At 38.2% G+C, this 72,089-nt stretch overlaps 2 protein-coding genes across 2 annotated transcripts; one reads left to right on the top strand and one right to left on the bottom strand.

Moving 5' to 3' along the window:
• Positions 1-14,773: 14,773 nt before the first annotated feature.
• LOC110733452 (naringenin,2-oxoglutarate 3-dioxygenase-like) lies at positions 14,774-17,117 on the bottom strand. Its single transcript, XM_021913509.1, has 3 exons — positions 16,518-17,117; positions 15,742-16,170; positions 14,774-15,378 (listed from the first exon to the last, which is right to left on the bottom strand). Exons 1-3 carry the CDS (start codon positions 16,896-16,898, stop codon positions 15,091-15,093), a joined length of 1,098 nt encoding a protein of 365 aa, XP_021769201.1. The 5' UTR covers positions 16,899-17,117; the 3' UTR covers positions 14,774-15,090.
• A 13,289-nt stretch (positions 17,118-30,406) lies between these two features.
• LOC110733290 lies at positions 30,407-32,699 on the top strand. Its single transcript, XM_021913305.1, has 3 exons — positions 30,407-30,569; positions 30,670-31,106; positions 32,675-32,699. Exons 1-2 carry the CDS (start codon positions 30,486-30,488, stop codon positions 30,907-30,909), a joined length of 324 nt encoding a protein of 107 aa, XP_021768997.1. The 5' UTR covers positions 30,407-30,485; the 3' UTR covers positions 30,910-31,106; positions 32,675-32,699.
• Positions 32,700-72,089: the final 39,390 nt, after the last annotated feature.

Raw genomic sequence — 72,089 nt, 5'->3', positions numbered from 1 at the left:
GCGATCTTTCAGTCGATTTTTGTTCAATTCTCGCGCCCGGTCGGGCGATCAATATTACCAAATTTCTCTTGGTCTCGCGCCCGATCGGGCGATCTTGAGGTTCAAAATTTCGACCTTCTCGCGCTCGGTCGGGCGAGGCTTGCCCGATCGGGCGGATAAATTAGTCCGTATACGACGAATTTTGCGCCCGGTCGGGAGAAATTACTCTATTTTTAGACCTTACTCTCGCGCCCGGTCGGGCGAGCTTCGCCCGATCGGGCCCGAGGCTAAATCGTCTAATTATCATTCTTCTTCTTATCTCCAAAATTTGGCTAATTTTTTTCTTCAAACCTGTACAAACACTCATAAGACTCATTAAATTCCCTCATCTGTCCTCTCATAAGGAAAAAGGAAATAAAAACTAGTCTAAAAAGCATTAAAAATACGGGTTGCCTCCCGCAAAGCGCTGGTTTATCTAGGTCCCGCACGACCTTCTTACCAATTGCAATATCTAGGACCCTTGGCCTAACTCTTGATCGGGTGGTTTCTCACCCGGTCTAGCGGTGTTTAGGCTGCGATGCGGCTTCCTGACATACCCTGTGGGACGCCAAATCACCTTATCTGGTGGATCCTCCTTGACTTGGAATGGTGGATCTTCAATGCTACGCACTAAAGATCCTTCTTTGATCGAGGATTGCTTCAAATTTTCCTTGCATGCAACACTTGCAACTCGATCTGACGGAACACGTACCGTAGGCTCGATTCGCACAACTTGCTCGATCGGTTCCACCTGTTCATCCTCGAAACCAAGACCAACATTGTAGAGTGCTCTTTCTATTGCATCGACTTCCTTCTTCCATTTGTCTATCTCGTCTGAAAAGGATGCAACACAAGATACCGCCTCCAAGGGATCTTTTTCAAGAGCTTGGGGCTTGTTAGAATAATTTTCAACCACATTAACACTGAAACATTTCTCCTCAGTCATGGAGCTTTTAGGGGCATTATTCAGATTAAAAACGACTTTATCATCCCCTACTGATAATGTTAACTTACCACTTCTTACATCTATGACTGCTCCTGCAGTGTTAAGGAATGGTCTACCCAAAATAATTGGAGTTTGAATATCCTCAGCCATATCAAGAACAACAAAATCTACAGGTATATAAAATTTAGCTACTCTAACGGGGACATCCTCTAAAACACCTAAGGGGTATTTGAAAGAACGGTCAGCCATTTGTAGAGTTATATTGGTAGCTTTTAATTTACCCATATTCAACTTAGAACACACAGATAATGGCATGACGCTAACACTAGCACCCAAATCACATAATGCATTATCAATCAAGAGATTGCCAATATGACAAGGGATAGAAAAACTACTCGGATCTTTTAATTTGGGTGGAGACTTATTTTGAAGTACGACACTACACTCTGCAGTGAAAGCTACTGTCTCTACCTCACTAATAGACTTTTTTCTCGTCAATATTTCTTTCATAAATTTTGCATACGAGGGGATTTGTGTGATTAATTCAGTAAAGGGAACTGTTACCTTCAACTCTTTTACCACCTCCAGGAACTTACCAAACTCTTATCCAAATTTGTCTTCAATTGACGATTGGGGAATGGGAGTTTGATAATTGGCTTTGGAGCATTATTACTCTTGTCTGGAGTAGCCACCTTCTCTGGAGTTGTACCCTGCAATGTAGAATTAGATATGTTAGTACTATCCTTTAACCCTGCAGGGCTATCAACTACATTGTTTGGTTTAACGGAATTAAGATTAGCATTATTTAACAAAACAAGTTCATCAACTCCGGGCATCGAGGGCCCTTCATAGTTTGAACCACTCCTTAGAGTAATTGCAAATGCTTGATCCGTAGGCCGGGTTGGCTGCGCTGGCAGAGCTCCCTATTGGCGGGCTTGTAGGGTAGCGAAGAGTTGCGCAATTTGATTATCTACAATTTTATTATGCGCTAGAATTTGATCAATTGTCGCATCTCTGCTCTCCATGTGCTTTTTCATATTAACCAACATTGCTCTAATTTCCACCAGAGAAGGGTCAAAAGATGAGGAGGGTTGTTGTGGTTGGTTCTTCTGGCTAGCATTGGGGTGATAATATTTCTGCTGATGTGTGCTGTGGCACCTGTGGTTTTTGTGGTGGTGGATTTTGAACATTAGTGCTCCGGTAGGAAAGGTATGGATGATTACGGTACCCAGGATTGTAAGTGTTGGAGTATGGGTTATTCTGCCTATAATCTTGGAAGGCATTAACTTGCTCCACGGAACTCCTGCAATCTTACTCCCAATGACCTATAATACCACAATTTTCACATAAAGCCTCATAAGAATTATTATTAATCGCAGAAACATTAGCTACATTAGCAGTGCTCAAATTATCTAATTTTTGGCAAATAGAGGTCAGTTAAGCTAGCAAAAAGGATACAGAGTCAACACTATGTTTCCCTTTGTTCGCAAATCCTCTAGGATTCCCATATTGGGAATTGTGTATCGCCATTTCTTCAATAACCTGACCTGCGTCTTCAACATCTAGATTCATAAATCTCCCACTAGCTGCAGAATCTAAAATTATTCGAGAAGAATTTCTAAGGCCATTATAAAAGGCTTGGATTAACTGCCATTGCGCTAAATTATGAGGAGGGAAATCTCTTTGTAAATCCTTAAACCTCTCCCAAGCCTCATATAAAGATTCATCGGCTTCTTGGGCAAAGTTCTGAATTGCACTCCGTAGTACGGTTGTTCTCTCTGCAGGGTAATACTTGTTATAGAAATTCTAAACAAGAGCTTCCCAGTCAGTTATACCAAGTGTAGTTCTATTTAAGCCATTAAACCACAATTTAGCTTTTCCAGTTAAAGAGAAGGGAAAGAGAATCTCCCTGATTTGGTCTTGAGTGACCCCGGCTTGCCTGATGGTGTTGCAATATTGACAATAGTCGGCAATGTGAATATTCGGGTCTTCACCCTTGGCTCCACTGAATTTCTTCCTCTCTATCATCGTTATAAATTGAGGTTTAATTACAAATTGAACCCCATCAAGAGCCGGAGTAGGGGTGAGATGTGGAAAATCCGTAAGCTTTGGATGTGAATAATCACTAAGCTTCTTTGGAGCCGTCATCTCTGATTCTGCGTCTGATGATGTCTCTGAATCGCTAGAACCAGTTGGAAGATCGCGGTGATTATTGTTATTATCACCAGAATCCGCCAGGATTTGCTTGTAGAGATTTTTCTGTCTATGGAAGGAACGTTCGATCTCAGGATCGAATGGGATGTAACCTGATCTGGAACACCTGGGCATAAACAAAAACTGGAAGCAAATATGAGATTTATCTCAAAGAAATAACGCTCTCTGAGACAAAAGGGAAATAATCTAGATTACAAAAACAATCAGAAATAAAAATAAAACCGTTTCCCCGGCAACGGCGCTAAATTTTGATAGGGTAAAGTAGGGTCGAATCCACAGAGAAACGAGTCTTTCTATTCCTAATTAACTAATATAATCTAGATTATTAGGTAACCAATATAAAAGTTGAATATGAAACTAAACTACGAAAGTTAAGAATAGGGAGAAAACAATATATGAAAGGATCTAGGGCATAGGGTCACCAATAAATAATACTCCAGGGTAAAACATAGTAATCAATCATTGACATTGCATAAATAACATGATTAACAGGCTCTCGCAATTTATTAATCAACATAGATCTAATAGGCTCTCGCAATTACTAGATCTAAGTTCTTATTGAAAATAGCCTTTAATATCAAATTAACATCTGCTCGATTCATCAATTCAATATTGCTATACTTTTACAAGCCGTAATTGTAAAACAATAAAAAAATTCAATAATAAATTATTATGCAATACCAATAATCAATTATAGTCAATCATCAATGCATCAATTAACCAGATTGTAAAGGGCTTTCGCTACGTATTACAATCACAGAATTAATTTACCGGTATTAAATCTCATCTCTCGAATCTCGACTTAACCATTTATAAATTAACTTGCCTATTGAACTAGACCTAAACATCAATTCTCATCTGTCGAATCTCGAATCAATATTGTCAAACTCATGCATAAAAGATCAGGCCTAATCTAGTCACAGAGCATTAAATCGATCAATAGGAAATTAATCTAGCATTGATAATTAACAATAACAAATTACCCCTTCATATTATTTATGGATCCCCTTAAACCCTAGAAATAAAACTACTCACACATATTAAAAACTAAACTAATCAAAGAAATAAAATAAATCATGATGAAAGAAATAAAATAAACACCTAAGATTAAGGGAAGAGAAATCGTTACCAAAATAAATCTGGAATTAAGAGTAGATTAAGAACAAAGGTTTTTAGAGAAAATAAATCTAAGAGAAAAATTAAGAGAGTAAATAAAGAGTAAAAAGAAAAGAAGAAGAGATTCTAAAAATGTATTACGAAGGAGTATTTATACTCCGTACAAAAATCCTAAACTAAAACAAATTAAAACGACGTTAAGCGTCAACTAAAAACGCGCCCGATCGGGCGAGGCACCGCCCGATCAAGCGTGCCTTTTTTCTCATAATAATAATCTCGCGCCCGGCCAGGCGCGTCACCGGGCGCCAGCCTAAGCTTCTCCCGCCCGGCCGGGCGCGCCTGCGGGCGCCAGCCTCAGCTCTTTGGCCGGGCGGCTCATTTAGGCCACTATTTGGACTACGGTTGGGCTCCAATTCTTCGGGCCAATCTGGGTTTCCTCTTCCGGTCTTGAATACTCGGTCCAAATGCCCCGGTATCACCTATACCGAGCCCTTAATCACCGGTTCGATGACTCTAACCGGCCTTGGGCTATAAAATAAGGTCGTGCTTCTCCAATGCTCGTGGTTGCTCCAAAATATCTCGGGAAAATACTCCAAATGCATAAATCCCTGCAAAAGTCAACCAAATCTACGAAAACCCTAGAAAACATCAATTAGTAGTAAAAGTGACTCTAAAGAGCCAAAAACACTACTAATTATGACCAAGAGACGGGGGTAAAATGCTGTATAAAATAGACACATCAGGCACCCCTCCGCAACACTGGCCAGGTCCTGTCGTATCCAGCCAGGCCCCTTATTGGGGCTACGCTCCATTCCCGCACCCACAGCAGCAGTGGGCTGCCATTCTTAGGCCCATTGTGACACCCCAGCAGCAACAAGCATTCTACTTGGGGCCACCGCAACACCAACAACACTACTCATCTCAAGGCTCGGAATATAGTTAGGCTATGACTCCCACAGAGCTCGAGAATGCGTTTGCAACAATGGGTTTTCAGAACTATGACCCATCTTGGTACATGGACTCCAGCGCTACTTCACACATGACCAATCAAGCCGGTAATCTCTTGTCCTTTTTTAATTTAAGCACGTATAATTATATTCACGTAGGAAACGGTCATCGCAATCCAATTATGGGTTAAGGTCATTCCACTATTGCTAATAAATCCCTAAAATTACGTGATGTCTATTTAGCTCCACAAATTATCAAAAATCTAATTTTTTTTAGAAAATTTACTTCTGATAATTCTGTGTCCATAGAGTTTGATCCTAGTGGTTTTTCTGTGAATTAAGGATCTTCAAACGGGGAAGGTAATAACCAGATGTAATAGTTTGGGGGATTTATATATATCAAGTGACCGCTGCACCATCAACTTGTCTAGCCACCTCTCTCACAACTTGACTCCATTTACTTGGCACAACCTCTTAGGACATCCCGGGGCACCCGTCTTTAATTTTCTTAGGATTAAACATTTAATTGATTGCAATAAGGAGCATGATTCCAGTTTATGTGTAAGCTGTCATTTTGGAAAACACATTCGTTTGCCTTGCAATAATTCCAATAGTACTACTTTTTCTGCTTTTGACATTATTCATGTCGATTTGTGGACTTCTCCTATTCGTAGTGAAAAGGGTTATAAATATTATCTAGTTCTATTGGATTATCGTACTCATTATGTGTGGGCTTTTCCTCTTGTTTACAAGTCTCAAGCTTTTCAAACCTTTCTTAAATTTTGACAATATGTTCAAACTCAATTTGAACGTCCCATAAAATCTTTCCAAAGTGATCATGGTCATTATTTGGTAATGATCCGTTCAAATTATTCTGTGTCAAAAATAGATTGGTTTTTTGCTTCTCTTGTCCCCACATATCTTCACAAAATGGCAAATCCGAACGCATAATTCGCACACTTAACAACGTTAAGCGCACTCTATTATTTCATGCTTCCCTACCACCGTTCCTTTGGCACCATGCCTTGGAAACGACCACATATCTCATAAACATCCTTCCTACCAAAACACTCAAACAAATAAATTACTCCGGATCAAGCTCTATTTGGAGTTGTTCCGCCCTACACCCATCATAGAGTCTTTGGTTGTCTATGCTTCCCGAACCTTTCGGTAACCATACCTCATAAGCTTGCACCTCGGTCAACACCGTGTGTCTTTCTAGGCTACCTAACCAAGCATAGGGGTTATCGTTTGTTTAGACCTTAACACTCGAAAAATCATTATTTCCCGTCATGTTGTCTTTGATTAAAATACTCTTGCATATAAAAATATAAGTCCATTCAAAGCCGCGGATTATGATTTTTAAAGTTCTGATGACCCCTCACCATTGCTCCGCATTTTAGCCAACCCAAGCCATGCTGAGCAACAGGGTCCACAGTCAGGCTGCGGCCAACAGCAGTACACCGCAACCAGCATGCGGACCATACTGCCGCACACTACAGTGATTAGCCCAGCAGGGCAGGCATCACCCCAGCCTAGGCCACAGGCTGTTGTACGCTGCCTAGTATGCCAGGATTCCCCACTACCCAGGCAGCTGACCTAGCGAACGCTGGAAATCCAGCGTGTCAGGCAGTAGCTCAGCCTAGGCAGAGCGACAGCCCAGAGAGCACTGGCAACCTACAGCCTCAGCAAGCCAGCCCTGCCACCCCAACACACCACTCACCACCCACTTACACGCCTCCCCCACTCACACCTACTAGACCTCCCCCTATCTTCCCACAAATGCAAACCCGATCTAAACATGGAATCGTAAAACCGAACCCAAAATTCGACCGCACTATCTCTCCTCCCACTCAAGTGTTTTACCGGTCTCCCCTTCCAAAAAATCACAAACAAGCTTTTTCCGACCCAAATTAGAATGTCGCAATGCGTGATGAATATAGTGCTTTAATTAAAATGGGGACATGGGACTTGGTTCCTAGACCTACAGGTGTGAACATTGTTAATTGCATGCAGTTGTTTCGTCATAAATTAAATGCTAATGGTGATCTTGAAAGACACAAAGCTCGTTTAGTTTGTGATGGAAGGTCACATGTCGAAGGTGTTGATTGTGATGAAACCTTCAGTCCAGTTGTCAAACTGGCCACCATTCACACAGTTTTGAGTTTAGCTATTGCTCGTAAGTGGTCTATTCATCAACTTGATGTAAAAATGTCTTTTTACATGGTGATTTGAATGAGTGTGTGTATGCATCAACCCCCTAGTTTTGTGGACAAGAGGTTTCCAGGCTATGTTTGCAAGTTATGCAAGGCTCTCTATGGTCTAAACAAGCTCCAAGGGCTTGGGATCAGCGTTTCGCTAAAAATCTTTTGCAGACAGGGTTTGTCATTACCAAGAGTGACAACTCATTATTTATTTTCAGACATCAGAAATATATATGACATATTTACTGCTATACGTTGACGATATTTACTGCTATACGCATCATTGCTCTCTTGCGAACAAGGTTTCCGATGATTAATTTGCGTCCTTTGAATTTTTTTCCTAAGTATTGTGGTAATACCCTGTATTTTTGAAACGAATTTCTAATTAATTAATTAATTAGTATTATGTTAAAAAGGGTATTTTAGTAATTTATTTTACTATTTGGAATTTTGAGCCAAAATGATAATTGAATTTCGGTGCAAAAAATTTTTAAAACTCAATTATTATTTTTGGATTTTGGAAAGATTTATTATCCATTTATTTTTATTTTAAAAACCGAATTATTTATATATTTTGGATATTTAAATTAAATAAAAACTTATATTTTATTATTTAATTAATAGGTCCGAAAGTTCCTAATGATTGACTAAGATTTTTGGATTTTCCTAGTGTGGAAAATCTGATTTTTCTAGGTTAATTTATTTAGTGAAATTTCTATCTTTGTCATTAATTATTTTATACAATAGGTATTATTTACATAATTATTTTTAATCCTTAAATCTAGCAAAATAATTTCCTAAATTCTACATAAGGGGTCCGAAATTTTGAGCTATGGAAGCTCAAAATATTCGACCACCTTGGTTGATTTATGGGTGATTTATTTTGGTAATTTGTATTTTTAATTATTTCCCTTAAATCTATAATTTTCCTTAATTTTTATTTCCCATCTACTAAATATTTGATCATCTTATTTTCCTACCTTATTTCATCTTTGATTATTTCCCAAGTAATATCTTTTGCCATATTATTTTCATGACAAACACACTTTCCTGAATTCTATTATTCTTAATTACCTTGATATCAAAAGTTTCCATATTTCTTTATTCACTTCTCCAAGTAATTCCTTAATTCTTTTTACCATAATTTTTCCTACATTCTCCTACCATAATTCCCTCATTCATTAGCCTATAAATACCCCTTCATACCTCTCATATTCTTCACACCAAAACTCAAATCTCTACTTGTCTCTTCATTCTTCTTCTTTTCCCTAAACTTTTTCATACTTTTCTTCTCCTCGTTTTACACAAATCTTCCCGTTTATCTTTGAAGCTAATTTTCGGGCACTTCTGTTCAGTTTTTGGGGTATTGACCTTTCACAAAAGATTCTCGAAAATTTTTTGAGGTTAGGCTCAAGAATCACCCAATTCGGAGTTATATTGAAGGAGTTATGACCTCTGCAAGTTCTGCTATTCTTTCCAGCAAAAATTCAATTCTCTTTAATCATATTCCATTGTCTTCTTCATGGTTAGTTTTCTAAAATACAAATACCTATTTCAAAGCTATAATTTTATATTAAAGTATTATTTTAAAAGAGTTTTATACTCCATGAACATTAGATTTTAGTTTATGCTGTTATAACCTTATGGTTATGTTATTTGCAAGGTGTATTCGTGATTGAACTTTGAAAGTGCAAAGTGTTGATTGATATTCAGAATCAAGGTTCTTGAGGTTCTTTTTGTGTGTTTCTGTTAGCAAGGATCAAAGTACGTTTAGGTGGCTAGATACCTTTGAAAGTGATTGGTTTGAATTTGATTGGTGATTCAATTAAATTTATTTGAATTATTATTTCGAAATAAATTATGTTTGGAGGTATTGATTTTAATATGGATTTGTTTTAATTAAAGTATTTTGAATGATTGATTTTTAAATCACGTTTTTAATGGTTTGAAATACTTATCATCTTTAAATAAAGGATTTGATTTTTAAGGGTTTGTTGAATTAAATAAAAGGTTTTTAAAGGAAGAGTTATTGATTTTGAAAGTTATTAATATGAGATTTTATTCTCAAGTATTTAATTAAAAGGTTTTGATTTTGAAAGTATGAGGAATTATTAAAAAGTATTTTGAATTATATTGAATTATTGGATATTAAAAGGATTTATTGAACCATTAATTGAATTATTATTATTATTAATGCTTTATAAGCATGATGGTAATCCCAATATGCAGATTTGGTTTATTGATAAGGCCTTAGACTTTGTATGACCGGGTCTTTCCTCAATAATAGCCTTGTAACATAAAGAAACTAGCTTGGGGGGTTTGCACACTTGGGTGAGGAATTGGATTAAAAGAAATTGGTTCTTAATAAAGAAATTGGTTTTATTTTATTTCGAATATTGAATCATTGGAATCGGTTTTGGAATAATGAGTTTGGAATTTATTGGATTAATATGGAATTATTTTAAAAGCATGTTTGTAAATAAATTAAGTTTACATTATCTTGCACTTATCGTACTTAGCATAATTTGCTAATCCGTATTTCTTATTTGTTTTGGTTCGCCCTGTTTACCGTAATGGTAAGCAGTGTTGACTATTTTCAAGTGAAGTCATGAATGAGCATATGGGAGTCCCGAGGTTTGCTTCACCTAGTTTAGGAATGTTGGTCTCGAGTACTTATAACAATGTTACTATTTTTATAAGTATTAATAAAAGATAGTAGAGTTTCCGCTGCAAGTTTTGTTATTGAGTTAAGTATTTTTAGTAGCCTTGCGTAATCATGCGGAGGTAATACGCCAAAGTCTATCTCTACGGTATAATTATACGTATTATACTGGTATTTTCGTAGAGAGAGATTTGGGGGTGTTACAATTGTTGTCACTCGTACTCCTTCATATTTGTTTTTGTCGCAGCAAAAATATGCCCGGGAAATTTTAATGCGTGCAGGAATGGCTAGTTGTAAGCCTGCACACTACTAAAATTCGGTCAAATTGCGACCGATTTTTTACGACTGCCTCAAAAACGGTCGCAAAATATAAAATCTGCGACCGGTTATTAGACAGTCGCAGATTTGCGACCGTTTTTAAAGCGGTCGCAGATTTGAGACCGTTTTTTGGCTATAAAACGGTCATAAAAGTAATTAAGCAATAATTTAAATAAAATTCATATGAAAAATAATTCAAAATTAAATTAATTGGGACCGTTTCAGAAACGGTTGCAATTTGCAACAAATTACGACTGGTAAAACGGTCGCAAATGTGTTATTATTTTTATTAAAAAAATAAATGTATATAAGTGTGCATTCTAACCCTAAAATATTGAACAGCCGCTCCTCTCATCTTCTCCTCTCTTTCTCTCTCTTCTCAATGTTCTCCTATTCTCCTCTCTTCTCTTTCCTTTCTCACTCCTCTTCTCACGCCAGAACTTTTACCTCTCACGCTCCAAATTTTCACCTCTTCTCCTTCTATTTCCAATTCTCCTTCTCTTTCCTCTATTGGCGAGTCGACTTCTTCCTCAGGGTCCGTTTGTCTTGCTTGGTTCAATTCGTAGGCGGTGGTATAACAAGTTAATGGTTTAAAGGTGGAATTCGACTATGAAAACTCTAGATCTAGAGTTTTCATGGTCGAATTTGGCCTTATTAAACCAAATTCGAGGTGAATTTTGAAGTCAAATCGGGGTTTGAGGTACATTTTCTTGTTTAAAAGTTATTTTCTCAAATTTGATTTGATTTTTATTGTCGAATTCTGTTTGGGTTTTTGTTCGAATTTTTTTGTTCAAGCATGATTTTTTATGTTTGATTTTTGTTCAATTTAGATTTGATTGTCGTTATTTTTTTTTTAATTTTTTGTTAATTTTGTTCTGGGTTTGATTTTTTGTTACATTTTTAATTCTGATATTTTTTTTTTATTTTTGTTAATTTCTTTTTTCTTGTTTCTGTTTTTTTTGTGTTGATTTCGTTTTTCTGGATTCTATTTTTTTTGTTATATTTTTTTTTTAAATTTGATTTTTTGTTATTTTTTTCTAGTTTCTTTTTGTTTTCTATTGATGTTTTTTTTAATTGGTTTAATATTCGGTTGATATATTGTTTGATTTTGTGCGTTTTTGTTTTTATTTTTGTTTTTGATCTTTGTTCAATGTGGGTTTTGTTTGATTTTTGTTGTCACATTTTGTGGGTTAGTTTAGGTGGTGGTGGGGGGTTAAGGTTGTTAAGGGTGGGATGCCGATGGTGGTAAAAGTTTCTGGTGGGGTTGTATAGCAGGGGATGGGTTGGCTGGGTAGGGTAGTACATTCAGCTTTTTTTATTTCTTTTTTTTAATAATTTTTGCGACCGTCAAGACAGTCGCAATCAGATTTTTTTTGCCACCGTCCAGAAAACAGTTGCAATAAATAAAAATTGCGACCGTTTTTCAACCGGTCGTTGAAAATTAGGAAAACGGTCGCCAAAAAATCTGCGACCGTTAACTGGTCGTAATTTTTAATTTTTGCGACCATGAAAATTACGACCGGCTTGTTGCAATTGTTGACGGTCACAAATACTGTTAGCGACCGTTTTCCCTATTTTTTGCGACCGTTTGAGACGGTCGCAAAAACCTTCATTTTTAGTAGTGGCAGCGACTCCAGTGGACACTCAATCCAAGCTTAATGCTGACTGTGGACCTCAATTTCGTGATTCAACACTTTATCGTAATCTTCCAGGTTCTTTACAGTACCTCACCTTTACTCGCCCTAAGATAGCTTATGAAGTTCAGCAGGTTTGCTTATTCATGCACGATCCCTAAGAGGCTCATTATGATGCATTGAAGCGCATTTTGCGATATATTTAGGGTACCATTTATTACGGGTTACATTTATATCCTTAGCTCCTACAAACTTGATTACTTATACTGATGCAGATTAGGGCGGGTGCCCGGACACTCGTCGACCGTCCTCGGGTTATTGTTGCTTCGTAGGGGACAATCTCATTTCCTGGTCGTCTAAGCATCAACCTACGCTTTCAAAATCAAGTGCAGAGACAAAATACAAGGGCGTCGCAAATGTTGTTGCCGAGTCATGTTGGCTTCATAATCTTCTTTTAGAGTTACATTGTCCTCTACGGCGGGCCACTATCATTTATTGTGATAATGTCAGTGCAATTTATCTTTCTCATAATCCCGTACAACACCAACGCACCAAGCACATTGAAATGGATATTCATTTCGTCCTGTGAAAAGGTGGCGTTGGGGCATGTACAGGTCTTGCACGTTCCATCACGTTATCAGTTTGCGGACATTTTCACTAAAGGCCTACCTAGCCAATTATTTTTGAAATTCATATCCAGTCTCAGCGTACATCCTCCTACCACTATAACTGCGGGGGTGTGATTGAATATGATAATTATTCTAGTCAATATTCTGTATAGAATGATATAATTTGTGAATATTTTGTAAATATCTTTTGAGATTTCCTAATGAGATTAGGACTAATCGTTGTAACCCTATATAAATTAATCAATGGATCGGAATACACTCCAATCTAAGGAGTTTCATATAATTTGACACAACCTTTAAATGGTGGAAATGGAAAAAATGTATCACTAAAATTAGAACGCTTTGACTTTTGCAGTTTGTGCTTATTGAATTTGCATAATGTAAACTAATTGTCTTTTTTTTTGACACATACTTTCTCTTTATCTATAATACGGTTATTTTTTTCCACCAAATAGTCTCGAGCTTTTTTAAATTTCACCAAATACATACACATGAGTTTTTGAAATTCATCAAATATCCTTTACTTTTCAAAAATACCTCAAAGTACCCTTAGTGACAAATGGTCGTTAGCTCGTTATTCATTGTGGTTGACCATGACATGTGTCATGATATGGTTAGTTCATTCTTTTATAAATTTTTATATAACATTAATTATTTTATAAAATTATTTTTTTAAAAAAAGTTCTTGGTTTGCAAATACATGTCATAATAAGATAAAATAAATAAATAAATAATAATCTCTCCAACACTTAATGATGTACTTATCCATATTTTTTTAAGTGTTACAGTTTGACCGGCACATAGTTTTAGGCAATTTAATTGACTTAAATAAAATAAGAGGTAAGTGGGGTAGTCGGAGTATTAAAAAATTATAAAAGAAAGATAGTGGGGTTAATAGTTTATTGAAAAGTAATGAATGTGAGAGGAGAGATACAATATATAAAAAAAAAGTAGTAGTGTGTTTGGGTGGGGACCATGAGAGGATATAGATATAATATTTTAATGTTGTTTTTTGCCAAAAAAAAGAAGTGTAACACTTATTAAAACATGGCCGGATTTGATAAGTGTAACACTTAAAAAAAACACGGAAGGAGTACTTGTTTTCCTTAGAAGGAATCCCAATTTGATGTGTCTATTTCTATTTTGTCCCATTTATGAATTGTACTGACCATAATACCCTATTTTATTCCTTAATCTCTCTCTGCAATTTTGTTGAAAAATATACTACCTCTGGTTTATATTATATGCAACTTTGGAATTTTTTTATACGTAGTATCTCACAAATATTACACCAAAATTGCATATAATACGAACCGGAGGTAGTAATAAGGTACGCTGATCAATAAAGTTGACAATGATATGCCATTAAAAGATTAATTTCTAAGGGGTTTTTTTCCCTAAAATTTAAGTAATAAAAACGCACACACATCAATTATACATTTTGTACTCCTAATCATATGAATTTTAAAAAACTCATACTCCCTCCTTTTTAAATACTTGATCCATTTCTTCATGCGTGGAGTTTTAAGAGAAATTGGAGAAAATAATAAAATATGGAGAGTGGGTTGTTAGAAGAATAAAAAAATTGTAAAAAAAAAAAACAAAAATAGTGGAGAGAATTAAAGGAGAGAGAATATGGAATTAATATTGTTGGGTCCACTTGGTGAGATAAATTAATTAAATATTGTAAAAGATTTCTAAATAAGAAAATTGAGCAAGTATTTAAAGACGGCCGGAAAAGGAAAGTAGAGCAAGTATTTAAAGTGGAGGGAGTAATGAGTAAGACATGTTCACTTCAGCTTAATTTCAGTTCAGTTCAGCTCCAATCAGTTCAATTCAGCTCCTAATTTCTTTCTCTCATAAAATATTCATTTCAGCCCAGTTCACTTCAGCTCCAATCAGTTTAGTTCAGTTCAGTTTAGCTTCAATCAGTTCAGTTCAGCTCCAATCAGTTCAATTCAGTTCAGCTCCAATCAGTTTAGGTTCAGTTCGGTTCAATTCATTCAGTTCAGCTCCAATCAGTTCAATTCAGTTCAGCTCCAATCAGTTCATTTTAGCTCAATTCAGTAAATGTAAACATACCTTAAATCATATGTACTTACATTTACACAAAATATAAACAATATCTCACATTTGCAAAATTTTAATACTATGCACTTTTTAAAAGCCAATATTACTACATAATGAATGATTCAATGAGCTAACCTATAAAACCATAAAGAGAGGGGGTTAAAAAAAAAGAAAAAAAAAAAAAAAAAACTTCGATCTGGAACTTTGTTTTATTTGCAAACTTTAATGGTAATTTCCCTTAATAATAATCAATTTCTTGGACATATTGTCTCAATTATTCACATTGAACAATAATATATTTGCACGATTAGATCAAGCTGAATTAAATCGATTTAATTAAGCTGGCTAAGCTTGAGATCAAGCTCTTCTTGTGACCAATTTTCTTCCTTAGCCAATTTCTTTAGTCGAACGATTTCGAGATACCTATTCTTGTGCCTGTTATTCATCTCAGCATACGTGATAGGCTCTTCCAACACTGCCTTCTCTCCCTCTTTTACGTTGAGCGGATAAACCTTTGCATCTTGTGCTGGATTCATGAATACTGCTATCGACGTTCGTGTCTCGATCGAGTTCACGATTGCTTGATGATCGGCACTCTTGAATCTTCCATTGCTCATGAACTGCTCATAACATTATGTTCTAAGCATTAATAAAATATGCTAGTATTCTTAACAAAACAAAGATTTAAATATATAATTGTCAATTTAGAGAGGGTAACGTTGTCTTTTACGTCATTTTAGTAACGGTTATAAATATATACTACCTCCGTTTTTTATTATGTGCAACAAAGTGGTATTATTTATGGGACATAATATATTCCTTTGTTGCACATAATAAAAAACGGAGGTAGTAATTGTCATTGTAATATACTGGCATGTCCTTGCCATATAGACGCAATAATGTACGACATAAACAAGTACAAAGTACTATACTAAATCAAAATTTAATTTTTTCAAAAAGTAAATGTTAGAGATTTGACTTACATAGGCATGATCACCAAGGTTAAGGACCAAAGCATTTTTGATAGGTCGAACGGTGACCCAAGTTTTGCCACCATCTTTTGTAGCTTGTAACCCACCAACATGGTCTTGGAGGAGCAAGGTAATGGAGCTTGGATCGGTGTGTCGCTTAAGACCGACAGCTAGCTCGGGTTGTGGGCACTTAGGGTAATGGTTAACCACCAAATGCTGGCTAATATCACCCATTGACTTTGCATAGGCATCTTTGTCTAACCCCAAACCCTCGGACAAGAGCTCGAACATCTTGCAGGACAAGTTCATCATATTTTCGCCGTAGGCTTCAACCATGGCCTTCCATTGCTCAGGTTTGCTAGGCCATCTTGAGTAGTCTCGCCCTTGTACCGGATATGTGAAGAAGAGCACTAGCTCACGCCAATTTGCCACTGCCTCCCCCTGTTACAACACGTTTCATTAGACATTTTAATTTACCGTGTTATAAGATATTTCATGAGACATTTTTACTCAATTAATTTCAAAACGTGTTATTGAATAAATATATTGATACTTACCTTGCCAGTATTTAACCATCATAAACAAGTATTATTTACTGTTTTCTAGGCCACTTGAATAAGTAGACTTGAATATAAATACGAATTATTATATATGTCAAATCTAACGGTGTATATTGTACATGTAACAATTCAAAGAATTGAATTGGAAGATTAATTATGTAGTGTAAGTGTGTAACTTTGACTATGGCTATATATTATGTATGTGCATGAAAATACAAGTAAATTTACCGTGAGATGACTAGAGATAAGGAAACCACCCTTATGCTTTCCAGGAGACATCTCATACTTGAGCTTCTCTTCATCAGGAAGAGCAAAAAACTCCTTAGTATACTTTGTCATTTCATTGATGAGCTCAACATCAATACCATGATCAACCAATTGAAAGATCCCCCATTCCTCGCACGCCTCGACAACTTTCTTCAGGATTGCCTCTCTTCTACCTCCGGGATGCTCCTCGTCGATTCCGGCTAGCGAGATCACCGGAATGTCATCACTAAACTCATTATGAGCAACCTTAGCCTTATCCCTCTCATCTATAATGTAACCATCTTTTAATGTGGTTTCTTTGGCTAACGTTGAAGGTGTTACAAATGCTGATGTGGGGGCCATTTTTATTAATTTTCTCTCTTTTTCTTGTTTATTAAATTTTGTTACTCTCGTGTTCTTTATTTGATTAAGTAATGATTTGATGATTACCAACTTTGGATGATCAGCTATATATATAGTACGGAGTAACGGCTATGACAAGGTAAGATATTCATTTTATGTACCACCAAAATAAATAAATAAAAAATATATGTATTCAGTCAATTTAAGGCAGCGTTACAACCCTTAAAATAATTCGGACTAACGGAGTACTCTTAAGTAATTGAACGTTATTAGTTAAGTCAAAGTCAGCGGTTATCAGTTATGTTTATTTAAGCCGTACTTATTGAAATACAATAACACTAATCAACAAATGTATATCATTAAAAAAAAAAAGTCTTCACCAAACAATCCGTCCATCAAGTATATATTACCTCCGGTTTTTATTATATGCAACTTTGGTGTAATATTTGTGGGACATAAAAAATTCCAAAGTTGCATATAATACGAACCGGAGGTAGTATATGATATGCATTATCTGATCTATAATATTTAATAGAGGATATGTACAACTTGTTGGGGGATATATAATGTTATTTAATAAAGGATACGTACAATTTTGTTGTAGGATATGTATTGTTTGTTATAGGATATGTAATATTTGATAAAATGTATGTATAATTTATATTTGGTAGAGGATACTACAGTTTGTTAGTGGATTTCATCATATATCCAATAGAAGATATTGTCCAGCCTGGCCTAGGGGGTACAAATTCTTAAATGAACCTGGTTCACATTAATTTATTGTGACCACCAACATTAGAGACAATATGATTGTTTTATTAATAAAAAATAAAGGTCACTATATTAAAACAAAGGTTATTATGTTGAAATAAAAGTTAGTATGACATTATAAAAGCTATAAGATGTTAATTTTTTAATGAAATTTTTAGTATAATGGTCAATATGAATAATAAAGATCACTATGTTAAAATTAGGTCACTATTCAACATAGCGTCGTACTTTAACTTCATAATAACATTAAGGAAAATTTGAATTTTAGTACCTCAAAACACTACTACATTTTTTATCTATTGCAACCCCCAAATCCGTTGTATTAGGCGTCAAAATCCGTGGCATTAGGCCTAATGCAACGGCAATGTACCGTGGCATCTGCTGGCGTTGCAGTAGGTCTAATGCAACGGCATATGACACCTAATGCCACGGCTCCACTGATCCGTGGCAATAGACCAATACCTATTGCAACGACATAACTTATCCGTGGCAATAGAGTACTGACTAATAATTATGATGAAATTGAACCTATTGCAACGGATGAAGCTAATTAATACAATGATAGGAGTACGTATCTACTGCAACGGATTGATCATTGGGTTTTTTTTTTTTTTTTTTTTTTTGTTGGGATGAAATGGTAATATAATATTAATTAGTCGGTACAAATCTAAATATACTAACATAAACAAATTAAAGTATCATTTATATATAATAATTATAATGCAAAATACGTACATTACAAAATATTACTTGCCTATTTTTGGTATGACATACCCTACTAATAATAAATAAAAGTTAGATAATTAATTTGATCGTCCAAAATACAAATTGTCAACATATATATAAGCCGAAATATCCAAATCTTCACAAAGCCGGAACTTGAATAAGAGTCGCCAACATATATGCACCATTTGTTATATGGCTAGTCACTATACTTCCGCTCCATTTCACTCCCCATGCACCTACACGTAAAATTGAAAAAAATAAAAGAAATATAATTAAACTAAATTATAAATTATAATAGACTAAGCCCACAATCAACATAGCTCAGATTATGGTTGTTTAAAAGATGGCAGCAAAGAATTTTTTTTTTACACAAAAAGGAAAATATTATTAATTTATAGTGGCAGTAGCCACATTAATTACCAAAAGATAAGCATTCCAAGTCTGAAAAACAAAATAGCACCCCGGAATATAACAAAGTACTAGCTAAATAACCAACAAGAAATAGAACTAAGTAGTAGTCAAAGGTATTCTGGAATCAAAAGCACCGATTCATGCACTGTAGGTGAACTAATTAAGTTGCCACCATTATTTCTGGAAGGGGCACAGTAGGAAAATTGTTAGAAGTGTGCACCTAAGAGAAGCTAAAAACTGTAAGTCTGTAAAGATGCCAAAATTTATACCAAGAATTTCCTTATCATTCTTCTCCCATCAATAAAAAAAAAAAAAAAAAAATCAATGCGGTGCAGAAAATTAATGCCCCCGTACATTGCTTAAATTTTTTTTTTATACTGCGCCAGATTATGACCAAAAACAGTAACAGGGACAACCCAGCTAACCGTCCATGAAAACGAGTCTAGTGCCTCTCCATTAGCACAACACAAGGACACACATAAGGAGATAACAATATAGATGTAGAAAAAGTTGCATGCAAACAATACTTTCATTCATTTACATCAATTATCTCACTACACATAATAAAGGCACCACCTGAACTAACTGAGGTACCAAGACGGAATAAGAGGTAAGAGCAGTCAAGAATTAAACACCAGAACTAACTCACTAAGAGGTAAGAGCAGTCAAGAACTGCAACCTCATTTAAGCAATACACAAATTCAGCATGCAACCTTGCAAGGAGTCAAAAAACCGTAACATCTTTGTTCATGTGACACTTTTTACATTTATGCTTTTAGAGAAAATCGCAGCCATAGTAAACAACAGATTAGTCAGAACCAAGCTGAAGAGAGAAATTATACCTTCTCAAGAATAGCCGATTAGTCATCCGTGTGAAATTTACCCATATACTTTAACATCTCTATTTTCATGTGACACTCAGCAACAATTACTCACAGCCATTGAAAGTGTTAATTAAACTCTACATGTGCTTGTAGATCATGCTGGTTGTGCATTTTTTTAGCAAATTCTTCTTCCCCGAGCTCAGCTTCATCACAGGCTATCTCTTCCCTGCAATTTACACCTTATCAAATCTCCAAAATTCATATTCATGGTATGTAGAAATTGTCACAATCGATAGAATAGACACTAGCATAGAAGAAAGTAGAAACAAGGCTAAGAATTGCTAGGTAGAGAATTTTCTAATGTCCCTGACTTTGCTACATGTATCATACACCACGAGAACGATGCTAAAGAGATGAATCCATGAGTAGGAGAAATTTAAGGGAGGAATTATACTCCTATGAGCTAGTAGATAAGTAAATGTAAGCCGACAAAGCCACCGCAAAAATTATTTAATAGAGCTATTATACAAATATAACAGGTTATCAACTTCACTAAGAGAAAGAAAGTAACAACAAAAAGGTAAATATGCAAGATTTACTTCATTATCCCCCTTTACTACTGCAGTATAAGGCCCTAGACCCTAGATCAACACACACCAAGGTATTCAACAAATAATAAGTTAGCTTGGACAAGATACTCATAACTAGATCAGTATTTAGTGATTCTGAAGTACAGAAAGGGAAACAAAAAAAAGAAAAAGAAAACTCACTTAGCCATTTATTCACATAATCACATATGATGTACAAGGCAAGGTCATTGACTTCCCTGGTATCTTCTTCTTACCACACCCGTTTCCTCTTTATATTTCTTTATTTCTTTGTGTTTTTTTCATTTAGCCAAAAAATGAATCTCAAAGCATGGGGAAATAGAGTACACTAATATATATATATATATACAAAATCCAAGGAAGAGAAGATCACAAAAACCAGAAATCTCCTTCCACCTAATTGCAGCATCCTATGCAATAGTTTGAATATTATGTGTTGTGGCTAATGTTTCAACCACCTCCACAATGCAGTCCCTATCAATAAGCATAAAAACTGAATTAAATACTTCGTATGTACTAAATACAAAATATAAAACTGTCTAGTTATGAAATCTGAAACTAAAAGATAGCAGAGAAATGGCACACAAAATCCAATTATTAAAAGCTTATGGACATATTCCATATCATTGATATCAATTATAAAATCATTACACGATTATAGTTTCAAGAGAATAAAACATAACATTTGTGTTAATAATTGACAATGGTAATTATGCTCTACATGTACTAAGAATTATATCAAACAATTATACCTCATAACTTTTTATGCACAACCCTTTGAGTTATAGAAGGGCAACTAGGTGCAAACATTATGCTTACACAAACCAATAAAAGGGATTTCAACCAATCCAAATTCCATCCATTACAACTAAGATTAATTTTTGGCAAGTTTAATCATTTGGAAAATTGGAATGCTTTCAGAAGAAAAAACACAAAAACTAGGACCTAAGTTTGAAGAGTTGACAAGCTTTTATGATATATAAATTATAAAAGCATAAATTGCCTCCAAAGCTAAGTTATCAATACTGACACCAAACCACTAGCAATCCTTGACACCCTCCAGAACCATCCAACTCATCGCCAAAGCCACCTGATTACATCAACATCTTCTCACATCCCCTACAATACCCCACAGAGCATAACCACCATAGTTAGGCCACCGGACGCCAAGTTTAACCACTGCCACTCTTTACCATCAAATGACCTACAAGACCCACTACCTTCACCAAGCACAGATTGACAAACCCCTTCACTCACCCTGTAGAGACTATTGCGCACACCTCCTGCACCCACTCATACCACTATAGACATCTCATGTATTTGGCAGACAGGACTTAAGATACACTATATAACTATGTAAGCAACTTCGAGAGAGGGCTTAGGATATACCCTCTCATACCAAATTAGTTTAATTAGAGACAGTTAAATGGCAGCACAAGATCTGATACTACAACTGTAGAGCAAAAAAGATTACCAGATCATTTTGAATTTACAGAATAGAGAAAACAGCAATATGTACAAGTATAGAGGTGTAGCAATAACTAATTTAATTGACTATTGTATTAGTTAACCCTACCGTTGCAATAGGCTATCTATTGCGACGACATTGAATAGGGCGTTGCAATAGCTCATTTTTTGGCGTTGCATTTGATAAAAAATGTAGTAGTGAAAATGGGGGTAATTGAATTTTAGTACCCATCTAAAATTTTATTTTAAATTAGTACCTCCAAAATGACAAAACTATAGGTTTCAGTACCTCCGTCTAGTTCCGTTAATTTTTCCGTTAGTGGGGCCCGTTTCTAATTATTTAATTATTTAATTTATTAAAAAAAAAGAAAAAACATTTTATAAAAAAAAACATAAAAAATTTAAAAAAATAATTAAAAAATAAAAAAAAAATGATTAGCCACCACCGGCGCCAACCCCCACCGCCGTCACCCATCCCAATTGACCACCCTCGACCCACGAAGTCAGCCGGCCGACCTTCCTCGAACCATGAAACCAACCGTCCGACCACCCTCGATCGACCTTCAAAACGAGCCCAACTGTACCCTAACAACCACGGCGCTTTGTGGGTTTGGTATGGGTGTGGGTTGGAATTTCGGCAGTTCGGCGACGGTTTTGGGTAAGGGAGAGGAGTTCTGCGGCGGTGGTAGGTTGATTTGCTGCTATCGGCTTCTCGCTGGGCTGGTTTAGGTGGTTCGACGCTGGTTTGGAGTCGGGAGATGACGATGGGGGCTTCTCGCCGGGCGGGATTGGGTTGAGGTCTGGGTAGTTCGGCGACGGCTTCGGGTCGGGGAGACAACGATGGGGCTGGGTTAAGGTGACGGCCATGGTACGGTAGTGGTGGCCACCGTTGCGCTAGGGTTTCAGGGAAGGGGAAAAGAGGGAGGGAAAGGGAAAGGGAGGGGTGGGGTGTCGCGGCCAGGAACGAGGAAGGGAGAAAAGATGGTGGTGGTTGCGCTAGGGTTTCGGGGAAGGGGAAAACAGGGAGGGAAAGGGAAGGGGTGGCTGGCGCCGGTGCCAGGGGAATTCGGCCACCAACAGCCGGAAGCCGGCGCCGGCGCTGGTGTCAGTGGCTGTTTTTATTTTATTTTTTTATTTTTTACAGTTTTTTTTTTATAAAATGTTTTTTCTTTTTTTTTAATAAATTAAATTATTAAATAATTAGATAATGGGCCCCACTAACGGAAAACTTAACGGAACTAGACGGAGGTACTGAAACCTATAGTTTTGTCATTTTGGAAGTACTAATTTAAAATAAAATTTTAGATGGGTACTAAAATTTAATTACCCCCATATTCGAGGTACTAAAATTCAAATTTTCCTTGTTTTTAATTAGCAATTAATTATATACTTCTTTGTAGACATGTATACTAGTTGGATTGATTTACCAAGAGGTGATCCTGGTTATTTTAAAGGTTGCATGAACTTCTTGAAACTTGCTAAAGAGACTCTTTTACCAAATACATGGGAAACTAAATGCCCATGTAATAAGTGCAAGTTAAATAAAACGAATTCTGTAGAAGAAGTTGGAGGCCATATTTTATTTCATGGTTTTTATAAAAAAAACTATAGAAATTGGGTATTTCATTGTAAAGATGAAGGGAGTAAGACCTATGATCTAAGTGATGATCAAGTAAATGCAGTAGGTCGAGATGATATGGACGGATTACTAAGAGAAACTTTTAGAGTTAATACACGACAAACCGACAAAACTCAAGATCCATCATTTAATGAACAAAGTATTGAAGATGACAATTCATATGACATGGATGAGGGGTTTACTATTTATCGTGAGGTAGATGATGAGTATCAATCAACTTTCTCAAATGAAGAATAGGCAAAGTATAAAAATCTCATAGAAGCTTCTGAAAAAGGCATGTATGAGGGGTGTACTACGTTTTTCGAAACTTTCATTTCTATTGCATTTGTTTCACCTAAAGTGTATGTTCCATTGGTCTACAGAGTCATTTAATAAATTACTTGAACTTCTAATTTACGCATTTCCCATAATTAAGGAGTTGCCATCGTCCTATTATGAAGGCATGAAGATAATAAATGATTTAGGATTAGGATATGAGAAAATTCATGCATGTCCAAATGATTGCATGTTATATTGGGGTGACTTCGCTAATAAAAGTGAGTGTCATATATGCCATACATCAAGGTGGAAAAATGTGAAAGGAAAGGAGGGTGATGTAAATGAAAAAGGAAAAAAAGCATGTAAGAAAGGCGAGGCAGCTAAAGTAATGCGGTACTTTCCCCTTATCCCTAGATTAAAGAGGCTTTACATGTCATCTAAAACTGTAGAGGACATGAGATGGCACTTTAATCGTAAGGATGATAAGATTCTATGACACCCTGCTGATGGCGAGGCATGGAAAAAATTTGATGAAAAATATACAGAGTTTGCCGCTGATCCTCGCAATGTTAGATTAGGCCTAGCGAGTGATGGTTTTAATCCATATCGTCTTATGAACACAAATTATAGTACATGGCCGGTGGTCCTCATTCCTTATATTTTACCACTATGGCTTTGCATGAAACCATCATCCTTTATTCTTTCTATAATTATTCCTGGTAAATTTGGTCCTGGTATGGATATTGATGTGTACTTGCAACCACTAATCCATGAATTGAATTTATTGTGGGAAGGTGTTAATGCTTTTGATTCTTATAGTGGAAGCAACTTCAAACTGCGAGCACGAAAGGCTACAAAGCTCTACTATTAATGACTTTCCGGCTTATGATATGATGTCAGGTTGGAGTACGAAAGGCTACAAAGCTTGTCCTTCTTGCACTCATTCTACTTATTCAGATAGATTTGGTGGCAAAATTATCTACCCTGGGTATCGAAAATGGTTGCCTATTGATCACCCATATCGTTCACAAGCTAATTTGTTTGATGGGAAAGAAGAATATGGTATTGCTCCGATTCATACTAGCGGGACCGAAGTTTTGAAGCAACAAGAAGGGGTAAAGTATGTATATGGGAAGACAAAAAAAGTTCCTAAAAAAAGAGGGAAAAAAGTTGCCAATGAACTTGATGATGATTGTGATCCCGATGGTGATGATGTTCTTTGGAAAATGAAAAGTACATTTTTTAAATTAGTGTATTGGGAGCATAATCCTCTTAGACATAATTTAGATGTTATGCACATTGAAAAGAATGTGTCCGGTATATTATTAGGAACTCTTTTAGATATGGATAATAGTAGGGATGATGATAGTGGTAGAGAAGCCCTAAAGAATTTGAATATAAAACCTCATCTATGGATCAACCTTCAAGGTTACATCCCGTCGGCCGCATACACCATGTCTAACGAGGAGAAAGAACGATTTTTGTAAGTCTTGAAAAAGATGAAAGTTCCTGATGGATATGGATCTAATCTGCAAAGATGTGTGAATCTAAAGCAATGGAAACTTATTAATATGAAAAGTCACGACCATCATATTCTCATGCAAGATATCCTCCCGGTTGCTTTAAGGGCGTCGAATGCCACAAGAGTTATTGACTTGCTTGAGGAGTTGTCTGACTTTTTTAAAAAGATATGTTCAACTGCTATAGATACAAGGGAATTAGATACCATTCAATCAAAGCTCGTGTTGACTCTTTGCAAGTTTAAAAAGAATTTTTACCAACATTTTTTACAATCATGGTTCATCTACTAATTCATTTAGTGGAAGAGCTCAGACTAGGCGGACCAGTTCATTATAGATGGATGTATCCTGTTGAAAGGTACTTATTATTATTATTATTACTATTATTATTACTATTATTACTATTATTATTATTATTATTATTATTATTATTATTATTATTATTATTATTATTCTTTTTATTTGTATTATTTAATTTTTTATATAATAATTTTTCCTATTCTTTCACATTCACATACAAAATCGTTACTGTAATTCAAGGTACTTCGCCTTTTTGAAATCTCATGTAAGCAATAAAGCGCAACCGGAAGGATCTATAGCAGAAGGTTACCTTTTTGGGAGACAATTGCATTTTGTTCGAGATATTTAGAAAGTGTTGAGACTATGTTCAATAGACCTAGAAGGAATGAGTATGGTCGTGTTGTTGGAAAGAAAGAAAATGTCCGTTTGGATAATAGAAGTTTAAAGCAAGCTCATCGCTATGTTTTACTTCATTCTGATGAACTAAACCCGGTGCTCAAGTAAGTAGCATTATGTGTTTAGTTAAAGTGTCCAATATATACTTGTTACTAACATAAAATTTACAATCTCGATAGTGAGTTCCTAAAACTAAAGAGGCAAGAGAATGACGTTGGAGGAAGTCAAGCTGATGAGGAAGTCAAGCTAATGAATCTATTGAAAATCAGTGGATAATTGATGAATTTGCAGATTGGTTGAAAAGCCAGGTCATATGCTTTTACATATAGGGTCTTTTTATTTTCATATTATACAACTTTCTAATTCTATTTTTATTATTCTCGAATTATAGGTCCATAAGTTAGATGATAGCACGATAGATGGAAAGTTAAGAAAAGCCTTAGCCGGTGGCTTGAGTAACCGCGGGAAAAGGATGAAAAGTGTTATTATCAATGGTTACAAATTTGATATTGTGGATCGTGAGAGATTTTGAGTAACTTAGAATTCAGGAATCATGGTGGAAGCAGAGGGTCACGAATATTATGGAAAACTCAAAGAAATTTTGGAATTAGATTATTATGGTTTGTATAAGGTTGTATTGTTTCGTTGTGATTGGGTCGATATCAGTAGGGGTATCAAAACAAATCCGAATGGAAGTGTTTGTATCAATTTCTCAAAGTTGATGCACACTGGTTGATTTTTGCGTGATGATCCATTTGTTTTCTCATCTCAAGCAAAACAAGTTTTTTATATTGAGGATGAGATACAAAAAGGGTGGTGTCATGTTGTGAAAACTAAGCCTAGGGACTTGTTTGATATACCTGAATAATTTGTTTACAACTTTTATAATTTATTATAGATTTGAGTTCATAAATTTGGATGGTTGTGTATTTTTATATTTCATTTAGTTATTCTAATTCATCAAAGTTTGTATTTTGTAACTTAATTTCTGTTTTTGTTAACTAAATTCTAGAACTGAAAATAGAACTGAAATTCAAATCTGAATTCAGTTCTGGATTTTAGTTTTGATTTCAGCTCTGAACATTAGAAATGAATTCTAGAACTGAAATTCAAATCTGAATTCAGTTTTGGAATTCAGTTTTGAATTCAGCTTTGAACATCAGAACTTAAATCAGAGGTGAAATTCAGAATGCTTGTGTGTGTGTGTGAGTGTGTGAAATTCAGAGCTTGTGTGTGTGTATTTGCAAAATTCATGGGCTACAGTGTTGGGTTATTTTGTAGATGTATTTACCTGTTTTTCTTGTGCTTCTTGTTTTTCTTTTTCTTTCAATATTTTACCAAATTCAGGGGTATCAAAATTCTTGTGCTTCTTGTTTTTCTTTTTCTTTTGTTAATCTTTCTTGATGTGTTTACCTATCTTCATGCATTTTATTTATACTTGCTGGTGCTTTATATATTAAACATATGGATTATGGTGTGTATTAGAAGCCTAGAAGTGCTAGAAATCTTTATTACAGTGACTACTTGGAACTTTTGGCTGAAGATGATTGCTTCTTTTGTGCTTTATGGATTGTTTTAAACCTGAATTACCAACTCCGTTTCAAGTTTTCAGAACAACTGTCTCTAATGCCCTAAATTTACAACCAGGATACATTATGCATAGTTTTTTGTGAATCTGTTGTTTTCTAACTTGGCATGCAGTTTCTTTGGTTAACTGATGTGTGTGTATTCACATATGTATATTTTAGATGTACATATATTGTCTTGTGTTTATATCAGTTTTGACAGACTAATGTAGCTTATCTTATGGTTTTATCAGGTAAAAGATGACTTATCGAAGCAAGAGAGCAAGGGAAATACTTGCTGCCACAGCTAAGTCGCATGATCCACTGTTAGCACAGTCACCAATTACAACTACTGCACGTGAGTCATCTGCTACTGAAGTTGTTTCACAACCCACCAAAAAACAAGCTATTAAGTCACTACAGACTGAGATACTTAAAGATGACAAATGGGGACCTTTTTCTCCACCCATTACCACTACAAAATCTGACCAACAACCACCTAATAGTTTAGGATCCATTTGGAATAACCCTCCTGGTTCAACATCGAGTTCAGTCAAAGAAGCAACTACATCAAGTTAACAGAAAAAATATCCAGCAAAAGTTTCATCGAAAGTCTCACCTAATATCCCACCTAACATTCCACAGTGGAAAAGAATCAGAAAAGATCCCGAAACAATCTAATTCTTTACGACTAAAAGCACTTCCGGATTGGCCTGCAAACATAGATTTTGACGACAAGGAGGAGGTTCTAACCATAGGTAAATATTTTTATTAAAGTTGTCTGCTGCTGCTTGTTGTTGTTGTGGTGTGTTTCTGCCCTGTTGCTACTGCTTGTTGTTATTGTGGGGGTGTTTGTGAATAGCTTTGGTAGAGTAGATGAGTACATGCAATTGTAGAGATGTATTCGACACTCTTAGAGTCTTAGCAAACAACAAATTGCATGTACTCCCCCCATCATAAACAAATAAACTTCACATTACTTTCTTTCCTTTTAAGTAAAAGCAAATGGTATATAAAAAAAATAAAAAAAATGCCCAGCAGAGAGCGTTATATCAATCTAGGATAGTTGTCAAAGATAAAACATGAACAATGAAATCATGATGTAATGAAATATGATAATTCAATTGATTGTTTATACAACAATTTCAATAACTTTCCGACTATCTGGATCATCTATTTATCAAAATACCAATGTAAATGTATTAAGCTTACTTGAAAGCACAAAGCAAATGGATAATTTATGTCACCAATAGCTAGGCACTATAAATAAAAAGGGCTATAGTCCTGTGGAGATTGTTATAAAGGCAAGTGTATGGTGTAGAATCAGTAGATTTTTTTAAAAACCACAGTAACATGTATGCAATTGTGTTATGTAAATGAGAGTAAGAGCAGTCAGAAATATGTCGAACTTGTGCACTTATTGGATTTTGGCTTGACTGTCTTCATAACTTATATTGAAGTTATGCTTGCAATAAGTGTTTACCTTTATACCTTTCGCTAGTGCTAATTTCATGCTGTGTTTTGTTGGTCCGGAGGATTGGGGAGGTTTTATGAATCAATATATCTATCATAACCAATTGGAACCGAACACGTTATGCTAGTTCAAGAAAAAAAAAGTCCTACCATAATGATAACAATAACATAGGTTTTGTTTGAATATAAATTTTAAGTAACAGATCAGAGGTAGTTGTATTTTGAGAGAGACAAAAAATGCATCAATGCATACATTGCTTCACTGATTCATAATATAAGGAATAAAAGCAGAAATTATGCAAATTAAAGGCTTACATAATTGATATTTAAACAAAGGCAGGAGCTCAGTTTACCATACATGCTAATTGAGAATCATCATCCTTGTATTCTTTTCTATGTATTACATTCTAATATACTCATTATTCCTTGACAAACAACACTAATAACACATGCTCATTTACGGTATAAAAATCAGGTAAATGCTACATAGATCCTGTACTACTTCTGTTAAAAATTTCAGCCGAATTCCATTTGGTAGAATTAGAGCAATATGAAATTTTAAGATGTTTGGAAGGGTTGCCTTACAAATTACTAGCTCTGAAATTTCCAGAATGTTCAATAGTCTTTTTCTATTTGGTTTGAGGTATAACTGATAATATTACTTGCTGCTTGCCACTTAATTTGCTTGCTAATCCACTTAAACTGATTATTTCTTTTAACTTAATTTTGTTGTTTTATTTAGATGCTAAGGGTAATACTACGTTAGTAAGTGGTATTATTCTGCCAATTGACGTATGGAGTAATAACGGCGTCCAGTACTATGTCGAATTCAATGATTTATGCCAGCCAATTAGGAAGGGTGGACATATTTTGGTTAAATTCATTAGTATGATTGCGAAGATGGAGTCACATTGTCCAGTTGAGGAAAAAGATTGGCATGCAATCGACAAGCATTTTAAAGGGAAAATTATTAAAGACATAAGAGTAAGTATATTCATCCCTAATATATCCCCTGTCATTGCCTAAACACACATACTTAGCCGGTCTCTTACTTCTAATTGATTACTTATTTATATTTTTAACTAATATTTTTACTGAAGGACCATTTTGTGATTCCTCCTGGTGCGGAATATGACAACCAAGCTTTAAAGCATGCCAATAAATGTTGTAGGCAGTTCAAATACTCTCTGAAACTGATTTATTACAAGCCATTGGAGAAGAAATTGGATGATATTTGTAATAATGTGCCACATGGAATTACCAGTAGTAACTAGGTTAAGTTGGTAAAATATTGGGATTCGGATTACGAGAAAGTAAGGACAATATTTACCTTATTGTTTACTCTATTAAGCTGTAATTAATCTCTAACTAAAAAATCTGAAAATGTGATTGCAGACTATGTAAGCATGCGGTAAAATGGCACGAGCTTCTCAAAATCAGATTCATACATCTGGCTCTAAAAGTTTTGCAAACCAACAAGCTGATTATGTATGGAATACATATGTCATTTTATATTTACTTAGGATGTTAGTAAGAGCAAAGCCAGGTTATATGCGTTATATACTATTGTACACATATTTAATGCTTGTTTTGCCTTATTATTTATAAGAAGATGATATTGGACAAAAAATGAGCTTGTTAGCGCTGTGGATTAAAACCTATACGGGTAAAGACGGAAGATTTCTTTCTGACACAATCACTGAAGATTTTGTGGTATGGTTTTGTGACAGATTTCTGGTATCATATTGTGTAGATTTTGTGGTGTGATTTTGTGTTATTTGTGGTCTTACATTACTTCTAAATGTTGGTATAGGATGATGTTAAAGCTAAGGTTGAAGAGCTGAGGATGATGCACCCTAAGATGTTTGAACAAGAGCTTGAAGATGAAGCATTTCAGCAAACTATGTATGGCAATGAGATTCCAGATCGTCCTGTGGGTTACGGATTAGGGGTTAAAGAGGGGGAAATTTTCGGAGTACGTGGTGTGTTAAGGAAGGAAGGGTATGGAAAAATTCAAAAGAGGAATATTGTGATGGATAGTGTTAAAGAATAAGTGAATGCTTTACACAAAAAAAATGATACACTATCTCAAGAAAATGAAAAGCTGAAAGACCGGGTCGGCTACAATAGTCTTCTTCTTAAAGCGCTTGTTGGACAATTTTCTCATATTGTAGGTGCAGTTCGTCAAGGGAATGCATCTCCGGATCTTTTAAACAAAGCATCTGAATTCTTAGGAAAGGCTAGCATCAGGTAACAAAGTCACATTTCTCTTTATAACTGAAATCAGAACTGAAATCCAAAACTAAATTCAGATCTGAAGTTCAAAACTGAAAATCAGATTTGAAATCAGAACTGAAATCCAGAACTGAATTCAGATCTGAAGTTCAGAATTGAAAATCAGATTTGAAATCAGAACTGAAATTCAAAATGGTTGTGTATGTGTGTGAAATTTAGAGCTTGTGTGTGAGTGTGTGTGAAAGTCAAAGCTTGTGTGTGTGTGTGTGTGTGAAAGTCAGAGCTTGTGTGTGTTTGTGTGTGAGAGTCAAAGCTTGTGTGTGTGTGTGTGTGTGAAATTCAGGGCTTGTGTGTGTGTGTGTAATAATAATAATCTGCCTAAGGTTCTCTACTCTAGAATACTCCCATTCATACTGCTTGTCTTCGCTGCTGCTTGTTGTCCTGCTCCCTGCCTAAGCTTTGGATGAAACCTTTTAAGTAAAATAAAGTTACAACCTAAATAAGCTGCTTGGCTGCCCTTCTGAGGCTAGGATAGAAGCAAATAGTTCAGAAAACAAAGACTAGATGTATATTGGAGAACATTTGAAGTTCATGACAGCTTGACAAAGGAAAAGAAATATGCAAGTTTTGGTTTCACTTTAAATTAGTTTAGTGAGTTAGCTCACCCAAGATAAACAATGGTGACTAGAAAAGAATTAAGCACCAGTAGTAGAAGCATAAAAACCATGAATAACTTTGTATTTTCTGTAATATAGTGTAAGAATTACCTGCTGGCTGAGAATGTGAGGAACTCTAACTTTCTTGGATCCATCAACCATCCGTTTGCTTAGTAAATGGCTTTCTGATGGAGCATTTTCAATCTGCAAGGATTTCAGCATGGATGTCAGCTCCATAACTAAATAAGTTTATGCAATCCTAGCACCTAGGATTAACAAGCTACAGAAAATGGTCTCAACTTCATACAATTACATCCGCTAAAGCTCCATACTAATGCTACCAGGGTACTGACCATGCAGCTTAAACTTAAGGTAGAAATAACAGTGATACAGTAGACAGGCATAATCACAAAATATACATGTATTTCAATACCCTCGTGCAACGATTTTACACAATCAGTTGCATGATCACTTTCTAAATTGGGACACTTAAGAAGTAACCTCTCTAAACAAAGCAAGAATTAACATCAGAAACCTTAAACTTATCTGGATAGCAAAGTAGTATTGAGTATGGGGCTATTCTGCTTGTTTTCGTGTATTGTCTTTGTAAATTAGATCCATTGTTTCTTTAACAATATGTGTTGACAATTACTGTTTTGTATACTGCTGGATGTAACTGAAGGTACTGCTTATAGAATTCTGTGCCAGCTTTTGTACTACTTGATCCATGATTCGTTCAGTTAAGCTTTGGATTTGTCCGCAATACTGATCTAGTCAAGAACTCATGATGAAAGACCTTTTGGCTTTTTTTTGTTCATTTATATTTCTATGTTTAACTCACAATTCTATGTTTAAATACAACATGTTGAATATTTAGCCTATATTGTGTAATGTACTAATTTATACTTTGTATTTTTTTTTTTGAAGATTGGAAAAGGCAATGTAGGTGCAACAAAAGAATAGGCCGGGACACTTGAGCATCAACAAGCGACTATATCGATCAATATGGCCATCATATATCTATTTTGGTTTTTAGTCTTATATGAGTGATGTATTTATTTAGGGACAAGCTACTATAATATGCGACTTTTTATTTTTAATGATTGTACTGTGTTGATGTTTTCTTTTATAAATTTGGTAATTAACTACGTACTCTTATTGTTGTTGATTAATTATTGTTTTTTTTTAATCTAGTTATATAGAATATTTGTTTATTTTTATTTTAATGTTATTAATTCAATTTAATTTATGATAAATTTAAATTACTATAATGTATTTATGATGGTAATAATTTAATAAAAGGAAAAAAAACGCTTAAAAATAATTCTAGACGCTTTTTAATGTCTACATATTTGCACATTTTCAAATTTCAAAGAGCTTCTCGCCATACCACAGGCTGATATCAATAAACGCAAGACAACAAAAAGCGCCTCTAAATTTGAATATGTGGACATGTAAAAGCGTTGCTAAAAATACACACATTTGGGATAATGCGCGAAATACGTAATTTTCGGCGCTTCGTATATTAGTTAGGACACAAAAAAGCGTCGAGATTTTTTGTGTCCATAAAAATTTTTAACTCACGTAATTTCGACGCTTTTTAGCAGCGTCGAGAAAAAAAATTCGACGCTAAAAAGGCCTAAAAAGCGTCTAGAAAACACGCTTTTTGTAGTAGTGTCAGCAGCTGTCTAAGTCAGCCTCTACTTCGAGCTTTCCAAACAGATTCAAGAATACATCCGCAGGGAATGCTCAATCCTTGCATGAGAGCCATACAGGCGGTAATACTGTCCACTATGACCCTAAGATGATCAAGAATGAACCGTATGTACCCCCTATGGTCTACGACCCGTATTCTCCTCATTTCATGCAGCCGGCCCTCTCTGGGGGTCAGGCGGCATATAACGTCCAACCTTTGGGCTGGCAGCTCCGACTGCTCAAACTTGGTGAACAAACTTCTGCATTCACTTAGGAAATAACCGAAGCCACACAGGCAGCCAAGGTTAAGAATGTGTTGGTAGGTGCTTATGATGGTACCACCAACCCGGAGGACCACCTCATGGCCTACTCCAACCTCATGCACATGCAAGGGCTAGAGGATGTTATGTGGTGTCGGTGCTTCCCGACTACATTAAAGGGCATTGCCTAACAATGGTTTGGCAACCTGCCAGCCGGGTGCATCGATAACTTCAAGAAGCTTGCCTTCCTGTTTGCCTCCAACTTCTCGATGAACATCCCTGCCAAAAAGACAAGTCTCGACTTGAGCACCATCCGGCAGGGAGATAGAGAAGGGCTCCGCTTCTATGTCAGGCTGTTCAACCTGGTAAGAATTTAAATCTAGGGGCTGTCTGACGAGGTAGCCTATACAGACTTCTTCAAGGGTCTGAAGGACGGGTCGACCTTTAAGTTCGACCTTGTCCGTAAGAGGGTTTTTACCCTACAAGAGGCGTTGATATAGGTGGAGAGCTTTATTCAAGCTACCGACCTCTGCTCGTCCAGCTATTATTCTGACTCAAAGAAGCCGATAAACAAAAGGAAAGTCGGTCTGCTCAGCCGACTTAGAAAGCTGAAGAGAGCAAAAAGAGAAAAGAAGTTTGGGAGGTCGAACAATCTGATCAGCCGTCCAAAAAGAAGAAAGAATTCAAACCGTATGTCTCACGGCATGAATTCAATAAAGACTTCTGCACTATCTTTACAAAGGTGAAGGACCGGCTGACCATTGAGAAGCCGAATCCTATAAAGAGTTTCGTTCAGTCGAGGAACAAGAATAAATTCTGCCACTTCCATCAGGAGGTGGGCCATGACACCAACGACTACTACAGTTTCAAGTGGACGTTAGACCGTTTGGCTGACAAGGGCTTGCTGAAGTCATATGTCTTGAAGTCCAAAGCGGCTTCTAAGACGAATCCGGGGCAGTCGTCAAAAATTGTCCAGCCTACTAGTAGCTCGGATACTGACAATGATTTGGTCTACACCAAAGCAGGCAGATTCGCAAGCGGTGAGCCGACCATTCGGGGCACCAAGGATCATCTGAAGAGGATGATCCATTCAGTTGATGATGGACAGGCGTCCTTAAGTTGCATATTCCTAGACGTCCTCATCACTGAGAAGGATTGAGGCAAAGTTCTCTAACCGCATGACGACCCAGTCATCATTGAATGCAAGGTCGCCAACCAGTTGTTTGGCCAGATCCTCATAGACACGAGTAGCTCTTATGATCTCATCAGCTACAAGTGTCTGTCCCGGCTTAATTACAAGCAGGACGGTCTGCGCGACGTCTCCCACCCATTAGTTAGCTTTGGGGGAGGAGTCGTGCACCTTGTCGGACAAATTGACATTCTCATCCGGCTGGGGGAGAAGGGACAAGGGCGGCACATGGTCGTCCGATTCCTGGTGGTTAAAGAGCTAACCGCCTACAACATCATTCTTGGCCGACCCACTTTGAATGAGTGCAAGGCCGTCATCATCCCAGCTCTCATGCTTCTCAAGTAAGAAAGGGGTATGGCACTGTTAGATCCCTCAACAGGGATCAGAAGACGACAAGAGAGTGTTATCTCTCAGACGTTAAGCCGACTCTCTATGCAGCTGGTCAGCTTAAGGAGCCAATAGACCTTGAAAATTTCAAGGACCCTGATTCTCCCCCTCCAAGAGCCGTAAAGAAAAGAAATACTGAAACGCTGGTGGAGGTGAAGAAGGAAAAGAAATAGCAATCACTGACCGGGGAACGATCAGATGGTCTTTGTCCCCAGCCGGCTGGTGAGCACATTGATATCCCTCTGGACGACAACCGTTCAGAGCAGACGGTTAAGGTGGGGACGCCTGCTTTTGAAAGGATTGGTGCATACTTGCATCATCTACTGAAAGAATTCAAAGACATTTTTGCCTTTGAAGTGGAGGAGATGCCAGGCATCAACCTGGATCTCGCAGTCCACAAACTCGTCGTGCATCCAAAAAAGAATCTTATCCGGCAAAAGAAAAGAAACCATGGCGAGGAAAGAAGTCAGGCGGCAGCTGCCGAAGTAAAAAAGCTGCAGGACGCTGGGTTCAATCGTCCATGTAACTTTCTCGACTTGGTTACGAATGTAGTGTTTATAAAGAAGCCGAATGGTACCTGGTGTATGTGTGTTGATTACACAAACCTCAATAAGGAAAGTACAAAGGACAGTTATCCGCTCTCAAAGATCGACAGTCTGGTCGACTCTACAGCCGGTCATGCCTTGATGAGTTTCATAGATGCCTACTCTTGCTTCCATCAGATAACCCTGCGGAAAAAAGATCAAGAGAAGATGGCCTTCGTCACTGATCAGGGGTTATTCTACTATGATGTTATGTCGTTTGGCTTGAAGAATGCGCGGGCTACTTTCCAATGGATGATTAATACAGTCTTCGTTAATCAGATTGGGGGGAATGTAGAGAAATATATTGATGACATGATAGTCAAATCCAAGTTACAGACGGATCACCTTGCTGATCACCGAGAAACCTTCACCACACTCAGGCGGCATAAGGTCATGTTAAATCCCAAAAGTGTGTTTTTAGTGTTGATTCTGGGAAGTTTCTCAGATTCCTGATTGATCAAAGGGGATAGAGGATAACCCCGAGAAGATACAGGCGGTGATTGACATGAAGTCACCCCACACCGTAAGGAAGCTAAGAGTCTTACCGGTTGCCTGGCTGCGCTTGGGAGATTCCTCATCCGATCAGGTGAAAAATGCCTCTACTTATTCCAGGCAATCAAGAACAAGACTAGATTTGAATGGGGAGATGATGCTGAGGCGACCTTTCAGAAATTGAAATAGCATTTGCACTCCTTGCCGAGGCTCATTAGCCCTCTGCCAAATGAGTCATTTTTCATGTACCTAGCCATTTCAGATCATGCCCTCAGTGCTGTTCTCCTTGCTGAGAGAGACGGCAATCAACTCTCAGTCTATTTCATTAGCCATGTGCTCAGGAATGCCAAACTCCGGTACCCCATGGTTGAAAATTTTGGCCTCGCTCTTTACATGACTATTAAGAAGTTGAAACCATACTTCTTGGAGCATCTGGTGGTGATCTACAGAGATCAGCCCCTCAAGCGCCCAATGACAACCTTGGACTCATTTGGAAGAATGCTCAAACGGGCTATTGAAATGCAAAGTCTTGAAATCACCTACGAACCAAGAAAGGCAGTGAAGGGTCAGGCGTTTGCCGACTTCATTGTCAAAATGACAAGGCCGGTTTCTCCGAATAACCTTGATCAGGTTTGGAAGGTGCATGTAGACAGGAGCTCTACTATGAACGACTGTGGTGCAGGCATAATCTGTTAATCCTCGGAAGGGGACAAATATGAGTATGTACTGTGGTTTAAGTTCCGGGCCTCAAACAATGATGCGGAATATGAAACTCTACTAGTCGGTATCCGCATGTGTAAGGCGGAAGGGGAAACAAAAATTGACGCCTACTCAGACTCTTAGTTGGTCGTTAGCTAATACCATAGTGAGTTTGAAGCCACCCATCCGGCGATGATTAAGTATCTGCAGGCGATCAAGGCTGAAGCGGGGACACTTGAAGAATTTCATCTAAGTCAAGTGCCCCAGTCTAAGAACAATCAAGCGGATGCTTTGTCAAAATTGGCATCCTCCTCCTCTTGTGATACGCCTCGGTCAGTCTTTTGGGAAATAATGGAAAAGCGAAGCATATCTGATGACGAGCCCATTGGAATTCTAGACCGAAGTTTTACTTGGATGGATGGCATCCGAGCGTATCTCACAGACCGCACGCTTCCTGATTCACCCCAGGAAGCAGCCGTGCTGAAAAAGCGTGCTGCAAACTTCGAGATAAAAGACGGAGAGCTCTTCAAGGCGGGTTTTCTGAAGCCCTTACTAAAGTGTATTACCCCGGAAAAGGGGAAAGAAGTTCTCGAAGATTTGTATGCGGGATACTGCGCCGCCCACTCAGGCGGCAGATCCCTAGCCGTTAGAGGCGGTATTATTTCTAGCCCACTCTAGTTACAGATGCTATAGAATTTTAAAAAAGTGTGACAAATGTCAAATATTTGGCAAGCTCATCCATCGCCCGGCTACTGATCTGACGGTGATCCACAGCCCAGTCCCGTTTGCTAAATGGGGCATGGAAATTCTAGGTCCGTATACGCCTGCACCAGGCGGAAAATGCTAAATTCTTGTGGTTGTGGACTATTTCACCAAGTGGGTGGAAGCGGAGGCGGTCAAAGGCATCAAGACAAAAGGTGTCATCTCCTTCATATGGAAGAACATTATCACCTGGTTTGGGGTACCTATGTCTATGGTATTTGATAATGGACCTTAATTTGAGACGCCTTAGCTTAAAACTTGGTGATCTGACACTATTTTGCATCAGTCGGCCGACCTCAAGCAAACGACCAAGTTGAAGCCTTCAACAAACTCTTCTCAAACGGTATTAAAAAGAAAATTGAGAGAGCCGGTGACTTATGGGACGAAGAGATAATTCATGTCCTATGGCCCATCCAAACAACTGAAAAAGGGGCAACCGGTGAAACCCCATTCCTCATGGTGCTGAAGCGGTCTTGCCTAACGAGCATTATAAGCCAACTCTACGAGTCATGATACATGATGAATAGGCAAATTAGGAGGCCATACGGCTGACATTGGACTCACTCCCGGAGCGCAGGGGAAATGATGCCTTGCGTTGTGAGATTTACCGTCTGAGAATGACTCGTGCTTACAACAAGAGAGTGCACAAACGACCCCTGAAAGTTAGGGACTTTGTGTTATGAAAAATGGAGGCAACCGCTAGGGCCAATGAGCAAGGAAGGCTAACTCCTAATTGGGAAGGTCCTTACCGAATTTATGAAAAAGTCAGAAACGGCACCTACCGCCAGGAAACTCCAGACGGCAAGCGGCTGCCTAAAACTTGGAATGTAGATAACTTGAAAAAGTATTACATCTGAGGCCTGTAAATTTTTATAAATAAAAAGCCCATCAATGAAAAATTTGCTTTTTGTTTTCAGTATTGATTTAATTGCTTTGTATATATAAATGCACAATCCAAGTTACCGTCTGTTGAAAACACAGACAGACAACAAATCGAATAAGCTAGGTTAAAACTTAGAGGCTAACATGATATTTAGATTAGGACCTCCGTCTAGACAATGCACAAGCGGACTTTTAAATATGAAAATAAACAGTCAAAAGACCTAGTGGTTAAAATTAAAATTAAAACCGAGGCCAATGGCCGGATGCAATATTGTTTTTATAAATTCGTCTTCTCCTTTTTTAGTATGGCGTCTGGCGACGCCCCTCCAGGTGTTATCGTCGCAGAGGGCATTCTATCGTTTGCTCTAACAGCATATGCAGACGGCAAAGATTGAACGACCAAATTGGTCAACTCATAGTCGTCTGACCAAAATAGTCTAAAAGAACGATCAAGCCTAAAACCAGATGTCAAGAGACATCAGCCGGTTACAGAAGCTCTCTATTAGACTATTCAACGAAGTTTTACCAGCTGCCCCAGTAGGGCAGGCGATTAAGGTACAACGGATTGAAGGTGCCCCAAATGGCCTTTAAGCCGTCTGAGATCCATCAGACAGGCGGACAATATGACCCCTGTTCCATTAATGTCCAGGCGGTAATCACCCGTCTGGCTAGCAAAGAGTCCTATGCGAATACCCGGATTGGGTAAAACGGTTGTGCACTTGGTTTGGGGCAATCACTACTGTGATTTATTGACTTAGGAAAATTCCATTCTCTTTAAAGTATCTAACATTCCAAAGTCAATCAATTGTACAAGTACCGAAACCAATCACACAGCCGCCAGGGGCAAGAATAGTCGGTATACTGTCTGAATTGCCGCATGCTTTAAAAAAATAAGCAAAAACTTCGAAATAAAAATTGCAGAATATATATGCATAAATTGAGACAAAATAAAATTTCATCAACCCAACTTAGTCGGCATATTTTCATTCAAAACCGGCAAAAAGCCGGATAAATATTGTTAACCGGATAACATCCGAGAGAAGAGAAAATAAATTGTTACCCGACTCCACAGTCGATAAAAACACAGATGCTCAACACGCAGGCCGGAAAGATCTAAAAATTCTAAAAATTTGGCATATTGCCGTTGAAAACATCAAGGCTGAGGTTGAGCCGCCTGGTTCAGCGGATACTGGACCCCCAGGTTTGTAGCCGCCTGGCTCTCCTTAGGGTTCTCCTCATTAATTTGGACAACAATGGCTTCCCCTTCCCAAGGAGGTCCTTGGCAGGCTTCTCCAATTCTCTATTCGCCCAGGCAGCGAAGGCTCGGGGTCCGGCTCACCCTTCTCCCTTAAATAAACAACGGTTTCAACATATTGGAAAGCCAGTGCCCACATGCAATACTCTTGATTGGGGTAAAGGGCAGCCCAGGCGATTTTCATTCGGGTGTCAGCGTCCTCTTCATTTTCAACGGATCACACGCTCCTGCTCCGCCTTATTGGTCGCCTTGAGATTCTTTTGAACCTGCTTTACGTCCTGTTTCAGCATCTTAACCTCCGCCTTGAGGTTAGCATTCTCTTGAGAGACACCATGCAAGGTCTGGAGATCTTCCTCCGCCTTCTTGAGTTTGGATTCAGTCGTGGTGGCCTTCTCTTTTACCTCATCCAGAGCCTGCTTGAGACCCCTAACCTCCTCCACCTGTTGCATCAAGATGGCTTTAGATTCAAGTTCACTAATTGTACACTCATATTCAGCAACATCTTGTGAATCCCCAGCTGATTTATTGGCTCAATTTACCTCCTCCCTCTTCCGGGCATATGGTCGCTTGAGTCCCTCAACCCTAAGCATGGTATGTAAACACAAATGGTGTCAATCATCCGGGATATCTTATGCTTAATTGTAGAAAAAGGGAATTAAGTTTACCTCAGACAGGAGAGCAAGGATCCGTTCAACATTGAATGTCTCGATGCCAGGAATGCGCCTGGACATCCGGCAAATGGGGGGATTGATCTGCGCCATATGTCAAAGGTGAGTGAGCTATATAGGCAGCACCAGTTTGATACTGGCTGTCTGATGAAGAAGTTTGTTGAGAGTGAGATTTCACTCGCAATGGCCAACCCAGCTCAGGCGGGGATTCGAAGGGATTGAATTTACCTTCAGGAACTTTGTGGGTTTGCTCCACCCACAGGCATAGAAAGGCCAGATGGGACCAAATCAAAGCCCACTACGAAGCCTCCTACAATAGTGTTCCTCCCCCCGATGCAGAGGTGGTGCTTCCCAGAAGACCCCTCAGGGCCCGTCTTACCTGAAGTTGCTTTTGCAGACTTAGCAGGTTTGACTAGAGTGGAGGCGGTCTCCTCTAGGCCCCGTTTGAAGAGGTTTTTGGTGAAATACTTGGGAAGTTCTCCACTCTGCAACATAAAAGTACAAGTTAAGCATCCGGTTGCGCCTGATAAAAATTTAGGATAAGGAAAAGGTATTTACCTCCGCCCTCAGTTTAGCAGCCTTAGCCTCCGCCAGGTCCCTTCTGATTTGTGTGGAGGACCGTTTGGGGATCTTTTCCTCAACTACCACATTTAAAGCATCTTCTGCAAAAAATAACAAACACATTAAATAAAAAGTTATGACTAAATAGCAGAAGTACAAGTGGCATTAAACCGGATGTCGTTCAAACATACGTTTTGGGATCAGGGTGTTGAGCCCGCAGGCGGACAAGAACGCCTCATCTTTGAACCGTGCGCACATGGGAATCCAATTATTAGGGACTTAGATTACGTCCCCGGTTGAGAGAGTCTCGGGATGGAGCTAAAAAAACTTGGTTTCCATGATCGCATTATAGTCATCTCCTGGTATTTTGGGGAGGGCACATTTGCGACCTAGAAGGTCGGGTTTCTTATTATATTGGTGCATCTCTCGGTTCTCTCGCTGGGTTGGGGCAGATAGCAAATAAAAACGTGTCTTCCAACCGTCATACTTGGACACCTTGTCCAATGTCATCTGATATTTAGGAAGGGTGGTCAGAGTGTACCACTCCCTCCAGCCGCCTGGGTTGTAACTCAAATAGTGCATATGAGTAAAAGCATGCCAGCTTGGGTTCAAATTTTACATCTCACAGGCGGCAACATACCCTAGAATGTTGGTTCATGAGTTTGGAAAGAGCTGTCAGACTCCTAGGCCATAAGCCCTAAGAATGGCCCTAACTGCATGGTGAAGCGGGAAGCGGAGGCCTGCTAGGAACACTGCCTCATAGCATCTAAAGTAAGCATCGGCGTTCGCCTGGTCATCCTCTTAGGAGCTGCTGCCCAGCACAGGCGGCACCCGGATGGTATAACCTTTTCACAGGGGCCGCTTCTTTACAAAGCCCTCAATACTACTTAACATAAAATATATGCCTTTAGCAGAAACGTGAATATTAAAGGGATCGTCTTTATCCTCCCACTTTTTTCTCTCCTCAACCTCACTATCCTCAAGCGGGGAGAGGGGGGTGTCACTATCGTCCTCAGAGCTAGACCCTGAGGTGGAGTCCTCACCGTCTCCCTCGTCACCGGCTGACCCTGAAGGGGACTCTTCCCCGTCTCTGTGTGCAAGGTCAACTTGATCGACTTCAATTTGGGAGATGACCCCTTCACCGTCTCTACCCGCATATAAGATTATATTGCTTGGGGTTCTTGGGATCCCAGATGGGGAATACTCCCAAGAGCTTTCATTGCCCTGAGACCCCTCAACCGGGGTTACCTCATTGGACGACACTTCCAAAGTACCTTCTCTCCGACGCCGTCTGGCAGTTGTCTGTTTGGTTCTCGTCATCGTTTCCTACACAGACACATAGATGGTCAGTTGAGGAGTATAAAATTACTCCATGCACCCAAAGCCAGCACTCCTAATCCTAGACTTAATCGTCCCAGGTGACCGGCTGACTACTGACCTAGGTCGTGTTGTGTGTGTTGGTGATGAGTCCATTTATTGAATGAATTGAAGTAAATGAAATGAGTTGAAAGGGGTACACTGGTAGAAAATAAGGGATGGGAAGCCCCAAATGGCAAGCGGTTTTAAAAATCCGCTTGCCATTTACCTAATTTTGTTTTAAATCATGTAATTTTAAATGGCAAGCAGTTTTGGCGCGAACCGCTTGCCAATATATATAATGACAAGCGGTTTGGGGTTGAACTGCTTGCCATTAGATATATTGGCAAGCGGTTCAACCCTAAACCGCTTGCCATAAAAAAAAAACCCTAAATCCGCGCGCCCTACCCCTTCTTTTATTTCTCTCTCTCCTCTTTCTTTACTTAGCTCTCTCTCTCTCTCCTCTTTCATTTCCGCCGTTTTCCTTCTCTCTCCTCTTTCATTTTTACTCCCGTTTTCCCTCTCTCTCCTCTTCTCTTCCCTAATTTGCCCCTTTCTTCTCTTTCACTTTCTCTTTTTCTTTGTTCTTTCCCATCTCCTTAAATTCGAACCAAAACCCAAGTTAAATTTTGAGCAAATTTCGAACAATTTCGAGCAAATTTGTGCATGTGTGTGGGTGTTCAAGTTTTTACGATTAAATTCGACCATGAAAACTCTAGATCTAGAGTTTTTATGGTCGAATTTGACCTTTAAAACCATAATTTCAAGCCCAAATCGGCGTTTTCATGGCGAGGATCTAGTTTGGGTGGAGGTCGTGGTGGGTTAGATGTTGTGTTTTTTAAGATGGGTTGAATTTTTTTTGTCCAAATCGGCGTTTTCTAGTCGCTGTTTGGGTGGGGGTCTGGTTGTGGTGGGTGGGGGTTGTGGTTTGGGTTAGGGTCGTGGTTTCAGTGAGGGTTTTGGTGGGTGAGTGTCAAGTGGGGATTCTGGTGGGTTTCGATGAGGGTTTTGGTGGGTGGGGGTCAGTGGGTGGTTCTGATGAGTGAGAGGTCTAGTCGTGGTGGGTGGGGGTTGTGGGTTTCGGTGAGGGTTTGGTGGGTGGGTGTCAGTTGGGGGTTGTAGTTTCGGTGAGGGTGGGTGGGGGTTGTAGTTTCGGTATGGTAGGGTCACTTGGGATCGTGGTTTAGGTGGGGGGTCGTGGTGGGTGAGTGGCTAAGGGGTCTTGGTGCTAGTGGTGTGGGGTGGTGGCTGGTGGTGTTTGGTGGTTGAAAATCACAAATTGTTTTTTTTTTTTTACAAAAGAGCTATCAGAAATTGTAATTATTTCAATTTTTTGTAATTGAAAATCAGAAATTGTAATATTATAACAATTAATTAATAAAAATATTAATGTTTTTACATTTGGTTTGATTATGTATCAATTTAATTGAAAAAAACCAAAAAAAAATTATTTTTAATACCCCTAATGGGCAGCAGTTTGGCGCCAAAACCGCTGCCCTTTCACTATAATTGGCAAGCGGTTCTGAACCACTTGTCATTTTAAAGACCAATTGGCAAGCCCCCTAAAGGCATGCGGTTCAGAACCGCTTCTCATTAGGGGGTTCGAACCGCTTGCCATTATGTATTTTTTACTAGTGGTAGAGGCGGTACCTTACTTTTATCTGAAAGGGGTAGAGGCGGTACCTTACGAGGTCAGACTGAGTCGCTGTCGAAGTTGATCTTGCTTGCTTGAGGCACAGGCGGTTGAGAACCGGCTAACGCAGGCAGGAAAAATAACAAATTTGTGTTCACACACACAGACGGAAGGGATACTCTCTCTCTCTAACTCTGACTTTATCACTCTAGAATTTTTTGAAACGTCCAAAACTAGGGGGTAAAGTTAGTATTTATAGAGGGGTAAATTTGGGGGTAATTTCGTAATTTCCCGGAATGTAAAAATTAAAATTTTCACAGTAAAAAAAAAACTACTTTTATTCGCCACCTATGGTGGAGTGACATGTGTCACAGATGCCACGTGGCGCGCCACGTCACATATGTGAGGGCCAAATGTTTTAGGTAATTTTATCAATGCCACGTGGTCCAATCAGACCTCGACACGTGTCATACCCTGGTTGGTCGGAATTGAGCCAATCTCCATTTGACACGTGTCCTTCCTAGAACTTGGGAGAAAAAGACGGCCTTCAATGGCCCATATCCCGAGAAAGCCAAAATTCGGCGCAGCCTAGAATGATTAGGTCAGAGTGACCTAATCAAGGTCACATTTCCCAATGACCCCATAAATAGGGAGATTTCCCCCTTTTTTAGGGCATCTACAATTATTAAAGTAGACCCTACATTCTCTTACATTAGAGAATCACCTGATCTCGGAATCCGAGAAGATTAAACCTCTTTTTCCGCACTTTCTCCCGTTTATCTTCAAGTACTAACTTGATCGTTGGAGGCGGAGCTCTAACCATCCGGAGTCTCCGTTGTTTTGTAGGTACAGGCCGCGCGCAATTAGTCTCTGAATTGTAACTCTCCCGAGGGACAAAAAACACCCAAAACAGTATCCATGACTTCCCTTTCCATAGCACTTGGTCAAGAAGAGAAGGACGGTTAATCAAATACAACACCTTCGTTCAAAATCTACTCTTTGATAAGACCATCAGGTATAGGAAAAGCACATACTAATGGCTACTCAACAGGAAGTTGATGAGTTGATACAAAACATGACTAACTTGACCGAGATGTTCAAAACTCTAGCTCTTCAAGTCAACGACCCTAGTAAGCAACAACAGCTTGAGCCAATGGAAGAAAGCTTAAGTAAAACCTCCAATGACTACAAATTCCAGGGGATTAGCTCACAAGGGGTCTTGGTGGACAAGAACCTTCTTTCATAGAAATTCAATGCCAATGACATCCCTAAATTCAAACCAACTGATAACCCTTATTTTCATTTAAAATCTTTCGAAACTATAATGAATATTAAGGGAATTGATAGGAAAGTTTTCCACTCATTGTTTTTACTATCTCTTGGGACCGTTTTTCAACAATGGTTTTTCTTCTTGGATAAGGAAAAGATTGCTTCTTGGGAAATCATTACAAATGTTTTCATATAAAGGTACAAGTGAAATATCCAAGTTGAAACTGACCATAGAGAACTTGAGATGCTAAGGCAAAAAGGAAACGAAGGGTTCACCTCTTTCTTCAACAAGTGGAGGGATACTTCCGCTAAAATGGTCGAGGTCTCTACTGAAAGAGAGTCCGTAAGGATGTTCGTCAAGAACCTTCAAGAGAAGTATTCAAAGCATTTGAAATACCAACACAACTTGAATATTTTCAAGGCCGTCTATAACATAGGCATTGACATTGAAGATAACCTTGAAAAACAAAAAGCTACTAACAATAGTAACAACGGTGGCTAGAAAGGAAAGAAGAACGATAATTCTTCTTCTTCCGAAAACACTTACTCTAGTAACAATGTTAGTACCTTTGACCTCAATGAGCCATGGATTATCAAGGACCTAAAAAGCAACTGAGAAAAGAATTCACCCCTATTGGGATGATCTATGATACTAATTTCGATTGACTCCATGCCAAAGGACTCATTATTCCCATTAGGCCTATTCAAGATCCCGCACTCGAAAAGAGGTTGCCTAGTTGGAACCACTCAAAAAGAGGTTCCTAGTTGGAACCCTAATGCACACTGCAAATACCATCAAGGTAGGGGCCATACTATTGAGAGTTGTTGGAAGCTAAAAGAGGTCATCCAATATTTGTTTGATAATAACAAGCTTCCCATAACTCCAGCTGGCAAGAAGACTGAGTGATAATAAAACACAAGACACAAGGCGAGATTCAACGACAAGATTTCGTGACCTTTTTATTTCTCTTTTCCCCAATAAGTCTAGCATAGGCACCTTTTATATTTTTCCTTAGAATTATTTTATAGGTTTTTTTTTTCTTTTTTCCTTTTAATAAAATGAACATTTATTTCTTTACATATGATCATTGCACTGCATTTAAAAAATTAAAAAAAATTAAGTAAAAAAAAATGTCAGACTAAGCACTAGGTATACTAATTATCAAGGAATCCCTTGTAGCCATATCATATCACTTTCACCCTCTCAAATAATTCCTTTCTTGGTAGACCTTTCTTTTTCAACACACATCTACTTAACCCTAGGACGAGATGGTGTTAACTTATGCAATTTACAAATAAAAGCTTGAGTGATTTAAAAAAACTAGCTAAAAAAAAGAAGCAAAAGTCAATAAAGGTGTGCAAAAGAGCAAGTATTCCAATGTCATTGACATGAACATGTCTTTGATAAGAACACATCTCGGATTGTGTCTCTTATTGAGTGCTCGGTACCGTGCCTGAGAACATGAATGCCAAGTGAGTGATAGAACGCATGATCGGGATTGCCCACACTTATCAAAATAAACAAAAAAAAATACAAAAGAAAAAAAGAGAGAGTAAAAATATAAACAAAAGAGAGTTAAAAAATTAGGAAACCTCAAGCACACAAATACAAAGATTCAAAAGCAAGGTTGTACATCTTAGGGGTGTAGACCCCCATTTGTGTCTCCCCAAAACTAAACCTAGTGATGAGTATCTTTCGCGTCGAATCATAATCGAATGAAGTGAAAGTGTGGAAAGTTTAGTGTTGCGGATAGTTTTAATTTCTTTTCTCTTCTCTTTGTTTTGAAAACCTATTTTAGGAAAACAGCTAATACAGTTTGGTTGGTCCATGATATGGGTTCAATAATGGTGTATTTGGATAGGTCTTGAAAAGAGCTTTCCAACGATATATTATAAGCCCAATTCCGATGAATATATTGAGGAAGTTATGGCCAAATTACTGAACTGGGCCCGGTTTGAGCCTTATATGCGGCCAAATGATCTAGAGGAGGGCCTAATATGAATTTATTATTCCTAATGAAATTAGGAATGGTTTTAGTCTTTTAGATTCTTCTAGAAGGTTCTTTTCATTCCTAATTCAATTAACATTGATAAATTGACTTTTGTTGACTTTTCAGAGTTTTAATTAAAATCAAAGAACGTTTTTGAGGAAAATACGATTTTATCCTCCTGTACGGCAATTTCTATCTAATTTTAAGAAAACACGTCAATTTCTTAGTCAGCGCCAAACGCCAGCTGTAGTGCCTGACGCTACGCTTGGCGCCTGGCGCTAAGGTCAGCGTTTGGCGCTAATCTGGTTTTACACGTCAGAACTTTGTTTTTGATGTGTTTATCTTTTTTGGCAGATTTTTTCTATAAATAGTCTCCTAAAAACTTTGTTTTAAATCATCAATTCTTATTCTTTCCAATTCTCACCAACTTTCATCAAGAAATTCTTGATTACTCTCTCTCTCTCTTTCTCTCTCTCTCTTTTCTAAACTAGCTTCTCTCAAATATAAAAATTTCGCACTCATTAGATTTAGAAACACCTAGCCATATTCGAAGTTGTCTTCGTCCTAGATGTGAAAGGTTTAATTTCTGAGGGTTTGGTCCTGTAGGGAATAATTTCAAGCATTAACCCCTAACTTGAACCCCACTGTGATCATACACTAAAGTACGGTGGCGTCCAAAAGGGAAGAAGATAGAGCAAAAGAGTCTCCAACAAGTTTTAGGAACTTGTAAACCGTTCATAGGATGAAGGTTACACCCCTTAACGATCCAAGAGATCGTCAACTCCATAAGGTCTAGAACCAAATAAGGGTTCGGGGATGAAGGTACAAATCCAACCTAAAAGAGATTGAACCTGCCCTAATAATAGGCCTCTACTTTATTCTGATCGTATTCATGTGCGCTTTTTAATTAACATGCAATCAATAGGTTTAACCCTAAACCTGTTTATTTATGTTGGTTGAATATTAATGCACAAATAAAACTATTATTCGCGATCACTTGAATTATAATCAAATTAACCCTAACAAGATTATTAATTATCTTATTAAGCGTGATTACAAGTACCAAAATTCCCTTTAAACATGCATTAAAGGTGTGATCAAGCAATAAAAAAATATCAAGCAACATAATAATAATCATAATGATTATTATAATCATCACAAATATAATTAAGAATAATCATCATGATAACACCCATATTAATCATAATAATAATTATTATAGCGATAACAAAATTATAATCATAATCAAATAATCATCATCAAAATAATAATAATCATAAATTATAACAATTATAATCATAATCATGTTCATGTTAATATTAAAGCATAACAATAATAGCAAGATCCTAGGCATGATACTAACAAGATTAATAACAAACCCTAGCATGTCACTAAGCAATAAAAATCAAATCTTTAGCCCTAACATGATACTAACAATCCTAAATATTAGGAAGAGTATAGGAAGCATCGTAACAATCATATTTAATATTAAATTTACCCTAGACATGATACTAGGAATATCATAATAACAATTTAAACATGATGTCTACATCATAATATCAATTAACCAATTAAAGTACTTACTTTGATGCCTCATACCTCTTTCTAATAACAAAATACACACGTTAGTAACTTCAAGGAAAATAATAATCAAACAATTAAATTAAATAATTGAAAGAGAGATTTGAGACCAAACCCTCAGAAATTAAACCTTTCACGTCTAGGGCGAAGGTAACTTCGAATATGGCTAGGTGTTTCTAGATTTTGTGAATGCAGAATTTTGTATGAAAACAAGGTTTTAGAAGAGAGAGATGAATTAAGAGAGAATTAGAGAATTAATGTGTAACACCCTAGAAATTCCTTTCCTTTAAATACCCATTATACTCTTTTAAAAATACGATTTAGGAATAACTAAGACATTACCGCCACCGTGAAAACGGCTAAGGCAATTATCAAAGTTACACAGCGGAAGACTCAAAATTAAAAACCGATTAAACAAGTCATCCCAAAGTCAACCAAACGAAAATAAAGTTTAAAACCAAACGAACAAGTCAAATAAAATCAAACTACAACTTGGAACCATTAAAGGTCCTTATTCGAAAACCGTTCCCAAATCAAACCTTTATGTTAGTCCACACATAATATATATCATAAATAAATAAAGCATAAAACACATTGTAATCTAATGAAAACTGGTAGGATTCACTCTTCACTCATGCCCCATCATGATCATGCTTCAATACCTGAAAAGTTTATCTCTACTTGTTTCCACTACTCTCCATTAAAAATGGGTCATCATAGGGCCAAGATAAAGACATGGCCAAAAACACAGACACACACAATCAGCAAAGCTGAGTACATAAGCGTAGAATAGCCACACTAACATGCTTACACCTATCAACACACACACTTACCTCATTGCACCTGTTCACAAACACACCAATCAACACAACACAATGACTAGACCCTAATTGATTCATTTTGCATTGATGATTACACATCGAACGGGTTTCCGCCTATTAACCTCCCCCAAATAAATTTGAGGTTAACTGGCACGGGAGCTAACCGTACCAGCGACAAAACCACACAAAGGTGGCGGAATTCCTGCGCATAATAATAAATAATAATAAAAGAATATACAGCGTCCTGTACTCCCTTAGAAGTTATGGTTAAATATAAAACCCCATAACTCCCCCCATTGTTCATACTCAAGGTATATACGTTCCAAGAGTTTTGGTGCGTAATCTCTTTCACTTTACGTTATTTACATATTATTAGACTTGGTGATGATTCTCAAAGCATAATAAGTCAATCAACAATAATTATTCAATCAAACAAACATACCAATTTAATTCTTGAATAATTAGTGACCACATATTATTTAAATTTGAACCCTTTTTAATTCTACCTCAGTGTCAAAGACACCTTAAACGTATAATGCGCCAAAAATCCTATCCCTCGGTGTTAAAAACACCTTAAGTGCACAAAGGCACCAACATACAATTTATTCCTTGTGTACATAGACACTTGTATAGTTCCTTCCTCATGCTTAAAGCACCAATAAAAATTATTTGAACCATAATAAAATTCCTTTTCAAGATTCCAAACATAATTAAACATATAGTTTAATTAATCATGCCTTCTAACATGCCATAAATAAAAAATGTGGTTCAAACACAACATGCCCAAAATATAATCTTCCAATCTATAACCATCACAAATAATTCATGCTTTCCAATTCAATCACAAACATCATGAATTCACAATTCCATACTTAAACCTTAGCATGATACTACTTGTAATTAATTGAAATCAAACCTAGCATGATTCTACATCATCAAAATATGCTAAGTACGCGTACGTACCTCAAATAAGCTCTTAAAATAACCGAGTACTCTACAACAATTCTCGAACTAAGTCTCCTACATAAAGGGACAATAATACTATTAATTACCCTTGTATACACAATTTCCAGCAACTTAAACTCACTTTAAATAACTTATAATAATTTGAAAATTATTTAAAAACCCCTAATTAAACTCCTTTCTAATGGATAATCACACCCTTTTATTAAAAATCACAATTATACTACTTTAAATAAAATTCCAACATTTTAAACTAATAAAAAATCCTTTAAAACTTCATCAAAATACATCTTTATACTTAAACTATCCATAGAAACATCTTTAATGATCTCTTACCCCTTTTAAACTCAAAGATAAAATTTAAAGCATAAAAAAAACTTCGTTAAAAATCAAAAACTGCTCAAAAATCTTAAAAAGTTGTTTTCATTCGAAAAACACTATTTTTTATCAAAATCGGAGGAGTTTAGAACCTGATCGGGATTAAAACGGGATTAATATTAGCGAACGGAAATCTAATAATTAAAACATGCATTTACGTGTTCAAAATAATCTGGAATTAAGTTAAACTAATAAGTAGTTATAATCACCAAAATTTCAAAACATCATTACTATAAAATCCCTAAATCAATTATTCATAAAAACCCTAAAATCATGATTTTCAATAATAAAAACCCTAGGTTATAAAATTTACAAAATCTGAAAATTATAAAGTTCAATCATCAAAATACAATTTGATACTAATTAAATTAATTTCAAACAATAAAATCAAAACCCATAAATTAATAATTATAATTACACAAATTAATAAAACAAAGGAGAGAGAAAATAAGACTAACTTTTTTGTGTGGGAAATTTTTGGGGATTCATGGGGTATTTATAGAGTAGAGAGTGTAGGGTTAAATTTGGGCTTATAAAAATATGGGCTTGAGTTATGGGATAGGGCTTAAGTTATAGGTTTTGAAATGGGTTATTCCAATAAGAGTATGTAGGAATAATTTACATTGCCCAATAATTAATAAATGTTTGGCCCAAACAATATTTTACTTTTATAAAACTTTATATTTAAAATACTTTAACCCTTTAAAATATTTAATTAAAATACTTGAGCCCTTGACAATACATTTTATTAATACTTAAATACTTTATAAAAATACATAAAAATACGGGGTATTACATAATGATTGCGAATGAAAACTGATTGTTGGTGAGAATTCGTGAGAATTGGTGAATGAAAACGGAGTTTTTAATACGTTATTTATAGAGAAAATCAGCCAAAAAGATAAAATAAACAAAACAAAGTCTGACGCACAAAAAACAGAGCTGGCGCAAACCCTGGCTAACTGGTGCCAGGCACCAACACTAGCGCCAGGCCTGGTTCCAGGCGCCAATGCCTGGAGTCAAGCGCCAAGCCTGGTTTTAACGCGTTTTTGAAAATCAGATAAGTTTGTCGTACTGGAGGATAAAATCATATAATTTCCTCGAAAATGTTATTTGATTTTAATTAAAACTCTGAAAAGTCAACAAAAGTCAATTTATCAATGCTAATTGAATTAGGAATGAAAAGAACCTTCTAAAAAAACCTAGAAGACTAAAACCATTCCTAATTGCATTAGGAATGATAAATCATATTAGGCCCTCCCCTAGATCATTGGGCCGCATATAAGGCTCAAACCGGGCCCAGTTTAGTAAATTGGCCATAACTTCCTCAATATTCATCGGAATTGGGCTTATAATATATCGTTGGAAAGTTCTTGTCAAGCCCCATCCAACTACACTACTATTGGACCCATATCACGGACCAACCAAACTGAATTGGCTGTTTTCTTAAAATAAGTTTTTAAAAACAGAGAGAGGAGAAAAGAAATTAAAACTGTCCGCAACACTAGACTTTCCACACTTTCGCTTCATTCGATTATGATTCGACGTGAAAGGCACTCATCACTGGGTTTGGTTTTGGGGAGACACATATGGGTGTCTACAGAAGCCCCACTTTGACTGAGTTTGGAGAAACGCGAGTTTCGAAAACAAAAGTCAAAGTAGCGATAGGGACGGAGAATGATTCAGAACGTTCTGCGATCTTAAACCATTCTTGTAACGCCGATACCTGCAAAACTAGCGTTAGTTAAACAGATTTCTTAACCGTCGAGCACACGTCTCTGAAAGTAACCGATTGTTTTGATGACCTCCTGCAAGCTAGAGAATGCCATCCCGCTTGAAAACTGCTACACCCGTAACTGCTTCCTAATTAGAAGATTGCTTTGCCTGAAACGATCCTCCTCCGCTATGATAATATTCCACGTCCAAGGGAATATCATCGAAGATTATTTCTCTCGAAACAATCCTCATCCGTATTGATAATACTCCATGTCCAAGGGAATACTATCGAAGATTATTTCTCTCGAAACAATCCTCATCCGCATTGATAATACTCCACATCCAAGGGAATATTATCGAAGACAACTTTGCCTGAAATTACCTTCAGCTGTTTGTGACAACTCTCCGCAAGCTAGGGAATGCCGTCAAAGATATCCTCGCTTGAAGTCATACTCATTTAATGCGATAATTTTCCTAAGGAAATTACCGAAGATCTCTATCTGTCGATCTTTAAAAGTTCGCCTGAACTTTGCTTTCGCTATACCTGTACGTCGGTGCTTCTGCTGCCTTGAACCTGTACATCGATGTTTTTTTTTTTTGCGAATGAACCAGTATGTCGGTGCCTTTTGCGAATGAACTACTATGTCGGTGCCTTTTGTCAATGAGTAATGCTTAGGCGCTTTAAGCTAAGTGAGACGATCTTTCATCAGGTCGATCACTTTATGTAATCAAGCCGATTACTAAATCATGTAAAATTTCTTAGAGGGGCTAACTGGCGTACCAAAGAACCCAAAAATATGTTGCACAAAGGTAGAACAACCTCACCAAGTGGCTGGGTGTTCTGGCGCCGCTGAAAAGCCATCAGTGCCACACAATTAGCCTTAGCGCCAGGCGCTGAGATTGGCGCCAGGCGCCAAGCCTAATTTTTGACTCCAATGCTTAGGGCTTGGCGCCAGCACGAGGATTTCCTTAAATACCCCTTTCCTCTTCATTTTGCTGCTTGCTCGTCGCGAAATTGCTCGAAAAAACCGCAGAACTTCAATTTCTCGGTTCTTGCTCGTTTCTCAACCGAATTCACTCAAATTTGTTGCAAATGAAAACTCTTTTCATCTACTTTCCCGATCTATGTAAGTTTTCTTCAAACTCACATCAGTTTTTATGAATTTTTGACATGATTACTCACGAATTTCATGTAAATTCGAAATTAAAAATGATTAATTTGCTTTGTTTGTCAAGTTTTATGCCATGAAATTGCTTGATTATGTTTATATATTGCCTTGGGAGTAATTTGAGACTTGTTTAACTCAATTTGGTGAAGAAATGAGCAATTTGCCATTGTTGGACCTCCTAAGGTCGTGAAGAACAATGTGACTTGTTCTTGATGTTTTTGCTAGCAATTCTTATCCAATTTGTCACAATAATCACTATAGTGTTGCAAGAAATTGTGCGATGGCTTGAAAAATTTCGTATATGCTCAATTTGAATTTGTGCTCTGTTTTAGTACTACGTACTCTGTTTTTTGTGAACAAAGTATCATGCGGCTAGGCGAACCTTAGATACTATCGAACCTTAATTTATGATGATTTTGCACAATGTAGTATGGCTAGACAGCAAGGCTCGGGTTCACGGTCCTGAAACACCCGACGGGAGCATGAGCCCGTAGAGGATGACATCACACCTTCTACTTCGCTTGATCGACTTCCCGAGTGGGATGAGCGGATCCTGTTCTTCGCCCCCGTCCACCACATTTCCTAGAGGGTGAGACCGGGCATCACGGTCGGGAGGACGCGCTATCACAGTTCCGGCTGTGATGGTTTGGGAGATTTGTACAAGATGTACATCGCCGAGGATCTCGAGACGAGACTCCTATGGGAGTCTTGCGCACTGTCTACTCTGTTCGAGACCTCCGAGGCTATGGTTGCCTCTAGTGGTGGTCACCATATAGTGCGCGCTTTGGTGGAGTTCTTCTGGGACACCACCAACACTTTCCACTTCCCCTGGGGCGAGATGATGGTCACCCCTACGGACTTCAATCTCATTACAGGACTGGAGTTCAACTCTGTGCCACTGCCGTTCGACAGTGGGATCGACGTCTTTTCTACGGAGGTCGAGGAGCTGTTGGGGCCGATCGCTATTCGGGCCCGACCTGAGGTCGAGACGACTCAGTTTAGTGCTAGGGGAATTCATCGTTCGACGCTGGCAGCGGCTTTTGATGATGATGCGACCACCCGAGAGCAGCGGGTGCGCATCTTTGCGTTGATGTTGTTGTCAGGGACATTCTCCCCTGATAAAGGTAGTAGGGTGCTGCTTTACTACCTTCCTGCTGTCCGCGATCTTCACTGGATCAGGACTTATGACTGGGCCAGCTTGGCCTACGCTGACTTCGTTCGTGCACTGAGGGACTCGTGTCGGCACCGGTCCTTTGGGACAAATGATGCTTTGTCTGCCTTTTGGAAGGTCGTAGAGGTAAACATTATTCCCTATAAAGTTTAGCTCTACATATTTAGCTAGCATTTACTTACAATTTTAACTCCTTGTAGATCTGGTTCTACGAGCAATTCCCCTCTGCTGCGCCGGCGAGACCATCACCGCACGGATTTCCAGTGAGTGCTTCTTGGGGCGGCCGCCATGTGGATATGTCTACTACACATGTCCGGAACTGGATCATCGCGGTACGACTTTTTATTATTTATTTGCCTTTTCACGATGCTTTAGGTATACTCTCGCCTGATTGATGTTCTTTGTAGGGGCCTGAGGTGGTTTACCGGCCGTGGGCGGCTGGACAGTCCCTGGGTTAGCCGCACAGTATTCTGCTGAGCGTCGCTATTTCCTAGGGACTTATGGAGCGATCGTGTACTTAGGAGAGAGGGTTGCTAGACAGCATTCCTCTGATGTCTTCGTCGTTCCTGCTGCTCCACCACGTCATATGTTCGACGACGCGCGGTTGTTGAGCATGTCTGAGGGAGCTGGTACCCTTTGGCGGTCCTACGGGATCCCTGGGCAGTGCTATGATGAGGAGCTACTGCCGTTGTTAGCTCCAGCCCCCGTACCGGCTGAGGATGTGAGGGTAAGATTTTTCAGCTTTTACTTTCCATTGAGTAGCCCCCAAGTAATGTTTTACTGACCTTTTGGTTTATCAGGACGATGCTACTGAGTTCGTTCCACCCCGTATGTCCATCCACTATCAGGGGACATATGGGCCGATTGAGAAGATGATTCCTCCGGCTCCCGAGGGCGAGCGCTTTGAAGAGCGGTCGATTCCTCGCCACCAGACTCGAGTAAGCCTAGTTATTCAAAAAAAAAATATTGTTCATATATCATGCACATTTACTGACTCATTTCTCTGATAGTTTTCGCGCGAGGTGGTTTCAGCGATGGCACGATGTATAGATGCCTTCCGGAGGCAGCTCGTCCGGATGAGGAATGCAGCCACCTGCCGTCAGGACGACGCCATCCGAGAGGTAATCATTCTATATATATAAATATATATATATATATATATATATATATATATATATATATATATATATATATATTACTTTTTTTTTTTTTGCATTACCGCTTCGATTTTGCCTTATTTCTGATTTCATTCTTTTTGCAGGGCCAGCCTATTGTTTCTCACACCCGCACGAGACCTGAGGTGCGGAGGGATCCGGCGAGGTCTATCTCGAGACGTCGCGTACTACGTCAGGGGGTAGAGGCGGTCGCTCTGAGGTTGCTCGTGCTGACGTTGCAGAGGGATCGAGATCTTCTTCTGAGGGTGGTCATGTTGCACCGGTAGGAGAGGCTACCTCGGCTTTCAGAGGTGGTGGGATGTACGAGGTAGGCTCGTCATCGCGGCTGCCTCCGCAGCCTCAGCCTCAGGTTGATCTTGGGTGGAGTGGACCTACATTGAAATTTCCTCCTCCTGCGGAGACTAGAGCAGAAGCTGGAGCTGGAGCTGGTGGAGAGGTGACTCCTCGTACGGCGCAATTTTACGATATGATGGGTATACGTCCTCCGGCTCCGTAGTTTGTTCTTGTGATATTTTATTTTGACTTTTCATAGAACTTTGCCTTAGACTCATTATTTTTAGACATATTTTGTATATTTATGCTATTGTGAATTTATCTTATTTGCTATTATTATGTGCATGTTTGTGTGTGCAAGAGAAGTGTGACAAACAATTTTGCGCAAAAATTCCGTCATTTTTATTATTGATGGAGGGTATCCGACTCTCTCCCCCAAAAAGAAAAAATAAAAAGGAAGAATCAACTAAAAGCTTGTGTGTATAAAAAACTTGGAAATTATTCTAATTAAAATCCAAAAAAAAAAGAGAAATATAATTAATATAATAGCTATTATAATTTTAAAAGATGTTTAGAAAAGATAAACGGAGCCGTAAAGTCATTAGTCGACTTAAGTTTAGGATCAAAACGCAATTTAAGCAAGCGCGCCTGATGTGGCAACTTGGCGCCAGCTGGCGCCACGCAATGGCGCGTAGCGCCAGGCGCTACACTTGGCGTGTGGCGCCAAGTGCTGGCGGATGGCGCCAATTACGGAGTCCGACGCTGATTGGCGCTGATTCTGCATTTCACTCTGATTAAAACTTCTCGCGATTTGTATATAAATAACCCCCTGCCCAGCCGAGTCTTCTCATAATTCCAGCAAGTAAAATAATTCTTTTCCTTAGAAAAAATAATACCATGTATTTAGTCACCAAAACATTCACCCAATACACTCATGAATGGTGTCGATCTCTTAATGTTATTGAAAGAAAGGAATTAGATTTGTTCCACTTGGGGGGAATTTATGGCATCAAAGGGGTAGATCTCGACTTAGATTTCATACATACCGCTCTAGAATTTTTGAATGTTGATACTCATTGCTTTAGAATAGGGTATGATGAGATTAGCCCTTTGCCAGAAGAATTTGGTGCTATTTTAGGCTTCCCTGCACTAGACCTCATAGTAATCCCTAGAGTAGATGCATATTATTATAAGGATTTTAGCGCTTCTTTAATTTAAAAGAAAGGGATTTATCAAAAATAGTAGATGCCAACATAGTTAATTTAAAAGAATTTGCACGCCATTATTTTGATAAACCTCTTTCTGAATCATTTCATATATATAGAAGAAGGGCGTTCTTATTTTGCATGCTTAACCAATTTTTTCTTGGTAGTGGTAAAGATAATAAAGGCCAATCAATTATAACCACCGTACTAGAACAAATTGAATCAGGGAGGAATCCAATTCCATTGATAGTTGGAGAGACTATGATTGGTCTTGATGAACTGAAAAGGGACCCAAAAGCACCTTTTCGCGGCTCTCCAATTTTATTACAGGTAGAAAAATAATATTTTTTATTACAGAAATCAAAAAATATATTTTTGTATTGTAATAATAATTTATTTGCATTGCAATTTTTTTTTTCTTTACAGATGTGGCTAATGGAAAGGCTAGAATTAATTAGCCCTCCGGACGATATTAAGAAGTATACTCCCAATTGCTTCGTGGGGAGTAAGAAACGCTTCCCTAAGATTGGGCGCCATGGGTGGAGAAAGGTCTTCGAATCTCGCAATTTTGCTATCAAGTGGGTCGTCCCATGGTGGAAAATAGAAAGGATGGTTGGTGTCAACAAGCAACCTTTCTGCCGTCTCCAAGTTTGTCTCGTGTGACTTATTATTACCCCTGCAGGATAAAAAGACAATACGGCTTGCTTCAGAATATTCCTTCCGGGGATCTTCGTCCTCCTATGAGTACCCTATTTCTCAAGAAGTAGACAGATTTGATGCTTACTAGAGTGCTAGACCTTTATGGGAAGTGATTACCCAAAAGCTTCCTCCTTCTTTGCCAAATGATGTGAAGAAGTGGTTGTTGAAGAATCCTTCGAAGGATTCCAAGAAAGATCAGGGTAAAACTAATGTGAAGAGTCGTCTAGGTGACAGGGTGATTCCTGCCAAGGAACGCTTAGGTTCAAGAGTTGAATTCAAAACACCTGCAATGCCTAGGAAGAAAGGTGTCACCAAAGATAAAGGGAAAAGGAAAGCTGACACCACTGATAAGAAGACTTGGGTGGAAAAGAAACATGGAGTACTAGCTGAAGGGGAGACTATCTATTCTAAGATTAAATGTAGGTCCTCTAAAGGATTCCTACTAGCTAAAGTTATGGATGAGGAGGATGAGGCAGACAAAAATTGGAAAAGGGCTAGAAAAGAAAAGAAAGATTAGGAGCATTGCCTAACTTTCGAATTATTAGACTTAGTTTGTTTTGCATTTAAAGTTAATTTATTTCAGCTTTATTTAAATTCCACCAATAATGTAATTTTATTTTATTAATGAAATTTCAGCTTTTATTTAAATTATTTACTTTAAATTTATTAAAGCAATGAAAACCGAAAAATTAATTTTCCAGAAATTCTTCGAGTACGGAAGTCGAAAATTTTCCGAAAAACACCGAAATTCGCCCAGAATTTATTTCGAAATTGGCGCCACTTATTTGCGATTGGCGCCTACCATTGAAGTCTGGCGCCGGGCGCCAATTTCATCGGTTGGCGCTGATGGTTGTTTGCTGGCGCCAGGTTCTACTCTACGACACCGGTATTTTGCCGATCTTCTGTTGAATTTTTAATTAATTCTGGGACACGGGGATGTCGAAAAATAAGGTGGCCGCACCCGTAAAGGGTTGCCTACGTATCCTTTCTTAAGGAATCAGGCCGAACGTAGCTCTCTTGAGTATCCTACTCAAGTAATTATGGGTAGTATTTCTTATGTTGGTCAAGATTTGTCATGTTCGAGAATTCATTTCCATCCATATCAGTTAGTTTTGCTGCACCTCCTGACAGGATTGTTTTGACAATGTAGGGTCCAGACCAATTAGGTCTAAATTTACCCCTTGGATCTAAAACATTTTTCCTTAGTGCTTTTAACACCAAGTCTCCTACTTTGATAATTCTTGTCTTGACCTTCTTATTAAAATGCCTAGCCATACGAGTCTGGTAACACTGAGTGTGATGTAGAGCTTCTAGTCGTTTCTCATTGAGTAGAATTAATTCTTCATATCTTGCCCTAGTCCATTCAAATTCATCGAGTTTACTCTCTAACGCGATGCGTAGAGATGGTATTTCTAGTTTGACAGGTTGTACGGCATCCATTCCATATACCAAGGAAAATGGCGTATTTCATGTTGATGTACGGATCGACGTGCGGTAACCCCACAATGCGAAGTGAAGTTTGTCAGGCCAATCCTTATAATTTTCCGTCATTTTCTCGATGATAGTCTTTAAATTTTTATTAGCTGCCTCGACTGCTCCATTTGCTTGAGGTCTATAAGGGGAAGAATGATGATGTTGAATGTTGTATTTTTGTAGCAATTCTTCACATTCGGCTTGAAAGTGAGTTTCATTGTCACTTACCATTTCATGTGGGACTCCGTATCGACAAATAATATTTCTCTCGATAAAGAGTGCTACATGTTTTGCAGTGAGTTTAGCATATGATTGCGCTCCGACCCACTTTGTGAAATAATCAATTGCTACTAGGATATATTCGTGGCCTCCTGTTCCTAGGGGAGTGATTTTGCCAATGATGTCAATTCCCCATGTAGAGAATGACCATGGCGATGTGTAGGTGTAGAGCAGAGATGGAGGGACATGTTGTAAATTGGCATAAATTTGGCACTTAGGGTATCTTTTTACGTATTGATGGCAATCCCTATTCATTGTAGTCCAATAATATCCTTCTTGCATTATTTTCTAGACTAACATTTTTCCATTTATATGAGTGCCACAGATTCCTTCATGGACTATTCTCATTGTTCTTTGTGCATCCTTCTTTCCTACACATAAGAGAGCTCGACCCTTAGGTACCCTTTTATGTAGCTCGTTGTCTATGAGTACATATTGGGAAGCCAAAAGCCTTAATGCTCGTTTTGCTCTTTTGTCATCATGAGGAGGGTATTCTCCTTTGGTGACATAATTGAGTATGTCCGTGTACCACGGTTCTTCTTCTTCTTCTTCTTCTTCGCCTTGGACTACTTCATCGTCTTCTATAGCCTGGATGTATGCCGGTTTGTGTCTTTTTTCTATAGTTAGAGGCATTTGCTCGATTTCCGTGGGAATCCTAACCATTGAGGCTAGTCTTGCCAAGGCATCAGCAAATTGATTTTCCTCTCTAGGTAGATATGTATATTCTACCTTGTCTAACTGATCGGTAAGAGTTTCTAGATAGGGTTGGTAAGGGGCTAGGCTTTCGCTCCTTACTTTCCACCTTTTAGATATCTGATTGATAATCGAAGAAGAGTCTCCGAATATCCTTAAATTTTTTACTCCTAATGCCAAAGTTGTTTCAAGGCCTACCACGCATGCTTCATATTCAGCAGCATTGTGGGTGACGTCGAAATCAAGCTTTATGGAGATTGGAACATGCTCTTCTTTAGGTGATACTAGTAGTACTCCAACACCACATCCTTTTTGGTTTGAGGCTCCGTAGAAGTACAAGGTCCAAGTATCATCTTCAGTAACCATTAGGTCTTCGTCTGGAAATTCATTGTCTTGTATTGGCGTCGAGTCTTCTATTGGAAAATCTGCTAGGAAATCTGACACCACGGATCCTTTGATAGCATTTTGTGGCATGAACCTTACATCAAACTGGGCTAGATTGACTATCCATCTCGATATGCGTCCATTAAGTGTAGATTTCTCAAATAGATACTTGAGTGGATCTAATCGGGAGACTACAAAGACGGTATGCACTAGCATGTAATGTCTTAACTTAGTTGTGGCCCACACCAAGGCGAGGCACAACTTTTCGAGCGGTGTATAGCGTGCTTCGTATTCGAGCATCTTCTTGCTTAGGTAGTAGATTGCGTTCTCTTTGCCTTCTACTTCTTGTGCTAGCATAGCTCCCATTGTCTATTTGGTAACTATCAAATATAACCTAAGAGGTATTCCGGGAAGTGCTGGTGCTAATACGGGAGGATTTGCAAGATAGGATTTGATCTTTTCAAAGGATTTTTGACACTCATCATCCCATATCACTGGTACATTCTTCTTAAGTTTTTTGAAGATTGGTTCACATATTGTCGTCAATTTTGATATGAACCTACTTATGTATTGCAACCGGCCAATAAATCCTCGAATCTGTTTCTCAGTCTTGGCCGGTGGCATTGACATGATTGCCTTGATCTTGGTTGGGTCTTCCTCTAGAGCTTATAACGTAACCCAAAAGCTTGCCTGAGGTGACTCCGAAAGCACATTTAGATGGATTCAACCTCATATTATATTTTCTTAACCTTTCGAAAAATTTCCTTAAGGCTACTTGATGGCCTGGACGGTCTTTTGACTTTACAATCATGTCGTCGACATATACTTCGTCTTCTTTATGCATCATGTCATGGAGTAAGGCAGTTGCTGCACGTTGGTAAGTAGCACCCGCGTTTTTTAACCCGAATGGCATTACCGTATAGTAGTAAGTGCCCCATGGTGTTATAAAAGTTGTTTTCTCCATGTCTTCTTCTGCCATGAGAATCTGGTTGTAACCTGCGTATCCATCCATGAATGAAAGAAGCGCGTGATTTGTTGTGTTATCTACCAGAATATCGATGTGTGGAAAAGGGAAGTCGTCCTTTGGACTTGCCTTATTTAGATCTCGATAGTCGACACACATTCTTACCCTTCTGTCCTTCTTCGGAACTGGGACGAAGTTGGCAACCCATTCGGGGTATTAGGATACCTTGATGAAACCTGCAATTATTTTTTTTTTTTTGAACTTCTTCTTTTATTTTAAGAGCTACGTCGGGTTTCATTCGACGTAACTTTTTCTTTAAGGGTTTCATTCCTGGAATTAGTGGTATAGTGTGTTGAGCTATTTCTCTATTAATGCCTGGCATATCTTCATATGACCAAGCAAATACATCGATAAATTCTTTAAGTAAGTTAATTAAATCAGTTCTTTTTTGTTTATTCAGTGTTAATCCGATTTTAACTTCTCTTTTATGAGTTGAATCACTTGAGATATCAACTGTTTCAGTTTCTTCAATTACCGGTGTTTTCTTTTTGAGTGTTTCCATTGCTTTAATAATTTCTTTGTCTTTTTCATTGTTAGTTAAGCAATGCTCGTCATCTTGGGTTAGAGAAGAACACGAGAAGTAAGGAGAATGAGAAATATTATTATACTCTGAGATTATTACATCAAATAGTGATATGTCCTCAAGGACTGGATCACTAACTATCCTAGGAGGAGAAATAGGAGGGGGAGGTGTTACAACTAAAGACTTAGAAGACTCTAGGAGGAAAGACTCTGACTCAGTCTCAGACTCAGACGATTCTTCAAACATCGGTCCTTGCCCTGTCGTGATCGATATCTTCCTTCCGCTTGGAGTAGTCACCTTGATAGTCTTGCGCCATCCATGTAGGGATCCTTCAGCTGGAGTGATTAGCTTCGAGGGGTCGAAGCTTTCGCTTTGTAGGACTGTTTCAATGAGCGAGGAGTTATCCTCTTTATAAGTTGGCTCATTCTTTTCTTGCCCAAACAGTAATCCCATGATGTTAAAGTCAAAGCATGGGGGTGCTTTCTCCTTGTAGACGGGAGTTGGGATTTCATCAGTGAAATAGCAATCCAAGAAAATCTCGAATCCCGATTGTCTTATGCCGTTTACAACAAATGGCTCGGGAAATTCATGGCATGGATAGTCCTCTCCTTCTTTTATAAACTAACCATTAAGAGTAAGAGGGTACTGATCCATTGGGATTGCTTTCTTTTGAATGCGAGCGTCCCTACGTGCTTTTGACTTTTCCTGGGCTCGCTTGAGATCTTTCCGAGTCGGTTCGAAACCAAGTCCGTAAGTGTCTAACTTAGGGAGGCCAGGTGACTCCGGCGGTTTTTCGATTCCTTTCTTCTTTCCTAGGGTCATCCCAGGAAAGTGTCCTTGTTTCTTCATCATGGCATTGACAATCATGTTGGAATGGGGGTCATGGCAAATAGGGGTCCTTTCATCCTCCTGGATTAAAGAGACTTCTTCGTTAAAGCCCCATAGATCTTCATCATCCTCATCGTGCTCCACATTAATGATTGGGTTCTCTATAGATTTGATCCTCATAGGCGAAGCATCGATGGTGATTGGAATTCCTCCAACTATAGCTTTTACTTGTTGGTGGAGAGATGAAGGTAAGGCCTTTAGATCATGAAGCCAAGGGCGTCCCAACAGCAAGTTGAACGAAGCTTTAATGTCTACCACTTGGAAAGTAGTAGCATGTTCTATTGCTCCTGCCGTTACATTTAGGGTAATCTTGCCAAGAGCTTGACGACGAGTGTTGTCGTAGGCCCTTATTCCTTGTGTAGACGGAGTTAAATCTTCGTCTCTAATGCCGAGCATCCTCGCAGGTCTAAATGGACAGACGTTGATGGCCGATCCATTGTCTACAAGAGTCATAGGAACATTCATCCTCTTGCAAACTACTGTGAGGTTTAATGCCTTGTAATGTTTGTCACCTTCTGGGGGTAAATCTTATTCAGAAAAAGTGATCAAATTAATCGGACTAGGAAGGTCACTTGTGAGGAAGTTGGCTAATCCCTTAGGAGTAGTGTCAGAATCTATCCCAATTTTGTCTAAGGCATTCATTACAGCCAACCTATGTTCTCGAGATGTTGCCAGAAGTTTCCATACATTCATCTCAACTTTTGTCTTCTTAAATTGCTTAACAAAATCATTATCTTCAATGATAGGTATGGGAACTTGTTGTGTGGTTGGCATAGGTTGTGTTGAAACGGGAGGTTGCATTCTCCCGGATCTTGTGAGGACGTCTATCGATGAGTCTTCTTCAGCCCAAATGTCATCTGTGGTGTATGACACAGAAGGTGTAGGTCCTACTATGTCCTTTAGATAGACATCTTCTTCATCACTGTCCCAAACTCCATTAATGGTTGAATCCTCTTCTTGTTGAACTTGGACTAGTTTCTTTTCATCAATCATTTTCTGAACCAAATCCTTGAATTTGAAACAGTTTTCTATAGTGTGACCCCCCTTATTGATGATACTGACAGTAATATCTATCTGTCCTTTTCAATGATTCGAATGGTCTCGGTTCGAGAGGTTTGATCTCGCCACTCTCGGAGAGCATTTCGAACATTTATGCATATGGGATCCCAATTCGAGTGTAGATTCTATTGCTCTTCTTGGGTTTTTCAGTGACTTGTAAGGGAAAATGCTTTCCCTCATAAGTCGTTCTCACTAGTGTGAATTCCCTTTTAGGTTCATCTTTCGGAAGTGGAACCTCATCACATTTCTTTTTGGATTCCTTTATAGCCTTGAGAGCTTCACGTAGTAGATGCGATACCTCCATCATAGACAGTGTGAGCAATTATATATCTTCCTTACTTGCCAGTTCTGGAAGGTTATCCTTGACATCGAAAAAGATTTCCTCTTCCTTTTCTATGGCACGGCTTTCTTTGACAGGTCTAATGAGAGATGAGGGGTCAACCTCGTTTTCCTCATCAGAAATAGCCAGGGTATGAGTGAGAGGTGCATTATCAATGCTTGGCTTCTTACTGGCAAGGGGCAATGGCAGCTTGTTGTTATCGATTAAGTCTTGGATAGCTTCCTTAAGCTTCCAACAGCTTTCGGTGAGATGGCCCCTACCTTGATGATACTTGCAGTGTGCATTGGGGTTCCAATTAGCTGACCTCTTCTTGACTGGTGGGTCCCCAAATGGTCCAATAGGAGTTATAAGACCTTTTGCATTCAATCGATCAAATGCGATGTCATAACTCATGCCAATAGGAGTAAAGTTCCTCCTAAATGGTTTCTTCTGTCCTTGATTGTTCATAGCAAGGACTTCCCCTAAATTAAAAGTGCTAACGTTGTTTGAGTGGGCGGTTTTGGAAGAAGAAGGATTTTCGTTCTTCTTTCCTTTCCAGCCACTGTTGGAGTTATTGTTGGCAGCTTTTAACTTAGCCAAGTCGTCTTCAATATTGATCCCAATATCATTAACGGCCTTGAAGGTATGGAGATTATTTTGATACTTGAGATGCGTGGGATATTTTTCTTGAAGATTTTTTATGAACAGCCTCACAGATTCTTTTTCACTTGGCACCTCGATCATCTTAGCTGAGGTTTCTCTCCATTTGTTAAACAAAGAGGTGAAGCCTTCATTCTCTTTCTAATGCCCTTAATACTCATTATTGTTTCGAATGCTCTTAAATGAAAGTAAGGGTTGTCAGTTGCTCTGAATTTTGGGATGTCGTTGGCGTTGAACTTCTGTGGAAGAAGATCTTTGTCGACCGAGACCCCTTGTGATGTAAGCTCTTGAAACTTGTAGTCACTAGACAACTTGCTTAGACTCTCTTGCATGAGGTCCATCTGTTGTTGCTTCACGGGATCATCGATCTTGAGTGCGAGAAGCTTCAGTGTCTCAGTCACGGTAGCCAGTTGGTTCTTAAGATCATTGACTTCTTCTTGTGTTGCCATTATAGTCTTAGCTTTTCTCTTACGAGCTATGGGTTTGTCGAAAAGTTGGACTTGTACGAAAAGGTTGTCTTTGATTAACCGTCCTTCCTTTCTTGACCACGCGTTGTAAGTTAAACCATTTTGCATTTTAATTACTTGACTCGAATCAACTTGACTTTAAGGTTCATTTTAAGGAGGAAAAGAGAAAAAAAAAGGTGCATATTTTTGGCAAAAATAATGTACATATTTTTAGGGAACTAAGTATAGTTTTTTTTTTTATTGAAGGATTAATATCCGACTTACCCCCTTAAAAAAATGACGGAAAGAAACGCGAACACAAGACTCTCCTAAACATGGTCAAAGTATGTGTATTGGTGTGTGCGTTGAGTGTAAGTGACATGCTTGGACTCTTGTGTAAGACCATGGGATTTAGTACCTAAACTCGATCATCGACTCAAATAAGTACTATTGCCAGCAAAACTTAACCGAATTAGTTAGCAAACTGATTAATTAGACTCTAGGTGATGACTCGACCAATATGCCGAACTGTCGGCCAAACGACAGGACTGGCGTCGCACTGTGGAGCTTGGCGCCGGGCGAGAGCTGTCGTCAGGCGCTACACTTCATAGTGTGGCGCTACAGCTCAAATCTTGGCGCCAATATTGGAGCTTCGATCTGGGACTATTTTCGGTATTATTAGTCAATTGGGGAATGCCTAAAGTCGTACTAGGTCAATTCCGATTAAAACATTAGACTTTATTGACTCAAATTAATTAATTAATTAATTAATTAATTAGGCAAAGTTTTTTAATTCATTAATTTATTTACTCTCAACACAAGTCAAACAAACGGTTAAGAGAAATCATAACATATATGCACGACAAATAATGCACAATTAGTCAAGTAGGCACAGTATGATGCAATGCGTTTGCAAACTAACCATGCCTCTAGTTCTCTAAAGTTCGGGATATGGTTTAGTCAATAGAGGGTCCATGGTTAATTGTCCGGATGCACCGCGCGGAAGCCTAACCGTGAAGGGTTGGCGCGAGTAGATGGGACACCGCGAGTTTAGAAAAACTCGCTTCCATGGTTTGGTGAATTCAACCTCTCGGATGTACCCTTTGTTGCCAAAGCTTTCAATCGGGTAGATGGAGCATGAATTCCCAGAGGGTTATGTCCATATGTAGAACACATATGGGTTTCAGAATAGTGAGAAAAGTCAATCAATCAGGAAGTAGGATCGAGCAAACAATACGAAAAACCGGTCGAAATTAGAACGCATATTTCTGGCTCGGTATTGGGGGAAATTGGCGCCAGCAAATAGAGACTAGCGCCAGCTTTTAACTATAGCGCCTAGCGCCAATACTGGCGTCTGGAGCTATGACTAAAATGCTAGCGCCAAGCTCTGGCCCTTGACGCTACATCCAACATGCCTCAGCAGCTTTCTGTGCTCGATAAAATTTTCCAGTTTCGCGCGGTGTTATTTCAGTCCTAGTTGAGAAAGACGTTTCTCAAATTTCCTACGTGAAAAATCCTATGTTTTTAACTCATTACGGATGGTCTTTCCAATGAGATCTTTTTTATGCATATGACAATAATGTTAATCAAAATTACGCATATGAAATACTTAGAACTTTTCGAGTCTCATCCACTCATTCTATATCATTGCCAAAACAAATTCAGGAATTAAAATAGAAATCCTCCCCAGAGGAGTCGCCAAAAACTGTAGGGAATAATTTCAAGCATTAACCCCTAACTTGAACCCCACTGTGATCATACACTAAAGTACGGTGGCGTCCAAAAGGGAAGAAGATAGAGCAAAAGAGTCGTAAACAAGTTTTAGGAACTTGTAAACCGTTCATAGGATGAAGGTTACACCCCTTAACGATCCAAGAGATCGTCAAATCCATAAGTTCTAGAACCAAATAAGGGTTCGGGGATGAAGGTACAAATCCAACCTAAAAGAGATTGAACCTGCCCTAATAATAGGCCTCTACTTTATTCTGATCGCATTCATGTGCGCTTTTTAATTAACATGCAATCAATAGGCTTAACCCTAAACCTGTTTATCTATGTTGGTTGAATATTAATGCACAAATAAAACTATTATTAGCGATCACTTGAATTATAATCAAATTAACCCTAACCAGATTATTAATTATCTTATTAAGCGTGATTACAAGTACCAAAATTCCCTTTAAACATGCATAAAAGGTGTGATCAAGCAATAAAAAAATATCAAGCAACATAATAATAATCATAATGGATCTTGCTAATATTATGTTTTATTATGATTATTATTATTATGCTTGATATATATTGTTATTGCTTGATCACGCCTTTTATGCATGTTTAAAGGGAATTTGGTATTTGTAATCACGCTTAATAAGATAATTAATAATCTTGTTTAGGGTTAATTTGATTATAATTCAAGTGATCGCCAATAATAGATTTATTTGTGCATTAATATTCAACCAACATAGATAAACAGGTTTAGGGTTAATCCTATTAATTGCATGTTAGTCAAAAAGCGCACATGAATACGATCAGAATAAAGTAGAGGCCTATTATTAGGGCAGGTTCAATCTCTTTTAGGTTGGATTTGTACCTTCATCCCCGAACCCTATTTAGTTCAAGACCTTATGGAGTTCACGATCTCTTGGATCGTTAAGGGGTGTAACCTTCACCTCGTGAACGGTTTACAAGTTCCTAAAACTTGTTGGAGACTCTTTTGCTCTATCTTCTTTCCCTTTGGATGCCACCGTACTTTAGTGTATGATCACAGTGGGGTTCAAGCTAAGGGTAATGCTTGAAATATTCCCTACAGTTTTTGGCGACTCCACTGGGGAGGATTTCTATTTTAATTCCTAAAATTTATTTTGGCAATGATTTAGAATGAGTGGATGAGACTCGAAAAGTTCTAAGTATTTCATGTGCGTAATTTTGATTAACATTATTGTCATATGCATAAAAAAGATCTCATTGGAAAGGCCATCCGTAATGAGTTAAAACATAAGATTTTACACGTAGGAAATTTGAGGAATATCTTTCACAACTAGGACCGAAATAACACTGCACGAAAACTGGAAAATTTTATCGAGCACAGAAAGCTGTTGAGGCATGTAGGAATTAGTGTCAGCGAACCGAGTATTAGCGCCAGAATTTTAACTGTAGCGCTAGACGACGGTTCTATCTCCAGGCGCTACAGCTAAAACCTGGCGCCAATCTCTGTTTGTTGGCGCCAAATTCTTCCAATACCGAGCCAGAAATATGCGTTCTAATTTCGACCAGCTTTCGCATTGTTTGCTTGATCCTACTTCTTGATTGAGTTTTTCTCACTTTTCTGAAACCCATATGTGTTCTACATATGGACATAACCCTATGGGAATTCATGCTCAATCTACCTGATTGAACGCTATGAGAAACAAAGGGTACATCCGACAATGTTGAATTCACCAAACCATGGAAGCGAGTTTTTCTAAACTCGCGGTGTCCCATCCACTCGCGCCATGAATTCCGCGCGGTGCATCTGGACAATTAACCATGGACCCTCTATTGACTAACCCATATCCCAAACATTAGAGAACTAGAGCCATGGTTAGGTTGAGAACTCATTGCATCATGTTGTGCCTACTTGACTAATTGTGCATTATTGCTTGTGCATACTCTCTGTGTTTTTTCCTAACCATTTGTTTGACTTGTGATTAAGCCTAAATAAACTAATTAATGACTAAAGGACTTTTCTTAATTAATTAATTAATTTGAGCTAATAAATATACCTAAAATCGAGTCATAGTTCTTTTAAGTCAACCCGGATTTTTATTCCCGTATACTGCACAAATGTCAACTTGTTTTGGTCATAGCCAGAGTTCTAGGAAGAACTACGAGTCTTACAACCTATGGATCTGTAGCCCCACGTTTTAAATTTAATTTGGCGTTGGTTTCATCCCAATCAGAGTCACATATCAAAAGTTATGACTAAAATACCACAGCCTGTCAAGTTTAATGCATATACGTGAAGTCTTAACTTAGTCTTTGTGCGAGTCTAGTCACATAGTCTAGCCACATGGTCATGACTCGAGTCTTAATATGTCATTACACTCACTAGTCTTAGCACACACTTTGAGTACATATCACCATGACCATGTTTTAGGTTCATGCATGAGTCGTTTTTTTCCGTCATTTGAGTTGGGGGTACATTCTATTCCTAATGTTCCACATCTCTCCATCTATGTGCTTTCTCCATATCACCACCCTCATTTTCTACCTTCTTCTATCCTTTGCATGTTAAATAAAGTTTGAGTCAAACAATTAACAATGAATATCCCCAAATTCCTTTTCCACAGTACTTGGTCGAGGAGAGAAGGGCGATTGATCAAGGATAACCTCTTTATTCAAGTCTCACTGTTTGATAAACCAATTCGTCAAAAGAGGAAGGATAAAAATATAATGGCAACTCAAGAGGAAGTTAATGAACTTAGGAGTCAATTGACTGACGTGACTGAGGTGTTAAAGGCTTTAACCCTCAAAATTGATGACCTTGTGAAGCAACAACAAATGAACCTCATGCAAGAAAGCTTGAGCAAGCTATCTAGTGACTATAAGTTTCAGGGCATTATTTCACAAGGAGTCTTGGTGGATAAAGAACTTCTTCTGCATAAGTTCAATGCCAATGACATCCCAAAATTCAAGGCAACAGATAATCCTTACCTTCATTTAAGAGCCTTTGAAACTATGATGAACATTAAGGGGATTGATAAGAAAGTCTTTCATTCTTTGTTTTTCTTATCTCTTGAAATCGTTTGTCAACAATGGTTCTTCTCCCTGGACAAAGAGAAAACCTCTACCTGGGAAACGATGGTGAACGCTTTCATTGATAGGTATAAGTGCAATATTCAAGTTGAAACTGATTATAGACAACTTGAGATGCTAAGACAAAAAGAGAATGAAGGCTTTACTTCTTTCTTTAATAAATGGAGGGAAACTTTCTCTAAGATGATTGAGGTGCCCACTGAAAAAGAATATGTGAGGATGTTTATCAAGAATCTTCAAGAGAAGTATTCGAAGCATTTAAAATATCAACACAATCTGAATACTTTCAAGGCGTTTACGACATCGGAATTGAAATCGAAGATGACCTCGCAAAACAAAGAGCTACTAACAATAGTAACCACAATGGCTGGAAAGGAAAGAAGAACGACAATCCTTCTTCTTCCGAAAACGCCCACTCTAGTAATAATGTTTGTACCTTTGACCATAATGGTGTCTTAGCCATGGAAAATCAAGGATCTAAAAGGAAACCCAGGAGAGAGTTCAACCCTATTGGAATGACCTACAACTCTGCTTTCAACCGTCTTTACGATCGAGGATTAATCGACCCTATTGGCCCTACCGAGGATCCAACGCTAGAAAATCGATCTTTGAGATGGAATCCCAACTCTTATTTTAAGTACCATCGAGGAAGCGGTCATACTACTGATGAATGCTACAGGTTTCAAAATCTCATTCAAGATCTCATAGAAGCAAATAAGATCCCATTGCCTCTAGCTAACGAGAAGACTGGGTTATGATAAAGCAAACGACACAAGACAGAGGCGAGCTTCAACGACGAGATTTCATGACCTCTTTTTTCTATTTCTTTTTTTTATTTACCGTTTTCCCCAATAAGTCTAGCATAGGCACCTTTCTTTTCCCTTAGATTAATTTTGTAGAATCTTTCTTTTTCCCTTTTAATAAAATGAGTATTTATTTGTTTACATATGACCATTGCATTGCAAA

This window comes from Chenopodium quinoa, unplaced genomic scaffold (assembly GCF_001683475.1).
Source record: "Chenopodium quinoa cultivar QQ74 unplaced genomic scaffold, ASM168347v1, whole genome shotgun sequence".
Taxonomy (NCBI): Eukaryota; Viridiplantae; Streptophyta; class Magnoliopsida; order Caryophyllales; family Amaranthaceae; genus Chenopodium; species Chenopodium quinoa.
This window is presented reverse-complemented; position numbering and strand designations above follow the sequence as displayed.

Coding starts and splice junctions, on each gene's coding strand:
- LOC110733452 (XM_021913509.1), bottom strand. CDS start 16,898: ATGGCCCCCACATCAGCATTTGTAACACCTTCAACGTTAGCCAAAGAA. Junction 16,171..16,517: donor TTATCTCTAGTCATCTCACG/GTAAATTTACTT, acceptor GTGTTGTAACAG/GGGGAGGCAGTGGCAAATTG. Junction 15,379..15,741: donor ACCTTGGTGATCATGCCTAT/GTAAGTCAAATC, acceptor TGTTATGAGCAG/TTCATGAGCAATGGAAGATT.
- LOC110733290 (XM_021913305.1), top strand. CDS start 30,486: ATGAGCTTGTTAGCGCTGTGGATTAAAACCTATACGGGTAAAGACGGA. Junction 30,570..30,669: donor CAATCACTGAAGATTTTGTG/GTATGGTTTTGT, acceptor ATGTTGGTATAG/GATGATGTTAAAGCTAAGGT.